Raw genomic sequence first — 60948 nt, forward strand, 5'->3', positions numbered from 1 at the left:
TCCCCTTTTATTATATCTGTTGGGTGAGTTGTTCAACAGGGCAGTGAGGGTCAACTAGGGCTCTCCTGAGTGCAGAGTTGGTATTCTTCTTTGCTGCCAGAGGTCACTTCATATGCCTTTATCTATGTCTATCTGGATACAGGGTCTCTGTTCTCTTTACTGTGACTTTTACTTTCCTAAAGGGACTCTGTCTAACTGCTGAGTGGGAGCAGTATCTCCGTCTGTTAGCTCTGCTGCAAGCTACCAGTGGTCATTTTGAACCGACAGGTTTGGCTATTTAAAACCCTTAAGTTGGGGGCGGCTAGGCAGCGCAGTGGATAAAGCACTGGCCCTGGAATCAGGAGTACCTGGGTTCAAATCTGGTCTCAGACACTTAATAATTACCTAGCTGTGTGGCCTTGGGCAAGCCACTTAACCCCATTTGCCTTGCAAAAGAAAAAAAACCCCTTAAGTTACATGCCAATGTTCAGGCTCCCACTTACTCAACCAGACAAAGGACTTCAGGCTCCAAGTAGTAACATTTTGTTAACTCATTAATGCCTCATCATCTGTGATCAGATAGCAGGAGTCAAATTTCTCCCTCCACCCCCCTCATATGTTTGTGTGTGTAAATATGTTGGTCCCCAGTCAAACAAAATAAACCCTTGCCAGGCAGGTCTCATTTACCTGCCATGTAATTAAGCTGGTGAAGTCTCTTGGGGAGAGCTTGGTTTGTCACAATTAGAGATTTCATTATGCCAACAGTTAGAAACAAGCTCCAGGCAGTGACCCTGAGGGAACCCTTTACTCTAGTATGGTGGAGAGAACAGCTGTTCTCAGGAGGCTTGCATATGGGCTTTCATAAGACAAATTTGAGCTCTGAGGTGTTAGTGGTAAGGATGGGAGGTAAAGATTGAGAACCCAGGCCACAAATTGGAGAGCTCAATAGTTGAAAGTTAGTATTAGAATCACAGACATGGAGTTGGGAAGGAACCTTAAAGGTCAGCTGGTCCTAAGATGTAGGGAAATGCCTCTTTTGTTACAAAGAAATTTTAATTGTTGAAAGGGGCAGAAAAAGTAGCTAGTATAAAGGAAAAAAATTAAAAGCATTGCAAGAAATATCTCCGATAACATGTTGAGGGGAGACATAATAAAATGTTGAGGGGAGACATAGATCGTTAGAAGTATCTGAGGGAGATATCTCAAATAAATATACTAAAAGGACCTGTCTGAAGGTACAACATAGCTGTAGGAAACTGAGAATAAAGAAACAGAGGTTAAGTGATTGCCCAAGGCAGAGAATTTGCTGTCTGTCCTCAGATTTTCAGCTTACCTACCCTTTCCCCTACATCATACTCCCTTGTTAAGTTTGTGGTTGTGTAGTTTCAGTCCAGTCCAACTCTTCACGACCCCATTTGAGGTTTTCATGGCAAAGATTCTAGAATGGTTTGCCATCCTCCACCTCATTTTACAGATGAAGAAATTGAGGCAAACAGGCTCAAAATCAACCCTGCTAGTGAGAATCTGAGACCAAATTTGAACTTATCTTCCCAATTCCTGGTCTAGCACTCTATCCATTGTGTCACCTTGCTGCTCTTGTTAGGTTTACCTCCAAAAATTTCTTCCATAAAACACTCTTTTCTCAGTGCACATAGTTACGAACCACCCAAATTCAAGCCTTCATTTCTTATTGCCCAGACTATCACACTCTTAACTGGTCTCCCTGTCTCAAATCTCTCCTCATGGTTAGAGAGAACTGACAAATCTGGACCCACAATGACTGGAAAGGGAGGCAGCATGCGATGTATCGCTGAACCAAGGCAGGAGAGTCTTATTTCAAATCTCTGTTTCTCTGCCATTAACTAGGCCCTTCAACTTTCCAAACTTCCATTTCCACATGTATAAAATGAGGGGGATTGGACTCTTTGATTATATCTGAGGTTTCTTCCTTCTCAAAGACTCCCTCTGAATTGTACAGTACTTACTGTCTATTAGATTCATTCTTTTGGCATTTAGTGTTGTGTTTATATTAATCTCTAAGTATTTCCTGTGTATATGACTATTCTCCCAAAGTAGACTATATGCCCCTAGAAGTTTACATCCTTCTATATCCATCCACAAAGTCAAGTTCAGTACCTTTGCTCTATGATAAATGCTCTCCATAATCTTAAAATGCTTATTAAATTAAACTATTTGCAATATAAAGGCAATGGGCATTTACATTGGAATAATGTTTTTACCTTCTCCTCTCAATTTCATTTGATTATCATCCAAAACCTGAAAGATGGCCAATGCTAGATTGTCTTCACCTTTTTACAAGTGAGGAAACTGATTAGCAAAGATAAATGACTAATCCAAAGGGCCAGAAGCATAACAAAAATAGGGAAGGGTAGATTTTTTTCCCAGAGCACTGAAATTTGAAAAGTGCTACCAAGTCCTTAAAATCCTTCAAAAGAAATACTTTTTAAAAATACCTAACAAGAATATTAATTAAAACAGGAAGTTACTAAGTGGTAAACTTCCTTCCCACACTGACCACACCTCATGGGATTTCCTTCCCATCCTGGCCCCTTTCCCTTTCTCCCTAGCAACAAGTTTCAAACTGTCCAGAGATCTCTGTCTCCCCTTGACTCCACCACCCCTCCCCATTGGGTGGGGACCTTGTTTTCTAGGGATTCTCCCCTTCAAAGGATCTTGTTTCCTTCCTCATTTAACCTTACTGAATTTTTCATAAAACAGTGATTTGTTGTAGTATCTTGGGAAGCTTCCCCCCCCCCAGTCACAGCTCATTTGACTTCAGACACTTAGCTGTGTAACCCTGGGCAAGTTGCTTAATCTTGTCTGCCTCAGTTTCCTTATCTATAAAATGGGGAATTATAATAGCATCTTCTTCCCAGAGTTGTTGCGAGGAACAAATGAGACAAAATTTGCAAAATTCATAGCACAATGTCTAGATCATAGAAATTAATTAATAAATGCTCTTTCCTTCCTTCCTTCCTTCCATCCACAAATATTTACTTTATTATGCTGCTCAATAGTGTCTGTCTGATACATTGTGACTTCATTTGGGGCTTTCTTGGCAAAGATACTGGATGCTTTGTCATTTCCTTCTCCAGCTCATTTTGCAGATGAGGAAACTGAGGCAAATGTGGTGAAGTGACTTGAAAAGGGTCACACAGTTAGTGAAGTGTCTGAGGCTGATTTTGAACTCACAAAGATGAGTCTTCTTGACCCCAGGCCTAGCACTCTGTACACTATGGAGCCACCTATCTGCTCAAGCATTTCTCAAACAACTACTATTGAAACGTGAAACAATTCCCACCCATGTTATCTGGAAATAAAATGTATACATATATATAGGCATAAAAATTAAATTACTTATTCAGTGCCAAACCAAACTATCAACAAACTGTTTTACAGAGCTAGAAAAAATAGAGCCACAACATCTAGAGCAACAAAAGGTCAAGATTATAAAGGGAATTGATGAAAAAAAAATGCCAAGGAAGGTAGCCTAGCTATATCAGATCTAAAACTATATTATAAAGTGGTAGCTATCAAAACTGTCTGGTACTGGCTAAGAAATAGAGTAATGTGGATTAGATTAGGTACAAAAGAAACATTTGTGAATGACTACAATAATATATTATTTGATAAACTCAAAGATAATAACTTCTGGGATAAGAACTCACTATTCGGGGGTGGCTAGGTGGCGCAGTGGATAGAGCACCAGCCATAGAGTCAAGAGTACCTGAGTTCAAATCCGACCTCAGACACTTAATAATTATCTAGCTGTGTGGCCTTGGTTGGGCAAGCCACTTAACCCCATTTGCCTTGCAAAAACCTAAAAAAAAAAAAAAAATTGGGGGGGCGGCTAGGTGGCGTAGTAGATAAAGCACCGGCCTTGGAGTCAGGAGTACCTGGGTTCAAATCCGGTCTCAGACACTTAATAATTACCTAGCTGTGTGGCCTTGGGCAAGCCACTTAACCCCATCTGCCTTGCAAAAAAAAAAAAAACCCTAAAAAATAAGAACTCACACTTCCGCAAAAACTACTGGGAAAATTGGAAAATAGTTTGATAAAAACTGGGAATAGACCCATATCTCACACCCAATACCAAAATATGGTTGAAATGGATACAGGATTTAGACAGAAGGGGTGAAAGACCAATTGAGAGAAATGAAATACTCTTATCTGTTGGATCTATGAAGAGGGGAGAAGTTTATGACCAAACAAGAAATAGAGAACATTATAAATTGAAAAATTAGTGGTTTGAATGAATTTAAATGTTTTTGTCAAATAAAACCAATGCAACCAAGATTAGAAGGATTGAAAAAAGCTGGGAAACAATTTTCGCAGCTAGTGTTTTTGATAAAGGACTTACTTCTAAAATATATAAAGAATTAAATCAAATTATAAGATTACAAGTTATTCTCCAGTTGATCAATGATCAAAGGATATGAACAGGCAATTTTAGCTGAAGATATAAAAGCTATTTATAATAATGAAAAAATATTCCATATCATAATGATAAAAGAAATGCAAATTAAAACAACTCTGTGGTACCACCTCTCACCAATCAGATTTTGCTAAGATGACAAAAAAGGAAAATGATCAATTGGAGAGGATGTGGAAAAATTGGAATACTAATACACTGTTGGTGAAGTTGTGAATTGATCCAACCATTCTGGAGAGCAATTTGGAACTATGCCTGAAGGGTAATAAAAATGTGCATACCCTTCATTCCAAGGATACCAACAAAGATATCATTAAAAATAAAAACAGGAAAAGCATCACATATTCAAAAATATTTATGGCAGTTCTTTTGGAATTGGAAATTGAAGGCATGACTAGTGATTAGGGAATGACTGAACAAGTTGAGAGATATGGACGTTATGGAATATTATTGTGAGCAGCCAGACTTTAGAGAAGCATGAAAAGACTTGCATGAACTGATGCTAAATGAAGTGAACAGAACCAAGAGAACATTGTACACATTAACTACAGCACTGTAAGATGATCAGTTATGATGGATGCAGCTCCATTCAGTGATTAAAGACAATCCTGAGAGACAAGTTAAGGAAAAAGCCAACCATATCCAGAGGAAAAAATTATGGATTCTGAAAGCAGAGCAAAGTATACTATATTCACTTTTTTTTGGAAACTTTTATGTTTTTCCTTTTCTTTCTCATAGTTTTTTCCCCTGCCTTAATTCTAATTCTTCTTTCATCACATGACTAATATGGAATTATATTAAGCACAATTGTCCATATACAACTTTTACCAGATTGTTCACCACCATGGGGAAGGGGAAGGGAAGGAAGGGTGGTAGAAAAATGTGGAACTCAAACTTGCAAATGAATGAATTTTGAAAACTACATTTGCTTATAATTGGAAAAATTGAATAAAATTTTAATTAAAGAAGAAACACTGAAACAGTTCCTGCCCATGTTATCTGTAGGTATAAGCAAAATAGATACACAATGTTTTGGGGGGCTCAAAGAGGGGTAGGATGGGACAGTTAGGTGGTACAATGGAATAGAGCACCATGCTAGAGTCAGGAAGACCTGAGTTCAAATCTAACTTCAGCCATTTACTAGCTGTGTGACCCCAGGCAAGTCCCTTAATCCTATTAGCCTCAATTTCTTCACTTGTAATGATCTGGAGAAGGAAATGGCAAATCATTACATTTGCCAAGAAAACCCCAAATTGGGTCATGAAGAGTTAGACATGACTGAAAGCAACTGAACAGCAACAACAGGATGAAGAAAAAGCACTAACAGTTGAGAGATCAGGAACAGACTTATGTTTAAATTGATTCAGTCCCTAGGACATAATCCCTAGGAGACTCGGGATTATTTGAGGATGATGAGAAAGGGAATGTATACTAGATCTCAGGACAAAATTAGGTAGTGTGTATGAGGAACAGGAAGAAGGTTAGTCTCATAGGACCATAGGCTGTGTGATAGAGAGTGATTTTGCATTAAGTCTAGAAAGGTATGATGGAGCCAGTTTATGAAGGGTTTACCATGCCAAACAAGTTTATAGTTCAGCCCAGAGGTAAGAGGGAACCACTGAAGTTTACTGAATAAGTGAGCTACATGATCAGACTTACTCTTCAAAAAAATTGTAAGATCAGAGACCTAGAGTAGGAAGTGATATTGAAGGCTGCATTTCAATCCCCTCATTTTACAGACAGAGAATCTGTGGCTCAGAGAGGTTAAATAATTTGCCCAGGGTCACAGAGTTAGTGATTATTTGAGGCTAGATTTGTACATGGGTCTTCCTGACTTCAAATTCAGCATGCTGTTTGTTTATGAAATTAATGTATAGTATAAGTAGGAAAGATTTGAGATAGTGAGGTCAAGTAATATTATTATAGTCCAAGAAATAAGAAATGAGTGCCTAAAACAGAGTGGCCTCTATGTGCATGGAGATAAGGGGAATGTATGGGATAAATGCTAGGACTCAACAAGGTTGACAAGAAAGGACATAGAGGATGACATTGAGTTTGTGAATCTTATGCATTTTTTTGCCTTACAACCTTTTTTTTTTTTAGACAAATAGGGTTGAGTAACTTATCCAAGGTCACACAGGTAGTATCCAAGGCTGAATTTGAACTTGGGTCCTTCTGTCTCTGGGGCTGGTGCTCTGTCCACTGTGCCGCCTAGCTGCCATCATGCATTTATTCTAATCAAGTTGTTAGGGAAGAGGCCACCCTGGCCTCATGAATATTTATTGTGAATCAGGGTAGGAGAATGGAAGACACATTTGGTAGGTATGTATCAGTAGTTGCTTGAGCCTAGGAATAGTTCCAAGTCTCTGAAACCTTTGGCTCCTTGGCTTACCTCATTTGGAAAGAAGGCCTTTTCTCTCAGGCTTATGGAAAGAAAGGGACAGTAGTTCCTTTATGGGACTATCCTTTCTTGCCCTACCCCACCCCTCAGGCTATCCATTGGTTCTTGTTCTTCAAGAGCCATTAAGCAACCATAGGAAGCTGAGAACTGAGAGTGTGGAGCTGGTCTGGGTGTGCCAGGCCTGGGAGGGAGGGAATTTGGCTGGGATCAGAGCAAGGAGATGATAGAATTTTGCAACCTCTTCAAAACTCAGCTATGCATATGGTGAGAAGTGATACACAGGTCAGGAATGTGAGGGATTACATCTTGGATGAATTGGGGGAGTCAGACTAGTTTAAAGAACAGCATCACTGCTTCTCTTTGGGTTTACTCAAACCACTGATCTCTTTGTCTGTGATGTATCCCAGAACCAAGATGAGGTAGACCCTGATCTCTGCCTGTTGTGGCCAGTCCGTGGGTCAGAAAAAAATTTTTTGAATGTACTTTGCAGCATTAAAGCAGTTAAAAGATTTGGATTCTTGGACTGGTCTGATATTGACTCATAAAATTTTGAGTTTGTCCTTTGGACTTTTGGGCCTTTGATTTTCTACCCTGTAAAATGGTGCCTGAGGGTGGAGAGGTCTGGATGCATGACATCAGAGGTCCCTTCCAATCTCTGATCAGATAATCTCTGACTTGATACTCTTCCAAGGTCCAAGAAACTTTAAATTCCATGATTCTCTATTTCTGAAAACTCTACACAGTTTAGAAATTGCAGTTCTGCCAAACTTACCAGAGGATCACAGATTTCAAACTGAAAAGGATATTGGAAGTCATTTAGTCCAACCCCTCCATTTTACAGGTGAGGAAACTGAAAAGGGGTTAAGTGATTTGCCCAGGATCACACAGGTAACAGAAACAGAATTTGAATCCAGATCCTCTGACTCCACATCCAGCATCCATTCTTCTACTACTCTCCTCCTCTTCTTGCTTTGCCTCTTTCTTTCTCCCTCCCTCTCTTTCCTCCTTCTTCTAACCTGTTAGAAGCTTCTTGGCTCTGAGGCTTACTAGCTGTATCTTAGGTGAGTCACTTTGCTTCATGGTTTCCTGTTCTGTGTAATTGGGGTGGGGTTCAGGGGCTGGGGGAGGTGGGAAGGTGACAAAAGCCCTTCCAGCTTTTCTTTTTTTCTAACTTAAAGTTTTATTTATTTTGAGTTTTACAATTTTTCCCCTAATCTTACTCCCGCCCTCTCCCCACAGAAGGCAATTTGCCAGTCTTTACATTGTTTCCATGATATATACATTGATCCAAATTGAGTGTGATGTGAGAGAAATAATATCCTTAAGGAAGAAACATAAAGTATAAGTGATAGCAAGATCAGACAATAAGATATCAGGTTTTTTTTCTAAATTAAAGTCCTTGGTCATTGTTCCAACTCCACAGCCCTTCCAGCTTTAAATCTTATTGTGGCATTTAAACATCAACTTTAAAAAAAATGAAATCAACTTAGTATTTCTTTCAGCACTTACTGGGTACTGGCCAAAAGGAAATAGTTCCTTTTCTTAAAGACATTCTCCTGGAGAGAGAGAATTTATCCGATAAGGATCAGTTCTAGATTTGGAATTTCGTGGGTCTAGGTAACTTCCAGATAAGGGAACTCCCTCTTCTCCAATTTGGCTTCTCCTGGGTAACTTAGAGAGCAGTGACTCAGCTTGCCCAGGGTCATACATCCAATATTTATGAGAGACAGAATTTGAATCCAGTCTTTGAGGTCGGCTCTGTGTTTGCCGCTCCACAAGGTGAGGCATCTGATGAGGAAGTGAGGATGAAGGCCGAGCACAGACTCCTGCTTGCTGGGTGACATCCTCTTTCTCCTCCTCCCTCCACCCCCACCCCCCACCCTACCACAAACCACAGGCCTCTGAAGTTGTGAAGTCCACCCTTGGTATGAAACTCTCGGGGGTGGGCGGTGGGGGGATGAGGAGAGGGGCAGACGTGGCAGTTCGGTTCTAGGCGGTCGTCTCCACGTTTCACTCCGGGTTGGGGCTGCCCTGCGGCCGGCCGAGTGAGTGGGGCGGGGGGCCGTCTGCAGAGGGTCTCAGGGACCCGATGATGCGCCTTCCTAGCGTCTCCTGGAGTCCCAGGGCCCGGGAGGCGCTGGAGGGGGAGAAGCGGGAGCGGGAGGGGCAGCGGGGAGGCAGAGCCCGGCCCAGCAGCAGGAGGGGGAGGAGGCGGGCGGGAGGGAGGGAGGCCGGGCGGCTGGCAGGGGCCGCAGCCCCCCAGCGCCCACACAAGGAAGTGGCTGCTCCTCTGCGGAGGGAAAGGGAAGTGGGATCCCTTCGGAGAGAGAAGGGCCAAGTCGTGTCTTCTGTCCCAGCGCGGATCGGGCCGAGGTTCATGTGGACTGCTCAGAGTCCGTGAACTGCGGGCGCCCGGGCCGAGCATCCGCCGCCGGCGCGGCAGCAGCGGTCCTCTGCGAGGTGAGGAAGAGGCGGTGAGCGCGGGTGCCTCGGCTAGATCTGTGGGAGGGGTGTGTGTGTGTGTGTGTGTGTGAGACAGTTTGTGTGACTATGCATGTGTGTGTGTGAGACAGTTTGTGTGACTATGCATGTGTGTGTGAGACAGTTTGTGTGACTATGCATGTGTGTGTGTGAGACAGAGTGTATTTGTGTGTATCTGTGTGAGAGTTTGTGTGACTATGTATGTGTGTGTGAGACAGTGTATTTGTGTGTATCTGTGTGAGAGTTTGTGTGACTATGTATGTGTGTGTGAGACAGTGTATTTGTGTGTATCTGTGTGAGAGTTTGTGTGACTATGTATGTGTGTGTGTCTGTGAGAGAGAGAGAGAGAGAGAGAGAGTTCAGGAAATAATTTTTTTCTTTCTGTTTAGTTTTTTCCACTCGTTTAAAATATTCTGCCTTAAAAAAACCAAAAGGGATATTATTCTGTCTCAGTTTTATAGTAAGATTAGAGTGACTTGGACAGCCCTTCCCCTTAGGTTTGGAAGTAAGGACGTAGGCAGCGGTTTCTCTCTCCATCTCCCGGGATTCTGTCTGGTTTTCTATTTCTACTCTACCTTTTCCTGTCTCTACTAGAATATACAAGGTCTGGGACTCTCCTAGTGGATCAGATATTATGAAAATAAATCTGGGATCCCCTTAGAATCCAGACTATCTACCCAGGAGCCTGATGTCTCAAGAGAATTCTGGCACTCTCTCCGCCTTGCTTCTTTAATCCCTTCCAAGAATCCTCATCATCAAGCCTGCCACAGGTTAAGGAAAAGAAGACTAATTTTTGGATGTTTGTATCCCCAGACATTCACACTGTGCCCCACATGTAGGAAGTGCTTAATAATGCTTGCTCTCTTTTGGAGATACACAGATAATTCTCAAACTTTTACAGAAAGTCAGGACATTTAGAACATACAGTTTTAGATTCAAAAGGAGACTTAAAATGAGGAATGATCATTAGAAGAACATCTTGGAGTACAGAACATAGAATGTCAGAGCCAAAGGGATCTTAGGACATAGAATATGGGAGCTTGATGGGACAGGAGAAATCATCTGACCCAACCTCATGGTTTCACAAATGAGGAAGCTGAAAAGCCCATAAGGAGTGCCCCGGGACTTAACCAAAGTCTCTCTGTGAAGAATTAGCAGCAAAGCTGGAACCAGCAAACTTTGTCCTAACTCCCAGGTCCCTAATCCCTCAAACCCCAGAATTTATTCTGGAGTCTCTCTCTCATGGAGGACAGATCTACCCACAAAAGAGGGAGGAATGAAAAAAAAGAATCAGGGAGAAAACTGTAAATTTTAGGTAGAATTCAGTGTCCTCTCCCTAATGTTAAGCATTTGTTCTGGTAACAAATTATATTCATCTAAAAGGCAATCTGAGACTCTTTGAATCTGTTGACTGCTTGGTTTTCCAATTCACTCTTCATACTTTTTAATATACCTGGACTTTACACTGAGGACAGAGATCAGGGCCAGGGGATAGACTGGCTAGAAGTCAGGAGACCTCTAGGATAACATAAACTCTCAAGACTTTTAAAGCCCTTCAAAACCTGGCCCCAATCTACCTTTCAGATCTCCCCTTCCCATAGTTGTTGAACTAATCAACCTGACTTTTCTGTTCCTTACATAACTTCTTATATCCGTGTGTGCATACTGTATATTTGTTGTGCCTGGAATGCTTTCCTTCATCTTCATCTCAAAGATCAAACACTTCTTCCTACTTGTATTCTTTCTTTTTTTTTTTTTTTGAAGGCAGTCAGGGTTAAGTGACTTGTCCAGGGTTTCATATCTGTGTCTGAAGTAGGATTTGATTCAGGTCCTCCTAAACCAGTACCATCCAGCTAGGTACCTCTTGAAATCTTTTAATGGTCTCCTTTAATGCTGGTGTCCTTCCTCCTGAAATTGCCTTGTATTTATTTTAATAACTAACAATAATAATAGCCAGCATTTATATAGTGATTATTATGGACCAGGCCTTGTGCTAAAGGCTTTATTAATTTTTATCTCATTTGGCCCTCATAACAACCCTGGGAGATAGAAACCATTATTAATCTCCATTTTACAGATGAGGAAACTGAGACAAACAGAGGTTAAATGACATGGCCTGATTTGAAGATAATTTCATGATTACACACTGGGTGCTCCATCCACTGTACCATCAACTGCCTGTATATATTTGTGAGTGTCATACATTTTCTCTCCCATTAGAATGAAAATAGAGGGGTAGCTAGGTGGTGCGGTGGATAGAGCACCTGCCCTGGAGTCAGGAGTACCTGAGTTCAAATCCAGCCTCAGACACTTAATAATTACTTAGCTGTGTGGCCTTGGGCAAGCCACTTAACCCCATTTGCCTTGCAAAAAAGAAAAAAACTAACAATGAAAATAGAGACAGTTTTATCTTGTATTTGAATCCCCACATTGCCTCAAATAATTTTGACACATGGTAGTCAATTAATATGCTTTTGGATTGACTGACCCGGGTTTTAGTTTCACTAACTCCAAGACTTTGGCCAAAGTGGTTTCCTTTTTTGTCAAATGGAAGAATTGGTTAGGAGATAGTTAAAGCCCCTTTAAGTTCTACAATTATGGAAATTTATGATACCAATTGCTATCTTTCTGAGTATTTCCCTATGGGTTGAAATCTGGTCCAGAGGAAAGATTTGCAGCTGGGTTCAAATTTCAGTTCTGCCATTTACCATTGTGTGACCTTGGAAAAATCACTTAATCTTTTCTGGGTTGGATGAGATGACTTCTGAGATCCCTTAAGACTTTAAATCCATGTCCTTTGGGCCTGGCTGAACATTTCACATGCACAGGGATTCAGCCTCAGAGGTAGGTTCAACATAAAGAGGGACCTTCTGGTTCTGTGGGACAATTTAGTCAGGAAGTGTGATACTAATTAAGAAGGGAGATTGAGGTTGGGTTAATCTGAATTTTTTGGTAGGCTTGAAGGGAGTTCACAAGTCTTTACCTTGTCTGCCTCCAGTGAATGAGTAATTATTTTCCTAAAATGTGTCCAATAAAAAAGGGGTGACAGGGTGATGAGAAGACAGGAAGACCAATGATGTTCACTCTTAGAGGTCCCTGAAACCTTGCTTTGTGTGGGTGGCAGGCATGTTCAGGCTGGATCTGGGGCACAGGAGGGGATCTTGACAGTAAAAAACATGGTGCCTATAAAATACCTTCTCTCCTGAGGAGGAGAATAGATCCCAACTTGGAGGAGAAACACTTGTGGGTCACCCAATCCTAGGATGCCTCTCCCAGGAACCTCCCCCAAGCAAGCAAACAGCCATCTTAGCAGGAAGTCTTTGTTTAAAACCCTAGCTGCTGATTCAGTCAACATAATTCCAGATAGCCCCTCCAAACTTTGGAGGTAGTGTGGGACAAGGAAAGAGCATTGGACTTTGAGTAAGAAGACCTGGGTTTGCTTTGATCATTTACTAGACCTGTTTCTTTATGTGTGAAATGGCCATAATATGAACACTACTTTGCAAGCCATCAAGTGTGAAATGCTGTTACTTGCTAACTGTGAGATACTTCCTAACTCTGTGACTTAGGTAAATTGTTTTGGCTTTTGTTGCTAGATTTTTTAAAAAAAAAATTAAATTTTATTTATTTAAGGTAATGGGATTAATTGACTTGCCCAAGTTCATATAGCTAGGCAGTCATTGTGTCTGAGGTCTGATTTGAACTCAGGTCCTCCTGACTCCAAGCTGTTACTCTATCCACTGTGCCACCTTGCTGCTCCTTAGTGCTAAATTTTAAGTTAAAGATGAGTTAATCACTAAAGGTGTGGAGGGAGTGTCCATCACTGGCAGAGAGAACTTTCAGTTCCTTATTGCATTGAAATCACAGACCAGAGTAATAAGATTATTATTATTAGATATGACAGTGATAAAAAAAAAACTGAAATCCTGTTTTCTGTAGATTCCTTCCATTAAGGAACCTCTCTCATAAAAACCTGACTTCCCTATCCCAGTCTAATTTCACTGAGTGGAGGCCCTACTCATTGGATGATTTTTCCTTTGTCTTAAGAGTCATGAGGGAAAATTATCTTAGTGGTTTGGCTTCCTGAGGCTCTTTCTGGCTGATTAAAGGTGATATTAGCTGAGAGAGAGGCAGAAAGAAATAGAAACAGAGAAAGTTAGAAAAAGAAACAGAGTGTTAGAGGAAGAAACAGAGAAAGAGTCAGAAACAGACAGACATAGAGTCAGAGTAAGACAGAGAGGCAGACAGAGATAAAGAGAGAGAAATCAATAGAATTTTCTTTTGGCATGGCATTTGAGGTTAAATGAGAAACAGAGACAGAGAGACAGACAAAGACAGAGATAAAGAGAGATAGAAAGAGAAAGACAGAGAGACACAAAGAGAGATGAACCCCCACTCCTACTCCCCATTCACACATAGGCAAACACCAGACCAAAGAAAGCATCCTCTACCTACCATGGATTAAATGTTCAATAGTTAATTTAGTTCCTCGGTCAATCTGTCTTTCTCCTACCTAAGGAAGAAGAGCACCCGAGCCAATCTTTGTAAAATCAGCAAGAACAATTTTGTCTTACATGCTCTACTACTTGGAGTTCTCCTTGTCTCTCAAAACTGCTCTCTGCTCCTGATTCCCCATTCTAGGCACTTGGTGCCCACCTAATTCTCTCTCTCTCTCTCTTTTTTTTTTTTAGTTTTTGCAAAGCAATGGGGTTAAGTGACTTGCCCAAGGCCACACAGCTAGGTAATTATTAAGTGTCTGAGGCTGGATTTGAACTCAGGTACTCCTGACTCCAGGACTGGTGCTCTATCCACTGCGCCACCTAGCTGCCCCCACCCACCTAATTCTTGTAGCCCCTCAGCATCCTTCCAAAGGCAGTATGGTATGATGGTACAAATGCTGCTAAGTTTGGAATCAGATGATCTGGATTCAGATCTCGTGTGCTATTTATTTCTCATATGATCTTGAACCCTCTTTTTTTATGCTTTACACTACATTTATTGTAAAAAGCTTCTAGTGTTTCTCCATTACAAATAATGCTAGTTGTTGGTTTTAGATAGGTGTCCTATATATTAAGGAAAATTCCTTTTAGTCCTTTTGGATTTTTTTTGTTTTATTTTATTTTATTTTTTTATTATATATATATTTTAAATTTTTATTAAAGATATTATTTGAGTTTTACAGTTTTCCCCCAATCTTGCTTCCCTCCCCCCACCCCCACCCCACAGATAGCACTCTGTCAGTCTTTAAGATCTTGAACCCTCTTGAGGGGATTTTGATTAAATGATCACTCTGGTTCCTTTCAGCTCTAAAACTTGTCCTCCCTTTATAGGACCTTCTGACATTCTTCTCACCTAGAGACTTCTTGTTTAGTCATGATTTTTCCATTATTTCCTACTCTTCATGCCCTTATTTGAGTTTTTTTCATGGCAGAGATACTGGAGTGGTTTGCCATTTCCTTCTCATTTTACAGATAAGGAAACTGAGGCAAGCAGGGTTAAATGACTTGCCTAGGGGTCACACAGTTAGTGTCTGAGGCCAGATTTGAAATGAGGAAGAAGTCTTCCTGACTCTGAGCCTGGCTCTCTATGCTCATTGGTACCACCTAGATGCTCCTACCCAGAGACTTAGTTTCTCTATGCCCCATTTCCTCAGAATCTTGATCTCTTATAAGATCAATGAGTAGACTTGGCTTAATCAGATAAATTAAATTCTGCTGATGCATTCTTCTTCCCAGGTAAGATAATATGTTATTTCAGTTACAATGCTCATGCTATGGAAAGAAAACAGAACATAAATTCAAGAGACCAGAGTTGGAGTCCTTATGCTCTGATTTCTGCTAGCTCTGTGTCCTTGGCCAAGTGAATTGATATCTCAGTGTGCCAGTTAGGTTTGAGATTTCCAGGAACAGAGACAAACCCCAAATTGACCTAATTATGGGCTTTATGGATAGTATACAAGCCAATTTAGTAGGTCTATTCATGCAAGAAGCATACTCTTTTGCTTCCCACGGGATACCCTTTGTTCAAAGGACTAGACTGAGACCAGTCACATAAAAGCCCAATAGATTTTCTTGTTATAATGGGGGAAATAGAGTCGACTTGCTCAGCACTGTTTTCTGTTCTACCTGGCAAACCTGTGTATTTTTATAATGTGGGGCAAGGAAAGGGGAAGGAATCTGTTAATTAGGTGAAATTTATTAAGCAACAGTGGAAAAATTTCAAGCATGTTATAACATCCTGCAGTTCTTATATTTAAAATGGTTTGCCTCCTTAGCATGCTTGTGGTTTTGTAAGAGTGTACTTGCCACTGTGGTTCCTTATTCAAGGTTCTCCATTATCAAGATGGAGTCAATATTGTTCCTCTCCAACAGATATCTATATGAGGGTAATGAAGCTATTTCCGACATTGCTCCTAGGAAATCAGTTTTCTCCAGACCACAATAAGACTATACCAGATGGATATATATATATTTTTTTTCCTTAAAATTTCCTTCTGGTTTCCTAATCTTCAAGCCTGCTACATGCTTATGAGAAAATGGTACATTTCTGTTCTTCCTTCATAAAATCAGAAATTGTTAGAGTTGGAAGGAGTCTTAGAGACAATCTATTTTAGCCACCCCATTTTACAGAGGAGGAAACTGAGATCCAAAGAGGTGCCCAGAGACTTGTTGGCAGAACTGCCTTGAGGCAAAATCTCCTGATTTCCAGCCCAGAGCTCTGCTCACTATATCATCTAAAATTGATCCTGGAAGTGCACTAAGTAAAGAATTTGCCCACAGAGAACTGTCCTCTGGGATCTCCAAAGTGCTTTCTACACTCTGACTTTGTTATTCTTATACCATCTCCATGAGGAGGCTGAAAGGGAATTTTCCTTTATCCAGGTTTGAGAAAATTGCCTATTTACAGAGAGATAGAATTGCATTTCATACCAACAGTTTATTGAAAAGACAATGTTATCATCCATTTCCTCCACACTTTCCTGCTTGGATGTGAATTACTTGATCCAATTACTGGCAAGGAAAAAAGATGAACTAGTTCTATCTTTTACTTGTTTAATAGACCATCTTCCTCCCATCCCAAAATGCATTTATAACTTTCACCCATAGACCTTTATCTGAGAACCTGTTTGCCTCAGTTTCCTCATCCATAAAATGAACTGGTGAAGGAAATGGCAAATCATTCCAGTATCTTTGCCAAGAAAATTCCAAATGAGACTTTCAACATGAATGAACAGCAACAATAAAGTGTGAAGTATATTTTGAATGAAAACTCCTATTATGTTTAATACCAACACACCTTTATTCAGTTTCATATTGATCTTATAATCCTTGTCATGATTCCAAAGCATTTTAGATATTGATTTAAAAAAACTTTAAAAAATAACTTGATGTGAGGATTAGAAATTGTGCTGCTTTCAAAATGTTATAACTTTGAAATAAAATCTTAATTCAGTTTTATGAAGGTGTTAACTTGATTGGGCTAACACGAGGGAGTGGAGAACTCATGACTCTTATGAAATTAGACCTGACGGTAATCCACCTCCCTGTATTATCTTTCTGCATTCACTAATAATGATCACACAATTATTTGTCTTTCACTTTATGCCTTTCAAAAATGCTCTCACTAATTCATCCTTTTGATCTCGATTCAATTTCCCAAGTGAGTTTTCTCAGAACTGGCACAATGGGTATTCCAGTTGCCTAGCAGTCATCACTTTATTCATATTGAAGTAAATGAATAAATTGCCTTTCTGGTACAAATAAGTCTTTTTAGAGTTTGGGTAGCATAACTCAGATTTCCTAGAGCTGAATCATCCCTGAATTAGCTGAGCATCCAAACAAGCTTTTAGGTCAGGGGTTCTCAGCCACTTTCATGCCATGGTCCCCTTGGGCAGGCTAGTGAAGCCTGTGTACCTCTTCCCAGAGACATATTTTAAAAATACAAAAGATAGCAAAGGAAACCAATTATATTGAAATACAGTTATTAAGTAAAAATAAAAAATAAAGTTCTTAGATCCCAGGTTAACTCTCTGATCCAAAACTTCATAGTAAGTATCTAATGAATGCTTATTGTGCTATTACCTCGAGGTAAAATCAATTAGGGGAAACTTCTCTTTTTCCTCCTTTGCAGGGATGTCCAGTACCCTTTGCCCATCATTCCCCTGCTCTCCAACTAACCGTTAGAAAATATTCCAGTAAGTTCATTCTGGCTAAAGTGTGAATGACTAATACTTTCAGAGAGGGTTTCCAAAGAGGCTCCAAACAAAGAACACAGTTATATTTTGCCTTGCTTCCTCTTTCCTCAATAATTTTCATATTATTTAAATGATATTGGTAAAAATGTCAGTGAAAATGGAAATGAAGAGCAAATTAAACCACAAAGAGGTAGATCCACTCTGCCTCAGCATGTGTGGGAGAAACTAAAGGATAATTTTCATAAGAGCCTCTGGTTTCTTTTTGGTGACAGCTGCCACTTTGAGAGGACATTAAACCCCCCACCCATCTTTCTCCTGGAGGAGTCTGCCCAGTTATGGCCCTTTAGAAGCTTGGGGCTTGGGCAAGAGTCATAAAGAACAACTCTGCTTTTGACTTAATACTTCCTTCTGAGACTTTTTTTTTTAACAGAAGAGATCATTTTCAGTAGAAGGGAACTTCCCTGTCTTGTAAGTCACTCCAGGAAGTGGCCTACTGGTTCATAGACTTGACCCTTCCCCTTGAGGTGAAGGAATCCACAAAATAGACTGCTGACTGCCTTGTCCATCTTGCCCTTGGAAAATCAGTGGCCCAACCAGAAGTTGATTGTGTCCCGAATTCATCCTCTCATCTTTCATCCTCCTCTAAGTGGAGGGAAGGGAAGGAAGGTGGGAAAGGGCTTCAAATTATAGACTGCTGGAACTGACAAAGCCCTTAGAACTTAGATAGAAAGAGCCAGAACTTAATTTTCTTGTATCATGGACACAACCGATTGGTAGTCCTTATCAGAATAGTTTTAAAATGCATAAAATAAAATCAGATGACAAAGGAAAACCAATGATATTGAAATACAATTATCAAAATTAAAAAACAAAAAGGTTATAGACTGCAGGTTAAGAACTCCTGCCTTCCCCCTCTTTTTATAGAAGAGAAAGCACCTGAAAACTTACACTGAAATAGGAAAGTGCCATATAGAAATTAAAGGTTCACATCTGCTTCTGACCTCTTACTATCTGGGTGACTTTTAACACCACCCTTCATACTTAACTGTAAAATGAGGGGGGGTTGGACAAAATGATTTCTAAGGTCTCTTTCTACTCATATTTTGTGATGGCCAGGAAATTGCTCCAGTAAGGGCCAGAGAAGGGGGGAGTGGACAAAATTCATTTCTGCTCCAGGGAAATTTTCTGTCAGTAGCACCTCCTCCAGGCCCTACTGAATGTGACAGACTGAAACCAGTCAGTTCTCCATCTTTTCTAACTTGGACCAAAAAGGCCATAAAAGGAGAAAAATAGGAAGAGGCTATTTAAGTTAGAACTGGGGAGGCTGGGGGAGTGGGGGATGGGGCATGTAGGGCTAAGACAGATTTTTTCATTTGTCAGAAAGGCTGACAGGTTCCTGTGAGAACCCCACACCCCCTTGTTCTAAAGCTGTGGTTGAACAAGACTTTGTTAAGTACCAACTTCCCCAGAGGACAGAGTTGACCCATTTCCTTTAGGACTTGCAACCAATCACCGTAGACCTGGGTAGTGGGGAGAGTAAATTTTTAACTTCTTTGGGGCTCTTCAAGACTTGTTTTTGATCGGCTCATTTCCTGGCTGGTGAAGGGCTGCTTTTATTTGTCAGAACTTTCCTTAATAGCAGTAACAAACAGTGGAGTGTTGAAACAAATTAGATGCAGGCCCCTCTCTCAGCTCCCTGCGGGGTAGCTATGTATGTGATGCAGGAGGTGGGGTGGGGATGGGCCCAGATGTGCTTCTGACTGCCAGAATGAAGATTCCAAACTGTCTTGCCAGCCTTGGCCACTTGCCAGTCAGAAGGCATTAGGGAGTGAGGGGGTATATTTGGAACCAGGGCCACAAGAAACAGAAAGTCCAGGTGATGAGAGGAGCACCAAAGTAGAAAGATGAGAGTGGATTTGAAATTAGAAGAGGCAGCATCGAACAGTGAAAAGACTTGTAGCTCTCTTGAGTCAAAGAGCCTGGATTCAAATCCAGCCTCTGATACTGACTGCCTGTGTGATTGGGTGAATTTCTTAAACTCCCTTCCATTTAATGTTCCCTTTTATAAAAACGAGAGAGGACTGGACAAGATGGCCTACAAAGTCCTCTCCAGGGTCTGATCCGATGGACTGAATTCAAAGTCCAGCTCCATCCCTTCCTTTCCTGTGTGACTTTGGGCAAGTCATCTTCCCTCTCTGGGCTTCTCTTTCTTCACTTGTAAAATGAGGATGCTTTTCAAATGGCTTGAACATGATGATCTCTAGTAGGGAGATTCCCTTTCTATTTTACCACCTATGTCTTTGGAAATGAACCTGGGGTTTTGCCATATTTGGCAGACCAGGAGAAATCTGGGAGAAAAAGATGGTCCCTGCCAATTGGTTCTAAAAGATAAGAGGCTCACATCTATCAGTAAATGCTTTTCATTATCACCTCCCATCATTCCCAAGGTAGGATATGGGAGGACATGTGTGCATAGGGCAATTTACCTAAGACCACAGCTCTCTAGTGACAAATGGTACTTATTTGGTATTTACAAGGATCATGCAATCATAGATTTAAAGATGGAAAAGAGCTGAGAGGACATCTAGTCTAACCTCCTCATTTTACAAATGAGAAAACTGGGGTTCACAGTGGTTAATGAAGTTGCCCAAAGTCATGAACTTAGGAAGTAAAGAGTGAGGACTTGGACCAAGGTTAGTACTGTGTATGCTATATTGTACTACTTCACATTGGGACTAATGAAATTGCCTTTATTGGAATTCTTTGAGAGGAAGCCAGAGGGACTTACTATAAGGATTTGTTTAGGTATGACCATGTAGTATAGTGATAAAGGGCTGGACTGAAGGGCAAGAAAGTCTTGCCTTTCATACAGACTGTGGGATCTTGAGCAAGTGATTTAACTCAATGAAACTCTTCATGTGGGAGTCCCTTATAGCAATGAAATCACAGATCTAGTCCCTATTCTAATAGATGGCAAAATGTCCAGAGCACTGGAATTGGAATTAGGAAGACATGAATTTCAAATCTGCCTCATTTACATAGCTGTGTAACCCTTGACAAATCACCTAGATTCCTCTTCTATAAAGTGGAGATAATAATAGAACTAACCTCACCAAGGCTGTGAGGATCAAATTAAATAATATATGATAAACGCTTTGCAAATTAAAGCACTTTATAAATATTAACTATTACCATGAAATAGGCATATTGGATCCTTTAGAAATACAGAGAACTTTTTTGCTTATTTTTGTTGTTCAATCATGTCCCATTCTTCATGATTCTATTTAGGGTATTTTTTGGCAGATAAGTTGGACTGATTTATCATTTCTTTCTCTAGCTCATTGTATAAATGAGGAGATTTAGGCAAATAGTGTGAAGTGACTTGCCCATGGTCACGTAGCTATTAAGTATCTAGGATCAGAATTGAACTCAGAAAGATGAATCTTCTTGTTTTCTTCCATCTAAGGTCAAATGCTGCCACAAAACCTTAAAACTGTGTGTCCCTGAGTAAGTCCCTTATCCTCCTGAACCTCATTCTTTTTGTTTGCTAAATGAGGAGATTGGATTAGATGATTTCTAAGATGACTGAGTTTTAGATCAATGATCTTTTTTTAGGATGAATCTGAAACATTGACTGAACCTGGGGCTCAAAAATAAGTTTTAAAGTTAGAAAGGAGATGAAGAAGGAAAGGCAGGCAGAAAGCTCAGAGATCAACTGGATGGTGTCTTTCAATGGACTTTCTGAACCCCAGGAAAAACAACCAGCAACAGAAGCCAAGCCCTGAGCTGAGCTGGTGGAAGGTCTTAGTCACTTATCAACAGCCTTGGGGCCTACTCTCCACTAGGCTGACTGCTATATAGCCACAGGGTGGGGCAGCACAGACACATGGGCTGCATGGACCCCAGGGTGACTTCAGGGGCCAAGTTGCAGACTTGAAGCTCTTAAGAGGCTGGCTCTTTTCCAGGAATAGTGGGAGAGGGAGCCTGCCTCTGGTTGCCTGACCACACCCTGCCGTGTTTGGGAAATGGTATTCCTCAAAGACTACAAGACTACAATCATGACTTTGCTGAGATGATTTTGCTCTGGAAAAATGGGCCAAGAAGCAGAAGTCGCTTCTGAGTAAGGCCTAGAGTCCCTCAGTCAGATCTCTGAGTTCTGGGGTCTGGCAAGAATGCTGTGTGCTCCCAACATAATAGTCCCCAGGGTGGATTTGAATTGATTTACTCATTCCTTCAAAGGGATGCAGATTTAGATCTGAAAGAACTTTAGACATCATCTAGTCCAAGCTCCTCATTTTGTGAGTGAACTGAGGCTCAGAGAGGTAAAACAAAGGCTACCTAGATAGTATGTGGTAGAGACAGGATCTGAGTTCAGGTTCTCCAATTGCAAATTCAACACTTGACCAGTAGGATCATTCATTAAATAACTACTGTGTATCAAGGATACTACATTGCTCAGTGAATAGAACTCTATCTACCTGTGGATAGTGGAGTCAAGAAGACCTGCAAATCAACTTAACCATATTTCCCTTAATCCACTGGAAAAGGAAGTGGCAGACCACTTCAATGTCTTTGCCAAGAAAACCCCATATGGGGTCAGATACAACTAAAAACAACAAAAAAAGGTACATTCAATTCAACAAACATTTATTAAATAGGCAAGGGATTTTTGTATCTCTAAGATAAAAAGAACTGGATTGTTCTTGGGTTTTGGGGTCAGGAAAAGGTTGCTTTAAATCCCACCTTGGAGACTTACTAGCTGTGGGACAAGCTACAAAACCTTTCTGAGCTTGTTTCCTTATTTGAAAAAAAAATTAATTAATTTTACTGCATGATCTCTTAGAGGATCTTTCAAATTTATGATCAAAGACAAAACAAAAAATAGATCTTGCCCTTGGGGAACTTAGATTCCACTATAGGGTAGGGAGATTATAATAACACATAAGTTATCTTTCTCAATTTTGCTCATTTCACTATCCCTAGCAATAATAATAAAGAGCATTTTATAGATCTTTAAAGTTTTCAGAGTGCTTTACATGTTATCTCATTTTGTCCTCATGTTGCCCCTGAAACAGAATGTTATTATCCTCATTTTACAGCTTAGGAAACTGAGACATGCAGAAGTTGAGTGATTTGTCCAAGGTCACATAGCTAAGTATTTGAGGCTGGATTTGAACTCAGGTCTTCCTGATTCCTGTCCTGGCACTGTTTCTACTGTGCCATCTAGCTACCTCTAAGACTAGTACAACGGAATACTCTTTCCTCTTTTTTGACCTTTTTTTTCAATTTGTTTGGGGGCAGACCACATCTGGCTTATAGAAGATGCTTAATAAATGCTTATTTATTGAAGCATTGTGTTTTAGCTGATTTCCAGTCTCCACCACATTTCCCCAGGGATCTGAAGGTAAAACTCAGTGATATTCAACAAGAAAGTCTTAAAAATAAGTCACCTTGATTTCCTACCCTACCTTTTTAAAAAAAATTAGATATGATCCACTGCAGCCATGGATCATATATAATTTTTATAAAGATGAGGAAACTTTCTTTACCTATGTAAATTGCCATTTATTCTGATAATTTAAAAGATGAGGAAACTTTCTTTACTACTGCAAATTACCACTTATTCTGATAATTTCCAGTCTTAGAGAATTGTCTAGGGCATTGAGAAATTGAGTGATTTGCCCAGAGCCTCACAGCTCATATTTTTCTGAGTTAGGACTTTCAAAAAAGTCTGCCTGCCTCCAATTTTTCCTCCTATACCACTGTCCTCCTCTTTCTGAATGTTCTTTTTTCCAAAACCTTATAAAGAGGGATTCCTCCTCTGCAAAAAAAAAAAAAAAAAAAAATCTATTAACAGACAGAATTCATTTCCTTGCCCAACCTTCCTTTCCTAGAGAAAGGAGAGAGGTATCTTTTCTTCTTGTCTATGTCAGTGTATGTGAGGATGTGGTCCAAGGGCAGTCAGGAGCCAGGAAAATAAGCAGCAAGCACCTGGAGAAGCCTGGGTCCAACAAAGCAGTCATTTGGAAGAATTCATACAGCTTTCTGGGCTGTCTCCTAAGGTTGGCAGGATGTTTCAAGAAAGGAGTGGTTGGGAGGCCATGCAGGGGGATCTTCTGGGTTCCCCAAATCAGCTGCCCAAGTTCAGGGTGGGAAAGAAACAGCCAGACCACAAACAGTTCCTGTGAAAGACTTGGAGTTTTTAGCCTGCAAGCTATACATGCGTCAACAAGGGATGGGACTTATGAAGAATCCTATGGGATCTTAGGGTTCCTGAATAGAAGCATTGTGCTCATAGTGAGGTAGGTAAATTTGTCAGTTTATCATAAGGGGACTAGACTTGAGTTTAAGTGTTTGATGAGAAGACTTGTGTTTTGCTAAATCAAGTGTCAATCGCAAAGACCTTCCCAGGGATTCAGTCCCTGGGGAAAGTCCTAAGAAGTTGCAGGAAAGAAGAGGTATAGTAAGTTCTGGTGAGGCCAGTGATGAGAAATTGGTTTGAATTAGTTTTTTTAGCATTCAAATTCTTTTTTTTCCCCTCAATCATAGAACAAATTATTTTAATATTCTTTTTTTTTTTAGTTTTTGCAAAGCAAATGGGGTTAATTGGCTTGCCCAAGGCCACACAACTAGGTAATTATTAAGTGTCTGAGGTCGGATTTGAACTCAGGTCCTCCTGACTTGAGGGCCGGTGCTCTATCCACTGCACCACCTAGCTGCCCCACATTTTAATATTGTTTTAAAAAATTGTTTGAGATCGAAATTCTTTCTCCCTCCCCTGCCCCCCTCCTAGAGAAGGCAAACAATTAATTTGATAGAGATCATTCTTGTGCATCATGCAAAACATTTTCATATTAGCTATGTTGCAAAAGAAAATATAGACAAAACCTCCCACAATAACATAAAAATTAAATAATACAATAATATTAAATAATTAAATTAAAATTAAATAATAGAGGGCAGCTAGGTCGCTCAGTGGATAGAGCACCAACCTGGAGTCAGGAGGTTCAAAGCTGAACTCAGACAATTAATAATTGCCTAGCTGTGTGACCTTGGGCAAGTCATTTAACCCCACTGCCTTAAATAAATAAAATTTTAAAAAATCTCTTCCCATTTTTAAAAAATATTAAATAATAGTAAAAATAAAGTAACAAAGAAAAATTTAAAAACCGTACTTTAATCTGTATTCAGACTCCATTGGTTCTTTCTCTAGAAGCCAACTTTTTTCATTATGGATCCTTCAAAAGTGCCTTGGATCATTGTATTGCTTAGAATAGCTAAGTCAACATTACTGATCATTCTAAAATGTTGCAGTACAATGTCCTGGTTCTATTAATTTCACTTAGCATTAGTTCATGTAAATCCAGTTTTTTTTTAAGTATCCAACTTGTTATCCCCCCTTAGCACAATAGTATTCCATCATAATCATATACCACAACTTGTTCAGCCATTCCCCTATTGATGGAAATCCCCTTAATTTCCAATTCTTTGCCACCACAAAAAGAACTGCTATAAATATTTTTCTACGTATAGGTCCTTTTCCTTTTTTAAGGTTTTTTGCGAGGCAAATGGGGTTAAGTGGCTTGCCCAAGGTCATACAGCTAGGTAATTATTAAGTGTTTGAGACCGATTTGAACCCAGGTACTCCTGACTCCAGGGCGGGTGATTTATCCACTATGCCACCTAGCTGACCCTCATTACTTTCTCAAGCCTGGACAATCAAGAAAATAATAGATCAAGCTCTAATCTGTAGCATATGTAGATTTACAAGGTGTAAATGCTCATAATGAAAATATAAGGATTGGTAGTATGAGGACCCATCCCCAGCACATCCCTGAGTGTGTATCCCCCACAGCAGTTTCCAAGGGAAGAGCTCACACTGAGTAGGGTTGGTAGATATCTGAATAGCCAGTGATTTTCCCTGGATGGGGCAGGGAGAGAGGGAGGAACTTGCTGAGGGAAAGGAGTTCCCCTATGGGAGTAGGTGTTGGGAAACCGTAATGGCCTACAGATGGGCCAGATTGCTCCTTTATGTGCCCCTAATCTGGGGTGGCTGTGGTCTCTTCCCAGCTTCCATTAGTTGCCACTTCCTCTAAATTGTGTTCAACAGAAGTCAGAACTTCTGGAATGTGAAGCATGAGAGGCAAAGTCTGGTCTAGATCCGGTTGGGGGAGACAATGGGAGCAATATGGTTTTTCTAAACTGTAAATGGGGAAGGGAGAGAATGGTTGTGTGTGTATGTGTGTGTGAGAGGGAGTCATACTAAATTTTTTACCAAGAATGGAATTCAAGGGGTCTGTGTAAAGGAGAGAAAAAAACAACCCTTACAAAATAGGACTCTTCAAGTCCATATTCATTATCCCTGAATGCTGGGTGGGGTGTGAGTTGATTTGGAATTGGTTTAGACTTTTTTAGATGGTCCCAACTGGCTATTTGCCTGAGCATAGGGATCCTCAACTAGATATTACTAGTACAGAAGTTCTGTATAGAAGTTCTATAACTTCTATTTATAACAGATCATAGAGTTAAGAGATACAAGGAACCTTCAAAGTCATCTAGTTCAACTGATCATTCTTTTGATCTCTGAGTAGAATGAATAAGTTTCTTGTTATTCTGACTAGGGTTGAAGAGGGGAATAGAATCTTCTTGGTGAAGGAATCTTTCTCTGTATTTCTGTCTCTTTTTCTCACCTTTTTCTCAACACTTGGAACATAGCCAATCATTGATTATGCTTCCCTCCACACCTCCATTCTTAGGGCTCAGTGATCTACTTGTAGAGGTAGAGAGGTGTATGAGTGTTTTTTCCTTCCCTTCCCCTCAGAATTGATGATTCTTATGTTATTTCTATTACTGCATAAATTGTTCTCCTGATTCTGCTCACTTGATTTTGCATCAATTCATACAAGTCTTAAATGGAAGGTAATCTTAAGGAAAGGGACTAGTAAGAATGGAAAAGACCAGCAAGGTCTCCTGCTGAAGGTGGATCACTAAGCTGTGTCTTGAAGGAAGTCAGAGATTTAGGTGTCCAGGCAGAAGAGAGGAGTGTTCCAGGGATGGGGGACAAGCATGCAAATGATTCTCTGTCTTGACTAGATATGGGACTTTAGACAAGATATTACCTTTTCTGGGGTGGCTAGGTGGCCCAGAGGATAGAGCAGGAGGACCTGAGTTCAACTGTGACCTTAGACACTTAACAATTACCTAGATTTATGACCTTGGGCAAGTTACTTAGCCTCATGCCTTGCAAACCCCTCCCTCCTCCCCAAAAAGATATTACCTTTTCTAGGTCTCAGCTTCCTTACCTGTAAAATGAAGGGGGTAGATTAGTTGATCTTTGAGTCTCTTTCCAGTGTTAACATCCTATATGTTTCATGGTAGGGGGTTGGGTGGGCAGCTAAGTGGGGCAGTGGATAGAGAGTGGGGCCTGGAATCAGGAAGACTCAACTTCCTAAGTTCAAATCTGTCCTCAGACACTGGCTTTGTGACCCTGGACAAGTCACTTCAACCTACTTACAGTTTCGTGATCAGCTGGAGAAGTATCTCACCAAGAAAACTCTTAAAGGGATCATGAAGAGTCAAACATTACTGAAGTGGGGGCGGCTAGGTGATGCAGTGGATAGAGCACTGGCCCTGGAGTAAGGAGTACCTGAGTTCAAATCCAACCTTAGACTCTTAATAATTACCCAGCTGTGTGGCCTTGGGCAAGCCGCTTAACCCCATTTGCCTTGCAAAAAACAAAACAAAACCTAAAAAAAAAAAACCCATTACTGAAGTGACTCAACAACAAAAAGGGATTGGGAGGGTGCCTCCAGAAGACTCTCCTTCATCTAGAGTCATACTCAGGAAGAGTGATCTAAATCTATCCAAGAAAACTTTAAAACTTTAGACTATTCAGGATTTGAATGACTACTGTCCTATTCTACCACCCCTAGAAAAACCCTCCCCTCCCCCTTTTCCTGCTGATTATTAGTTTCTTCTGGAGGTGTGGCCTAATTCTCATGAGTTTTTTCAAAGCAGCTTCCTGTTTTGGACAGTTATCAAGTTTCCTTTATTTTCCTCACTTCTCCTTACTTGGATTTCCCCTCCCCACACACACAAGGCTTAGTCAGAGGTGTCTTTGTTTAGAAATGGTTGGGCTATTAGAACTGGGAAGGGGTGGGGGATGGAGGCAACTTATGTGTCCTAGGATGTGACACCATTACAGGATTTTTGTTTCTCTGGTCTTTGGAATGTGGTTCCTTTGGATTCTAAATCCACTAGGACAGTGGTCTTCTCTCTACTCCTAGACCTTTATCATCCAGAAGGAATCTTTTGCTTCAGGTTGTGATAGTGAAGCGGCCGTGAACCGGCTCTCCTAGGCCCACCTTGCTCCCCCACCCTAAGTCTCCCTAAGTTTCAATTTTCTATAACAGTGTCAGTTCTTGGTAAATGAAACCTAAGGACCAAGTATCGCTTCCTCGTTGGGAAACATCCTGTTAGACAAACAACTCTAAACCACGAGGAACTCAGCTGCTGAGAACGTGTCCCCACTCAGCTCTCCCAGGAACTCATTAAACCACAAAGCAAAATCCCCCTTGCAGTTTTCAGACATAAAAAGACTGTGCTGAGAGCAGCTCGGGGCCAGTTCTTGACTGAGCCCCAGCGCGCTGGTTAATAAATCCTCCTGCTTTTGCATCAAGTCTGGCCTTCTGTGGTGATTGGGGGTCTCTGTCGCTCCTGAGGGGCTTTTCAGCCCTAACATCTGGGGGCTCGTTCGGGATCCACGGGGACCCCCCCTCCACTTCAGGAGACAGCCTTGGAGGTAAGACACTTGCCTAGGCATCTTAATCTACGTATTGTCCGTATCTGTGTATCAGCCCCTGTTCTATCTGTATCTCGCTTGAGTCTAACTTTTGGTTTCTGTTCTGGGACAACTCCTGCTGTCCGTGAGGATAGCAGGTCCGTGGTTGGCAGATGTATCCAGGGACCACAGTTGTCACCCTGGGGGACGCCCCGGGGGAAGGAGAGAGCCTGGGATGCTCGGCATACTCCTTGTTGGAAATAAGACGCCCAGATCACGTGGCGTTCCTCTTGGAGCGGGAGCCAAGCTTCTTACTCTCCTGTACGTTTTGTGTGTCGGTGTCGCTGTCTTGTGTTTTGAAGTTATGGGTCAAGCAAACAGTAGCCCTCTTGGCCTGACCCTGGGACATTGGGCGGAAGTAAGAGCCAGAGGACATAACCTATCAGTGGTGATCAAAAAGGGGCCATGGAAAACCCTTTGCAGCTCTGAGTGGCCCACCTTTGGGGTGGGGTGGCCAGCTAATGGGACCTTCAATCGGTCTGTCATCTTGGCGGTGAAAGGGATTGTATTTCGATCAGGGAAGGAGGGCCACCCAGATCAACAGCCTTACATCTTAGTATGGCAGGACCTGGTGGAAAACCCTCCCCCCCTTGGGTCAAACCCTGGGTTCCTCCCCTAGTTAAAACCCTGGCTCTTAAGGCTGCCCAAAACCCCCAGCCTCCAAAAATTTACCCCGACCTACAGGATGACTTGCTCCTCCTTGAGTCTCTGTTACCCCACTCTTACCCTACAGCTGGTCACCACCCTCATGCGCCGCTCCCTCCCCCTCAACCTGATGAGCTCCCCCCTCCCTCAGCCCCTGAGGCTCCGGGACCAGCCCTTGGCACTTGCAGATGCCGAGCGGCCACTCCCGATTCCACAGTGGCCCTCCCTCTCCGAGCACTGGGTCCTCCACCACCGGTCGACGGGGAAACCCCCCTCCAGCCCTTACAATATTGGCCTTTCTCTTCCTCCTATCTCTACAACTGGAAGACTAACCACCCCCCCCCTTCTCCGAGGACCCTCAACGTCTCACTGGGCTGGTAGAGTCCTTAATGTTCTCTCACCAGCCCACTTGGGACGACTGCCAGCAGTTGCTACAAACCCTCTTCACCACAGAAGAGAGGGAAAGAATACTGTTGGAGGCAAGAAAGAGTGTCCGTGGACCTGACAGGCAGGTCACTCAGCTCCCCTATCTAATCGAGACTGCCTTTCCCCTCACCCGACCCAATTGGGATTTCAACACGGCTGAAGGTAGGGAGTGGTTGACCGTCTATCGCAAGACTCTTGTGGCAGGGCTAAGGGGGGCGGCCAGGTGGCCCACCAATTTGGCTAAGGTAAGGGAGGTCCTCCAAGGTCCCACAGAACCCCCTTCAGTCTTCCTTGAGAGGTTAATGGATGCGTTTCGGCGCTTTACACCTTTCGACCCAATGGCTGACAGCCAGTGGGCATTCGTGGCAATGGCCTTCATTGGTCAATCTGCATATGATATCAAGAGGAAGCTGCAGAGGGTGGAGGGATTACAGGATTACTCCCTTCAGGATCTGGTCAAGGAAGGGGAGAAGGTATACTACAAAAGGGAGACTGAGGAGGAAAGGGAAAGTAGGAAAGAAAAAGAAAGGGAGGAGAAAGAAGAAAAAAGAAAAAAGGAGGGAGAAAAACTTGACTCGCATACTAGCGGCTGTAGTGGCAGAACAGGGTCAGGGCCGGCTGAGGGAAAGAACACATAAAGCAGGGTGGGAGAGGCCATCACAGGATCGCCGGCCCCTGGGAAGAGACCAGTGTGCCTATTGTAAGGAGAACAGGCACTGGAAGAGGGAGTGCCCCAAGAGAAAGATGAAAGAAGGGAGAACTAGCTCCTGGCTCTGGGGACAGATTCAGAATGAGGATGTCAGGGCCAGGCCCCCCTCCCCGAGCCCCGGGTAACTCTGTGTGTGGAGGGGAAGCCTGTAGAGTTCCTGGTAGACACGGGGGCCCAACATTCCGTCCTACTGGACCCTAAGGGGCCGTGTCTAACAAGAAATCCTGGGTGATAGGCGCCACAGGACACCGACAATACCCATGGACCACCAAGCGGACTGTGGATCTGGGGACAGAGAAGGTGGCCCACTCCTTCCTTGTTATCCCCGAGTGCCCCGCCCCTCTATTAGGGAGAGACTTGCTAACCAAGCTTGGTGCACGAATCACCTTTCTCTCGGGAGGCCCTTCAGTCACCCTACGAGGGCAGGAGATTGCCACCCTCACTCTGAGACTGGAGGATGAGCATCGATTATATCCAAGTACACCTGCACCATCAACAGGAGTTAGCTTAACCTCCCATTGGGTGACCAGGTTCCCAAACACCTGGGCAGAAACGGCGGGCTTGGGGTCTGCAAAAAATAGACCCCCCATTGTCATTGAGTTAAAGACAACCGCTACCCCAGTGGCGGTAAAACAGTACCCCATGGGCCAAGAGGCGAGAACCAGGATCCAACCCCACATTAACCGACTCATGGACCAGGGTGTTTTGGTCAAATGCCAATCTCCATGGAACACCCCTCTCTTGCCCGTGAAAAAGCCCACCACAGGAGAGTACTGCCTAGTGCAAGACTTGCGAGAGGTAAACAAGTGGGTCCAGGACATCCACCCTACAGTGCCAAACCCGTACAATTTGCTTAGCTCCCTACCCCCTCAGAGGACCTGGTATACTGTCCTAGACTTGAAAGATGCTTTCTTCTGCTTGCGCCTGCACCCGACCAGCCAGCCACTCTTTGCTTTTGAATGGAAGGACCCAGGGACGGGGTACTCAGAGCAGCTAACATGGACTAGACTACCCCAGGGATTCAAGAACTCTCCAACCATCTTTGATGAGGCCCTTCTTGAGGATCTGGCTCACTTTCAGGCATCCCACCCCCAGGTCACCCTGCTGCAGTATGTTGATGACCTACTATTGGCAGGAGCCACACAGGAAGACTGCGAACAGGGCACAGAACTGCTCCTTCGGGAACTGGGGAAGCTGGGGTACCGAGCATCAGCAAAGAAGGCGCAAATATGTAAACAGGAGGTCCAGTACCTGGGATACTCCTTGAAGGAAGGGGAAAGGAGAATGACAGAAGAGCGGAAGCGTACTGTGGTCCAGATCCCACCCCCACGGACTCCCCGACAAATGCGAGAGTTTCTAGGGACCGCCGGATTCTGCCGCCTATGGATCCCATCTTTTGCCACACTAGCGGCCCCCTTGTACCCACTCACAAAGGAATCGACCCCTTTCCAGTGGGGAGAAGAGCAACAGAGAGCCTTCGACAGCATCAAGAGGGCCCTCTTGTCAGCACCAGCACTGGCTTTACCAGACCCCACGAGACCGTTTCATCTCTACACCGATGAAAGAAAAGGAGTGGCTCGAGGTGTTCTGACTCAGACCATCGGTCCATGGAGGGGCCCCATCACCTACCTTTCCAAGAAACTGGACCCAGTCGCCAGCGGATGACCCGCTTGTCTACTCTCGATAGCGGCAGTGGCCACTTTGGTCAAGGACGCTGATAAACTTACCCTGGGGCAGGTTCTCACCATAGTGGCTCCCCACTCGTTGGAAAGCATCATCAGGCAACCCCCAGAACGATGGATGTCCAATGCCAGGATGATCCACTATCAGAGCCTGCTTCTGAATGAGGATCGAATCCGGTTTGGCACCCCTACTGGTCTGAATCCCGCGACCCTCCTACCAGATACTACTGAGGAAGAAGTGGTAGTCCACAACTGCCAAGACATTCTGGCCGAGGAGACAGCATCCCACCGTGATCTCCAGAGCCACCCTCTCCCCAACGCCCAGCTCACCTGGTTCACGGATGGGAGTAGCTATATCACAGATGGAGGAAGGAGAGTAGCTGGAGCTGCAGTGGTGGACAAAGACCAGCTGGTCTGGGCCAGGGCGCTTCCAGAAGGAACTTCCGCCCAGAAGGCCGAGCTAGTCGCCCTGACACAAGCCCTACACCTGGCAGCTGGAAAAACAGTCAACATTTATACCGATAGCCGGTATGCCTTCGCCCCTGCTCACATCCATGGATCAAAAATAAGGAAGAAATACAAGCCCTCCTGGAAGCCGTTCACCTACCCTCCAAGGTGGCAATCATGTGCTGCCCTGGACACCAGAAGGGGGACGGAGAAGTCACCAGCGGGAACTGGAGGGCAGACAAGGAAGCCAGGATAGCTGCTCTTGACGCACCCACTGCCTTGCTCCTCCAAGAGGAAATCCCAATGGACCAGAATTATGGGGATGCACAAGGTACCCCAGAGCTCACTAAAGACCAGACAGCTTCATTACTCTGCCGCCTTCATGACTTAACCCATCTAGGATATAAGAACCTAGAGACCCTGGCCAGAGCCACTCCTTACAAGATGCATGGGATAAGGGAATTGGCAAAGATGGTGACCGAGAATTGCAAGCCCTGCCAGCTGGTGAACGCTCCCACACAGAAATCCCCATCAGGGCAAAGGGTTAGAGGGGACCACCCAGGAAGTTACTGGGAAATAGATTTCACTGAAATGAGACCAGCTAAGTACGGGTACCAGTATCTCCTGGTCTTAGTAGATACCTTCTCGGGGTGGGTTGAGGCATTCCCCATGAAAAGGGAAACAGCTGCTGTAGTAGCCCAGACCATACTACATGAGATCTTTCCCCGATTTGGGATACCCAAGGTGATAGGGTCAGATAACGGGCCGGCCTTTGTAAGCCAACTAAGTCAGGGGTTGATCAAGGCCCTGGGTACTGAATGGAAGTTACACTGTGCTTATAGACCTCAGAGTTCAGGGCAAGTGGAAAGAATGAATAGGACACTAAAAGAAACCATTACTAAATTATCTCTAGAGACTGGCTTAAAAGACTGGACAGCGCTCCTACCATACGCCCTGTTTAGAGCCCGCAACACCCCGGGACCTCTACAGCTCACTCCTTTTGAAATCTTGTTCGGCGCACCTCCCCCTTTGGTTGCAGTGATATCTACCCCCCCCCCCCTTGTTCGGTTTCTTCTTCCCTCCTTGACAGGTTGAGAGCGCTCGAGGTCACCCAACGAGAGGTCTGGAAGAAAGTATCTGCGGTTTATGAACCAGGGGACCTACGAGTGCCTCACCGCTTCTGGGTCGGTGACTTCGTCTATGTCAGACGGCATCATTCAGCCAACCTTGAGCCCCGGTGGAAAGGACCTTACCTGGTACTCCTCACCACCCCACCGCCGTCAAGGTCAATGGGATCACTGCCTGGATACATGCCTCCCATGCTAAGCTGGCACAGCCCCCTGATCCATCATGGACAGCCGAGAAAACTGACCATTCCCTCCATCTCCGCCTTTGTCGGATGCATAACGATGGCAATTCTCCTAGGAGTTCCTCCAACTGATTCCTCCCATGCCTCCCACAATCCCCACATGTCCTGAAAACTTACTTGGCAGGTGGTGACTGGGCTAGGCGGAGGGGAAGTAGTGTGGTCCACCACAGGTCAGCACACTCCCTGGACCTGGTGGCCCGACCTGTTCCCTGATCTATGTCGGTTGTCTGAGGGATATGAGGGATGGGATGCCTTTTGGGGATCAGATGACCGCATGATGGGATGCGGTTCCCAAGAGCGCAAAGGGCAATTAGGCACATCCTCATTCTATGTTTGCCCGGGGTACCACAAGCCTACAGACTACTGTGGCTGCACAGCAGACTTCTTCTGCAAAAGTTGGGGATGTGTGACCACTAGGACCGGGTATTGGATCTCGAGCACCTCACAGGACTTAGTGACGGTGACCACTAATTACACTGCCAAGCTATGTGCCTCCCCCTCGTGTAAACGCCTTCTTCCCTCTCTTCGACCCCTAGACTCCCCTGAGTGCCAGACATCGCACTGGTGCAACCCCCTCCGGATCAGCTCTACTGAAAAAGGACAAGAGGATAAACGATGGGTGACAGGGCTTACTTGGGGGCTTAGGTTATACAAGGAAGGGTATGAATACTGGTCTCATTTTCACCATCCGATTGAGAATAGAATCAATCCCATCCCCTCCTCTAGGCCCCAACCCCGTCCTTCTGCCGTCCCAACCTCTCCAGGAATCTAAAACAACCTCCCTTAAAACAATCTCCCTCCCGAACCGGGCCCGAACCACTGCCCCCCCCGGAACCCTTACCCCCTTGGGCCTCCCCTCCGACTCCAGCACCTCCATACTTGAAAAGCTAGTGCAAGGATCATTTCAGGCCCTTAACACCTCTGATCCTGATATCACTTTGTCATGTTGGCTGTGTTTAAACACGCAACCCCCATGCTATGAGGGGATAGCTCTACTAACCGAAGATTCCAGCTTGCCTTTAACTACCCCCACCTGCTCCAAAGGATGGACTAATCAGCACAGACTGACCTTAGGTACCATTACGGGACAGGGGCTCTGTATTGGCACAGTCCCCAGTCCTTTTCAGTATCTCTGTAACCTAACTCTCTCCTTGACCCGCAATGATAGCACCCCCTTCCTGAACTCCCCGCCAGGTGCTTGGTGGACCTGTAACACAGGTCTGACCCCTTGTGTCCACACTAAGGTCTTTAACTCCTCATTGGATCATTCCATTCTGGTTCAGGTCTTTCCTAAAATAATCTATCATGAGGCACAATCTTTTGAAGACGCTCTTGATGAGGCCCCCCGCAGAGCAAAAAGGGAGCCTGTTTCGCTGTCCCTAGATGTCCTCTTAGGGTTAGTCGGCATAGGTACGGGGGCAGCAGCTCTTGTGCAAAACCCTCGCCACCTGGAGGATCTCCGGGCGGCGGTAGACGAGGACATCCAGGCCCTAGAATCCTCAATTTCACACTTGGAAAAATCGCTTGCCTCCCTGTCTGAGGTGGTACTGCAAAATCACAGAGGCCTGGATCTCCTGTTCTTGAAAGAAGGAGGCCTCTGTGTAGCCCTTAAAGAGGAATGCTGTTTCTATGCCGATCACTTAGGGGTAGTGAGGGACTCCATGTCAGACCTCCGGAGGCGGCTAGAGGATCGCAGAAAGGAAAGGGAATCCCACCAAGGATGGTACGAGGGCTGGTTCAGCCGTTCCCCCTGGTTCACAACCCTGCTCTCTACCCTCATAGGCCCCCTCATGATCCTCCTGCTACTGCTCACCATAGGTCCCTACATCATCAACCGCCTAGTGGAATTTGTCAGGGATTGAATTAACACTGTCCATGTTATGATCCTCAGTCAGCGGTATCAATACCCTCCCCCGAGACGACGAGTTTCCCCTAGAGTTTGAAGAATCAAACTTCCCAATAGAAAAAGGGAGGAATGAAGTGGCCGTGAACCGGCTCTCCTAGGCCCACCTTGCTCCCCCACCCTAAGTCTCCCTAAGTTTCGATTTTCTATAATAGTGTCAGTTCTTGGTAAACGAAACCTAAGGACCAAGTATCGCTTCCTCGTTGGGAAACATCCTGTTAGACAAACAACTCTAAACCACGAGGAACTCAGCTGCTGAGAACGTGTCCCCACTCAGCTCTCCCAGGAACTCGTTAAACCACAAAGCAAAATCTCCCTTGCGGTTTTCAGACATAAAAAGACTGTGCTGAGAGCAGCTCGGGGCCAGTTCTTGACTGAGCCCCAGCGTGCTGGTTAATAAATCCTCCTGCTTTTGCATCAAGTCTGGCCTTCTGTGGTGATTGGGGGTCTCTGTCGCTCCTGAGGGGCTTTTCAGCCCTAACAATAGGAAATAGGGTTACAAACTATTTCCAAGTTGATCAGTTATCATCAGCAAAGGTTTCCCCAACGACTACTGCCTAACATGCAAGGGAGAGGTTCTTAGCTTTTTGTGTATCAAAAACTCTTGACTGTATGGTGAAACCTAGGGATTCCTTCATTTTTCTTTTGCCCATAAGGACTGTTAAATTTCAATTAGAAGTCATTGAAAACAGCTTTTCCCCCCTCATTTGAGATCATGAATCCCCTGAAATCTATCATGCACCCCAAGCAAGAAATTCCTAATATAAGGTACCCCTTCTAACTAGATAGGGTCAAGATAAGGCATCTAAGGCTCTTAAGCAATTGAGTTCAATTACTAAACATTTATTAAGGAAAGAAAAGAGAAACAAGCTCTTTTTATGATCTTTTATGTGCTAGACACTGAACCAAAGAGACAAAAATGAAATTTTGCCTCATTAGCTGTGGGTTTTGGGACAAATAATTCTCATCTCTGAGCCTCAGTTTCTTTATTGGCAAAATGGGGGAGGGAAAATGCTTGGATTGCTGACTATTGAGGTCCCTTCCCTTAATCTTTGATTTTTGTTATTAATTGTATTTTATTTTTTCCAAATACATGTAAAGTCAATTTTCAGTTCAATTTTGTTTAGTTTTTTTTTTTTTTTGCTAGGCATGGGGTTAAGTGGCTTGCCCAAGGCCACACAGCTAGGTAATTATTAAGTGTCTGAGACTGGATTTGAACCCAGGTACTCCTGACTTCAGGGCTGGTGCTTTATCCACTATGCCACCTAGCTGCCCCTCAATTCTTTTTTAATAAAGTTTTGAGTTCTCAGTTTTTTCCCCTCTCCTAAGATGGCTAGCAATTTGATATAGATTATATATGTACAACCATGTAAACATATTTCCATATTAGTCATGCTGTGAAAAAAGAACAAGTTGTAAAAGGAAAAAATAAAGTGAAAATAATATTCTTCATCTGCATTCATCTGCATCAGACTCCATCAATTTATGATCTTTTCAAAGAAACCTATGGTTGTTGCAGCTACACCAATTTCGTTCCTTTCACTCTTTGCTTAACCAGTTCAATAGAATTCTTTGTCCCTCCAGGTCTTCTTTAAGACAGCTCAAATCTTACCTTCTCTAGGAGGTCTGTCCCCAAACTGCTAGCACCTTCCTTTGAAGATTACCTGAAAATACTCTCTATATATCTTGTGTTTACCTACTTATTTACATGTTATCTTCCTCACTGAGAATTCTCCTTTGAAGGAAAGGGGGGTTGGGTTGAGTTGTTTTTGGGTTGTTGCTGTTCTTTCTTTGGATCTCCTGTTACGTAGCACAATTCCTGGATCATAATAAGTTTAGTCGTTTTCTAGTTGTGACTGACTCTTTGTGAACCTTTTGGGATTTTCTGGGGAAAGATATTGAAGTGGTTTGACAATTCCTTCTCTAGCTCATTTCACAGATGAAAAAACTGAGACAAACAAGGTTGAGTGACTTGCCCAGGGTCACACAGCTAATAAGTGTCTGAAGTCAATTTGAACTCAGGAAGATGAGTCTTCCTGATTCTAACCCTGCTTTCTAGCCACTGTGCCACCTAAATGCCTAGGATAACAATAATGACAATGATGATGCTGCTGGTAGTGGTAGTGATACTGATGATGATGATAAGCATTTATGGAGCACTCAAAGGTTTGCAAAAAGCATTTTGCAATGAATTGTATCCATTGTCTAATTTGAGCCTCACAACTAAAACATGGCCAAAGTTGCAGAGGAAATTAAAACAGATTAGAGTTCTGGTATTTTGTCCAGTCCAACCACCTATAAATAAAAATTTATAAAGATTTAATATGCAATAATTAAACATCTTCCATGATCCTAGCCCACTGTGCTAGGCAATAAATATATTTTTTTTTATAAAAAGAAATCATTCTTCAATTTGAGCTTGTATTACATGGGGGAACTACATGTATATAAACTGATGAAGAGTATATACAAAAACAATATTACACTCTGTGTGTGTGTGTGTGTGTGTGAACAGTAAGAAGGTTAATATGATTAGACAGAAGAGTTTATGAAGATTAATGTAGAAAAAGGCTAGAGGGTAGGTTGGAGCTTGTAAAGAACTTTAAATACCAGGTAGGATTTGGTATTTGATCTTAGAGGTAGCTTCTGGAGTTTATTGAGTAGGAGAATGACAAGGTCAGATCTGTACTTTGAAAGTTTCTTTTTGTTCTTTCCTTCTTTTCTTTCTCTCTCTCTCTTTCTCTCTCTCTCTCTCTCTCTCTCTCTCTCTCTCTCTCTCTCTCTCTCTTTCTCTCCTTCTCGCTTCCTTCTTCCTTCCTTCCTTCCTTCCTTCCTTCCTTCCTTCCTTCCTTTCTTCCTTCATTCCTTTCTTTCTTTCTTCACTTATTTAAATACTATCTTATTTTTATCCAGTTACACATAAAGACAGTTTTTCCACATTCATTAAAAAAATTTTTTTTGAGTTCCAATTTTTCTCTTTTCCTCCCTTACCTCACCCTTATCTGAGATAGTAAGCTATTTGATATAGCTTATATGTTCAATTATGCAAAATATAGTATCAGAAGTATCACTTCTAAAGGCTGGATTTAAAAGGAGAAAGAAGGGTTGTGGAGGATAAGGTTCTTTCCATTCCTTCCCAGTGGATATCCCAGGAATCCACAGATCAGAAAAGTCTGCTTCTCCATCTAGGGTTTAGGGAGTTTGTAGGAGGTGGGACATGCTAGAGATGGGATTTGCAGAATATTGGGCAATCTGGTGAAGTTCTCCAGTGAAGGACTATAAATGGTCAGCTCTTATTGATCTCTTTTTGGGCACTGGTGGAAGTTTCTTTTCAGAAGATACTTAGGGGAACCTATATCAGATTACTTGCATCTTGAGGGAAGGGGAGAGGGAAGGGTGGGAAGAAGAAAACTTTACAAAAATGAATGTTGAGGGGCGGCTAGGTGGCACAGTGGATAAAGCACCGGCCTTGGAGTCAGGAGTATGTACCTGGGTTCAAATCTGATCTCAGACACTTAATAATTACCTAGTTGTGTGGCCCTGGGCAAGCCACTTAACCCCATTTGCCTTGCAAAAGAAAAAAAAACCTAAAAAAAATGAATGTTGAAAACCATCTTCAAATAAAAAATAAAATTAAAATATACTTGGGAAAAGGAGGCAAATTGATCTAAAGCCACTTCCTCTTCTTTGCAACAGCAGAAAAACCCACCATGGCTTACCACAGCTTCCTGATTGAACCTATCAGCTGTCATGCCTGGAACAAGGACAGAACCCGTGAGTACCCCTTCAGTTCAATTCAACTCATTTTCCCAGGCACTTTCTGTGGCCCAAGCATGCCAAGTAGCAGGAGAGGACCAAAGAATGAAGAAAAGGGAGCCCTTCCCCAGGAGAAGCAGCTGAAGCAAAATTCAGCTTTCAAGGCCTCCTGCTATCTAGAGCAAGGGTTCTTAATGTTTTTGTGCCATGAACTCCTCTGGCCAGCAGGTGATGCTGATTGGCCTCATTCTCAGAAGTTTTTAAATGAATAAAATAAAATTTGTAGGATTACAAAGGAAGTAATTTCTATAAAACTACAGTAATCCAAATTTAAAAACAATGAATCCAAGTTCACTGGGTCAAGATTAAGAATCTTTGATCTAGAAGTTAAACCCAAAAAATCAGAGAAAGTTAGAGGTGGGAGATCATTTACTACAACTCTTTCATTTGACAGCAGGAAACTGAGGCCCCAAATCACCTAATGAGTTAATTATTGATCTAGAAGTAGAACTGAAGACACCTATTTATCACATCAGAGTTCTTCTTGGTCCACATTGCTTCCTGACCAGGAAATGCTGGGTATTTGCTACAATAGAAAACTCTGGAGTCAGAGAACCCTAGTTCAGATCAAATCTCCCATATTTATTCCCCTTTGTGACTTAGGGCAAGTCACTTAACCTCTCTAGACCCCAGTAAAACGAGGAGCTGGAAAAATAAACAAACAAGTACTTAAAAGGGAAGGTTTAGACTAAAAGACTTCTAATGGGGTAACTAGGTGGTACAGTGGATAGAGTACTGGCCCTGGAGTCAAGAAGATTTGAGTTCAAATCTTAGCAGCTGTTTGACTCTGGGCAAGTCATTTAACTCTGATTGTCTTAAAAAAATATTACCTCTAATCCTGTAAATCCAGGAGGCACTAAGAATTGAAGGCTGACCAACTTCTGACCTCCTCTGTCTTCTAGTAGTTCCTTACCTGAACTCTTTGTCCCAACTGTCCCCCAGAAGGACTTTCCACATTTTCTCTTACCAGTCTGCCTTTTGCTCCTATCTTCTTTCCCCTCTCCTGAATGGTTCTCTTCACTCTTGGCCTATACAAATTCTTCCTAACTTGTAAGATCCAGTTAATTAATAGTTCACCTCTTCTATGAAGCTTTTCTGGATTGCTCCCTACCCTTACCCCCCCCCCCCCATGGTGTTTCTCTGTCCCTCATTTTTATACTGTCTTTACTGTGTGGACCAGTTCATTTGCCATTTAGCATAAATTGCTTTGTCTTCTTATTCAGTCATACAGACATATATTATGAACCTATTTATTCTGGGCACTATAGTAGATTTGGGGGATGCTAAGAAGAAAAAAATAAAATCTCTGACAAGGAACTTACAAATCATTTTGGGGAGGGTTACATTTAGTACACAGATAAATAAGTATCAAGGGGATTTCTGAAGGGAGGAAGCATTCTCTTGGTATCTTTCTTATCTCACCAGCTAGTCTGTAAGCTCTTTAAGGGTAGGGACTGTCTTATTTGTCTTTGTAACCCCTAGAGAAGCCATCCTCTTTTACCCACTGCTCAGGATAGCTTCTGTTCTTTAGGAGTGTCTCTCAATTAGTAGATTCTCCAAAGATTAAACAATATTTACAAAGCAGATCCCAAAAATCTTAGTATAGACATTAAAGGTTAAACTTGCAGTAAGTCTTTTGGGATACTTTGTATGTAAAGCATATATTATTATGTATAAGCAGCAGAAATGGGGCCTTCCTCTGAGTTTCTAGAAGGAAATAGGACCATCTTCTCTCCCAGTCCTCAGAGGACTAAGTTCCCATTCTTACATAAATAGATTCACAGCATAAAGAGCCTTGGTGACACACTGTCAGTGTCCTGCCTCTAATCAGCTTTCCTGGGAGTGATAATAGGACTATCTCAGTGTATTGTTACCCTGGGCAAAGGATCCAGTGAGATAATATATATTAAGTATTTTGCAAATAGCTCTCCTCTTCCTTTCTCCTTCTCCTTTTCTTCCTCCTTCTTCTCTTTTTCTTCCTTCTCCTCTTCTCTTTGGCCTTCTTTTTCTTCCTTTTCCTCCTCCTTCTCTTTTTCTTCTTTCTCTTCCTCCTCCTTCATCTCTTTTTCCTTCCTTCTCCTTTTTTCTTTCTTCTCTTTTTCTTCCTTCTCCTCCTTCCTTTCCTTCTCCTCCACCTCTTCCTCTTTTTTTCCTTCCTTCTCCTTCTTCCTCTCCCATTGTATGATTCCTTGTAAACCACTTCATCTATTTCAGCCTTGTTTTTTCCATTTGTGCCCTTGAACCTCCCCATTTTACAGACTTGTTCCATTGGGCTTGCCCTAAATTAGACTTGTTTCCCTAGTGGAAAGAAACAAGTGAGCTTTGGGTAGTCCTTGTTTTCCTTTTTTAAAAAGTTTTATTGTTGTTTGTAAGAAGAGGACAACTTCTGGGTTCCTATGCAGAAGGACTTTGGGGCCAATTCCTAGCACAAGGAGTGAGGATATCATAATTCTTTCATATATTTCTCCCATATATGCTCTTCTCCATTTTTATCCTGCTGTTTTTTCTACTGGTCTCTACATAACAATCATGCCATCTTTGAAATACTAGAGCCGAACTGGTTCTCTGGGACTCTGTTCTCTCCAAGTTTCCATTGAAAAGGCAGCTTTCTGTAGTTGAAAAGTCCTATGATCTCTGTTCAAATTCCAATTCTGCTACCTCCTAATTGCATGACCTGGAGCAAGTGACTTTCTCTCTTTGGGATATACTTTCCTCATCCACAAAATAAGGGAATTGGAAAGATAATCTCTATGAACTATTCCAACTCTAAATCTGTGATCATATGAAATGAAATGAAAAACAGATTATATCACATTCATTTCCTAATATACACCCTACCATCACCACCAAAGCCCCCTAGAAACAAAGGAAGTTCAGCAAAACAAACTAACAATGATCTCATCTGGCAGCATATGCAGCATTCCACTCCCATGATCCTCTCTAAGATCTTTTTTTCACAACTTGTACCAGGTATCATTGAAGATACTCCCGGCTTCTCTCTTTATATTTTGAAATATTTGGCAATATTTTGTAAATTACTTCCTTTATTACCAAGGTGAAGAAGGTCACTCTAATGGAAGCATAGGAAACTCTGGCATTGGATAGATCCATCTTCCCCTTTTTCACTCCTCGGGATAACTTTCCTCATTCAAATACTGTTTTTTCCCCTTTCTGGACTGGTTTTGCTCATACCAGCTTCTCTGCCCAAGAACCACTGAATGTTGAGACTTGGTTTATAGAATTAGACAGACTGGATGATCTCTAAAGTCCTTTCCAGATCTGATATCCAGACCTAGTGCTCTTGACTAAAGTTACTCAGTGAACATTCAAGGAAGAACTGGGGCAAGAAGCCAGGCATCCAGTGTTCTTTTTCCTTCATTACATTGTCCATGTGAGTCAGAACTCTGATGGAAAATCGTATGCTTCCAAGCATTTATCTCCATTTTTTTTTCTGTATTTGAGAATGGGTTCATCATATATATCTGTATGTATATGTGCCTGGAGATGCTTATGGGGACAAGGAAGGGAAATGACTGCTTTCTAGGGATGGTGGGTCTGAGGTTGAACCTGTCTTGCACTCACTCCCACTCAGATTTCTTGTGATCCATAGAATTCTTGAACCCAACTTGGCTTCCCTTTTCCAGTGCTTCATTCTCCCTCTCCCCTTCTTGCTTCCCTGCCTCCCTCTTTTCCTCTCTTTCTCTCTCTCTCTTTCTCCTTTCCTCCCTTCCTCTCTGCCATTGGCAGAACAGTGACCTTGGTTTATCACTCCTCAGAGATTGCCATCTGTCCAAACAACCATGAGGTCCACATTTATAAGAAGGATGGAGCCAAGTGGACTAAGGTGCATGAGCTAAAGGAGCACAATGGACAAGTGACAGGTGAGCTTGGGTGAATGGGTGCTTCAATGGGGAACTCCTGGGCCTAATCCTTCCATTTCTTCCCTGGGGCATTGAGGTCTATGAATACAGAGCAAAAGGATGGAGGCAGTAGAGCCACCAAAACATCAGAGGTTTGTTCCTTTATAGGAGGGCAGTGGTGAAGCACCTGCAAGGTCATAGAATAAATGTTAGAACTACATGCAATCTTAAAGACAGTTGAAATAAAGAAGCATGGCATAGTGGAAAGAGCATTGGCCTGAAAAACAGAAGATCTAGTTTTGGATCTTGCTTCTGTGTGGCCTTGGGCAAAATAATTCTCTCTGGGCCTCAGTTTCCTCCTTTGTAAATGGAAGAAGCTAGATTTAATTGCTACTGTTTCCTTCTAACTTTAAAATTCTGTCACCTTTGGGCAGCTAGGTGGCATAGTGGATAAAGCACCAGCCCTGGAGTCAGGAGTACCTGGGTTCAAATCCGGTCTCAGACACTTAATAATTACCTAGCTGTGTGGCCTTGGGCAAGCCACTTAACCCCGTTTGCCTTACAAAAAAAAAGCCTAAAAAAAGAATTCTGTCACCTACTACAATCTCACAAAGGCAGTGGAAGGCATGTAGTCCATAGCAAATTTTTACCAGTCCCTTAAACTTGTAAGATTTTGAGTTTTGCCTATTTCAGATTGCTTGTTGCCATGGGGAGGGAGTAGGAAGGTAAAGGTGGTAGAAAAATGTGGAACTCAAAAGCTTGCAAAAGGATGAATGTTGAAAACCATCTTTACATCTAATAGGAAAAATAAATAAATAAAAGGATTTTGAGTTCCACATTTTTCTCCTTCCTTCCCTTCCCTCCCTGCTCCCCAAGACAGCAAGTAATCTGATTTAGGTTAAACATAGCATTTGCCTCTTTTAAAAAGGTGTAAATTTCACAAAAGTATTTTCAGGCTGCTTTTGAAGGAGAGAGTTTATACACTGGGACTTCCTCTGTCTCTCACATTATTAGTAAGAGTTGGGTAGGAAGTGGGCATGAACTTAGAGGAGTCAGCATGGTACAGAGATAAGGACCTGGGTTCAAATCCTATCTCTGATGCTGACTGCTTATGTGACCTTAAGCAAATCACTTATTCTCTCTCTGGACCTTAGCTTTCTCATCTATAAGATGAGGGGGTTGGATGAAATGACCTCTGAGGTACCTTCTGGCTTTTTGTTCTAGAGAGAATGGGGGTTGTGGAAGAAAGGAAGAGTAAAAGCGCTCCCTGCTGGAAGCTTTGAAGAATTGCAAATGGGCTGGTCACCCACTGGTGGTGGTGGTGGTGGTGGTGGGTGGGGACACTGGGCTGGCCTGGAGGACCCGAGACTCTCCTGACTGCTCTCTTTCCTCGACCTGTAGGCATCGATTGGGCCCCTGAGAGCAACCGCATTGTCACCTGTGGCACAGACCGCAATGCTTACGTGTGGACCCTGAAAGGCAATGTCTGGAAGCCCACCCTGGTCATCCTGAGGATCAACCGGGCTGCCCGCTGTGTCAGGTGGTCCCCCAAGGAGAATAAGTTTGCGGTGGGCAGTGGCTCCCGTGTCATCTCTATCTGTTACTTTGAACAGGAGAATGACTGGTGAGTCTTTAGACCCTGAGGGCAGATACAGGGGGTTGGAGAGGCTGCTAGAAGTGTGGGGATAAATAAGCGTTTAAAATAAGACAGACTTTCTGCTAAGTGCTCTTTACAAATTTGATCCATGCAGCAACCCTGGGAGGAGCTATCATTATTCCCATTTTTCAGATGGAGAAACTGAGGCAAACAGAGCTTAAATGGTCACACAGCTGGCAAAGTGTCTGAGGCTGGATTTGACTTCATAGAGAAAGGATTTCAAAACTGGCTAGTGAGAAATGGTCATGATATGATATTTGTAGGGTTTATTGAATCAGAGATATAGGGCTGACCCCCTGGTCCAATTCTAATGTTTTTAAAGAGAAGAAAACAGAGACCTATAAAAGTGACTTGCCTTGGGGTACAAAGATAGTAAATGTTTGAGGTGGAATTTGAAGCAAGGTCTTTCTGATTTCAAGTTCAGCTTTCTATTCACTGTGGGACTTTCGAGAATATCTTATCCAACGTTTTCTCCCATTTATTCATTCATTCACTCATTCATTTATTCTTTCCTTCATTTATCTCCCTTTTTAATATTTAATATAACTTTTTGTTTTTATTTTCGGTTTCAAATTCTTTCTCTATTTCTATTCCCTCCCCTCTTCATTGAAAAGGCAACAAATATAATACACATACATATATGTCTTATTTCAGTCTTATGTATTTTTAATATATATATATACATACACTCACACATTTCATATATTATAGGTCTAAGTTATGCCAAATCTATTTTTTGAATTAGCTACATTTTAAAAGGTAGGGGGAAAGACAAGGAAAATAAAGAAGAAAGAAAAGTTTTAATCTGCACTCAGTTGATCATGTCTCTCTATCAGTAGGTGAATAGCATTGTTCATCTTGAGTCCTTTGGAAATATGAATTATCGTCCATGTAAATTTTTTAGAATAGCTAAGTTTTTCACAGTTATTGTCAATACAATATTGCTGACATGATGTACCATGTTCTCTTGGTTCTGCTCACTCTACTTTGTATCAATTCATACAAGTCTTCTCAAGTTTTTTTGAAACTGTTCCTCTCATCATTTCTCATAGGACAATAGTATTTCATTATATTCATTCACTGCAACTTGTTCAGTCATTCCCCAACTGATGGGCATCTCTTCAATTTCCAATTCTTTGCCACCACGAAAAGCTGCCACAGACATTTTTGTACAAATATACCCTTTTTCCTTTTCTTTGATCTCTTTGGGATTCAGACCAAGTAGTGGAATTTCTAGGTCAAAGAATATGCACAGTTTTGTGACCCTTTGATCATAGTTTCAAATTATTCTTCAGAATTCCACCTGTAGTGCATGTGACCTTATTTTTCAGCCCCTCCAGTGTTTGTCATTTTGTTTTCTGTCTGATGTAACCCCTTCATTTTAAAGGAGAGGTAACTTGAGATCCTAAGAGGGGAAATGACTTATTTGCCCAAAGTCATCTTGCAAGATAGGAACAGAACTAGAATTCAGCAGATTCAATGAAAAGAGCATTAAATCTGAAATTAGATGATCAGCATTCAAATCTTTTTTCTGTTGCCTACTATCTTGTGACCTTGGGCAAGTCACTCATGTAACTCCTTTTCTTTCTCTGTAAAATGTAAGAGTTAGACAAGATGGTGTCTGGACTGTGATCTTACATTTCCAGCTTGACATTCTATGCTAGATTTCCATCTCATGCTGAAATCTAGTCATTTTTAAACTGCTTATGAGAGGCAGTCTACGTGGGGTAATTGAAAAATCATTGGACCAGGAATCAGGAATCTTGGCTTTTAGGTTCTTTGTTCAATGAAAAGATACTGAGACCTCAAGAGGTCTTTGTTATCCACCTGTGTTACTCGACCTCTTGAGGTCTCAGTATCTTTTTATTGAAATTTTATTTAATTTTTTCAGTTACATGCAAGAGTAGTTTTCAACATTAGTCCATTACTAGTTTATGACTTCCACATTTTTCTATCACCTTCCCTTCCCTCTTCTCTCCCCATGGCAGTGAACAATCTGGTAAAAGTTGTACCTGTACAACTGTATTTAACATAATTCCATCTTAGTCATATTGTGAAAGAGGAATTAGAACAAAATGGGGGGAAAAACCATGAGAAAGAAAGGAAAAATGATCATACTATCTTATCTGCCTAATGTCCCCACCTAGACAATCTCTAACATATGTCTTTACAACTCTAACACACTATGAATTGGTACCAGATGAACTTGACTTTCTGACCAGCAAAGGGCAATCTGACTATCTGTCTTGATTCTTCAGGTGGGTCTGTAAGCACATCAAGAAACCAATTCGATCAACTGTCCTCAGCCTGGACTGGCACCCCAACAATGTGCTGCTGGCTGCTGGTTCCTGTGACTTCAAGTGCCGGTGAGGTGGGAGGGCCATGGCCATGGTGACCAGAGAGGGTACAGCTATCCTGCCCCTGGGACCTCTGGATCCTGGGGCTGGAAATTTTCATTTTTTTCTCTTTCAAAATTTTTTTTTTATTAATTTGTTTTTCCAACACCAAGTAATAGTTGTTTTCACCAATCATTCTTTTTACAAGGTTTTGCATTTTACATTTTTCTCCCTCCCTCCCTTCCCTCTCCCAATCTAATCTGGGCTCTACATGTGTAATTATGTTAAACAAAGATCCATATAAATCAAGTTGTGAAAGAGGTATCAGATCCAAACAGAAGAAAAATTAGAGAGAAAAAATGTCACAAGATAATTTTTAAAAATTGAAGATAGTGAATGGTCTGCTTTTAAACTCCACAGTTTCCTTTCTGGATATGGATATTTTCCATCACAAGTCATTTAGAATCATCTTTGATAATTTTACTGCTGAAACAAACAAGTCCATCATAGTTGATCCTCATCCAATATTGTTATTAGTGTGCATAATGATATTTTGGTTCTGCTCATTTCACTCAGCATCAGTTCATGTAAGTCTTTCCAGACTTTTCTGATATCTCATCCCTCATGACTTCTTACAAGAACAATAGTATTCCATCACATTCTTATAGCACAATTTGTTCAACCATTCCCCAACTGATGAGTATCCCCTCAATTTCCAAATCTTTACCACCATGAAGAGTTGGTATGAATATTTTTGTACATGTGGGTTTTTTATCCTTTCTGAAACTCATTGGAATACAAACCTGGTAGTAGCATTGCTGGATCAAAGCGTTTGCACAATTTATTTGTCTTTTGGGCATAATTCCAAATTGCTCTCCAGAAAGATTGGATCAGTTCACAACTCCAACAATGCATTAATGTGCTGGGAGGGGGATTTGAAGACCTTTTCAGAAGGAAATTTTTTCAGAGCCAATAATAGGAAGAAAAGTGGAAGGGGAATCTACCCCTTTCCCCATTCTAAACATCTTATTTTATGTACTTAATGTTGAACAAATATAAGTCAAGAGGAAGAAAAGAATGTTGGGGATTGAAGTAAGATAATGTGTCCCCAAGGCTCCCTAATCTCTGACACCTGAAATTATATCATTAGAACTTCATTCTTCTAGATTGACATTCAAGAAACTTAGCACTGTGCTAAGTATGGAGACTTTAGATTAAAACAAAAATATAGTATTTGCTCTCGAACAATTCACACTGAATGATGGAGACAACATGCAAATAACCATGTACTTACAAGGCATATGTGCATGTATGAATATACATACACACATATTGTAAATGGGACGTCATCTCAGAAAGTTCTAATATGTAGTGAGGGTGAGAGATAGCCAGGAAAGGCATCTCTGAGCCTCAAGTAGATAAAGGTTTTAGATACCACTGAAGAGTGTAAGAAACTCTTTAAGCTTTTCTTAGCCTGAATAGAGGTACAAGGAGAAGACGGAAGGGAGACTAAGAGAGAAGGGAAGCTAGAGATATAAAGACAAACTTTTATGTGTTATCTCCTCTAGTTAGAGTGTAAGCTCCTCAGGGGCAGGGATCATTCATTCATTCATTCATTCACTGATCTATTAAAATCTCACAAACTTCATAATTTCATATCTAATCCAACCAGGGGTATGCTGGACCCAGTTCAAACCAGTTCACAGAAGTCTATTGTTTGTTTGTTTGTTTTTTAGGTTTTTTTTTTTTTACAAGGCAATGGGGTTAAGTGGTCTGCCCAAGGCCACACAGCTAGGCAATTATTAAGTGTCTGAGGCTGGATTTGAACTCAGGTACTCCTGACTCCAGGGCTGGTGTTCTATCCACTGTGCCACCTGGCCGCTCCTCACAGAAGTCTCTTGTTAAATACACACAGTGAGAATTTTACCTTTCAGAAATCAGCAGACACTATAAATTAAGAGCTTTATGGCTTTGTTGACTGTTTAGATTTGAGAGTGATGGAGAAAATGTTAATAATGCAGATTAAATTTAAAAGATCATCCTGTGTGTAACTTTTTCTGGAGAGCTGGTTGTTAAACATTTGCTGGAACATGCTGAATCCAACCCTATTTACAAATGAAAGAACTGAGGAATAAAATGACAATGCCTTTTTGCCCCAAGAAATTTTTAACCTGTAGTCCATGAACTTGGTTTTTTTTTGCTTTTATAAAATTTATTTTTAAAAGAAATGCAAATTGTACATAATGGTCATATGCAATTTTTCAAGCAACCTGCTTTTATTATGATGGAAAGATCTATGTTTGTTCATATTTGTCAAGTTCAGAAAAAAAAGATCAATTTATCCCTACTTTTCACCATTCCACAAAGATGATCCCTTCAGACATATAAAAATTACCAATATCTAAAATAACATTTAATGTGAAAGTGATGGATTTTATCAGTATCTCAAATAAACAACTTAGGGATATAACAAAAATACATTTTGAAATTAAGAAATGAACATTTCATCAAATTATTTATTATATATCTTAGTATAATTTTCATTTAATGCCTCTACTTTGATATTCATCCATCTTGTATAGTCTGGCTCAGAGAAGTACTGGTGGGAGTTCAGAAGGCTGAGGTTTTGAATAGCTAATGACACAAATTAGCACATCTAATCTGATGAGAAATAAGAGTTCCCAGACTACTACCTTCAAAAAAGAAGGTAACAGGCCTGCATTCCTACTACAATTAATACACACACACACACACACACACACACACACACACACACACACACACAATAAAGGACCATAGGTACAATATCATTTCCTCTTAACAAAGGATACTGCCATTTTATCCCAAACAGCTTGGTACAAGTGCATTCCTGGATCTGAACAGCAACTACCACCAAATTTAGGAGATACAAATAGTTTACAGCATTTCCTTTTCTAAACACAATAGGGAAAAGAAGGGAAAGTCAATGTAAAATGTGATCTTTGCTCCCATGAATTTTTTTTTTTAGGTTTTTGCAAGGCAAATGGAGTTAAAGTGGCTTGCCCAAGGCCACACAGCTAGGTAATTATTAAGTGTCTGAGGCTGAATTTGAACTCAGGTACTACTGACTCCAGGGTGGGTGCTCTATCCACTGTGCCACCTACCTACCCCCTTCCATGAATTTTTAACAAGTACTAATTACAGAACTAGTATTCAAATCTCAAGTGTTACTTTCTACCAATGTGAACCTGGACAAGTCAAAACTCCTCTGAACCTATTTTCTGATCTATAAAATAAGAAGGGTGGAATAGATGACCACTAAGGTATGTCAGGCTTTAAATCTATGATCCTATGACTTTCAAATGACTAGGGAAATAATTGTCACACCAGTGTATGTGACATTTCTTTTTTGCTTCTTAAGCATCAAATTTGCTTCTTAAGATCAAGTCAAGGATTCTTCCTTCTCTTCTTTTTCTCCAATTGTTGCTGTACTCTTTCTTCTTTTTTCTTCAAGTAATTAGTCATATTATCAAATGTGGTCTTATAGAGACTGCTAAAGCTATCATCCATGCCAGGGGATCCTTCCATCATGGTCCAGTTTTCATGTAGGTTATTAGAGATTTTCTTTAACACCTCATGTTTGGAAACAGGCTGCCACTGTCCATTCTCAAGGTGATAGAGCAAAACAGGCATTTCTCTACACTCTTGTAAAATCCAAAGTCCTTACATTTCCTCAAAAGCAATGTCCCACACTCTGTGATTAAAGGTAAGTTGTTGTTTGTATATCAGCTGTTTCTTGGTACCCTCAAGTTGGAAGATGTAGATTACAGGAATACAGTCACATAAAATGGCAATGCAGTTTTTTTTTTGCAACAATAAGTTATCCTTGAAACAGCAAAATTCTTCTCAAACGGAGTTGCCTCAGGATTTCTCAGTTTGTTAAGATGAAAGCACTGCAATTCTTTTCCAACTTTGTATTCCCAGAGTCTTAGAGTACAGTCCCCTGAAGTAGATAATAACAGATCTGGATGATTTGGCACCACAAATATTCTACTCACAAACCACATCCAACAACATAGATAGGTGTCCAAGTTCAAGTTTTCCACCCTGACATGGTGCCAATACTGAAAATGAATACACATCTCCAGACTTGTCTGCCACCAAAATCTTCTCATCTGTAGCTGTAAATATCAGAGAAGTACATCTTCTCACCACTGTCCTGTCGCTAGAAACCGGCTGCCGCCTCTCACCACCAGCTGGTTTCGGGACACATCCAGAGCGGCAGAACCCGCCATTGGCCCTGCTGGCAAACCAGCACGCTCCCATGAACTTGGTTTTTTTTAAAAAAAATAATAATTGTATTTCAATATATTTTATTTCCTTTGTAATCCCATTTATTTTATTTTATGCATTTAAAACCATTATTCTGTGATGAGTTTCATGGTCTTCACCAGAATGCCAAGGGGTAGGTGTTCAGGACACACAAAAAGGTTAAGCACCCCTGCTGGAGTCTGATTTTTCTTGGCTTTAATTGTTAGGGTTGGAAGCATTCAGTGTGTTTTGTTCAACCCCCTTTACACCCCGTCCCTCTGCATAGGCTCTACTTGGGAGAGCTAACCAAAGCAAGCTGTGTCCACCCAGGCCTCTCTCCTTCCACCCAACAAAACTCTCTTGCTCACTTGGGCTTTCCTTCTCTTCTCTTCTCTTCTCTCAGAATCTTCTCGGCTTATATCAAGGAGGTGGAAGAGAGGCCCTCGCCCACCCCATGGGGCTCCAAAATGCCCTTTGGTGAGCTGATGTTTGAGTCGAGTAGCAGCTGTGGCTGGGTCCACAGTGTCTGCTTCTCCGATAGCGGCAACCGCATGGCCTGGGTGAGCCATGACAGCACCGTGTGCTTGGCTGATGCCAACAAGAAGATGGCGTAAGTAGGAAGCCTGCAGTTGTAGCCATACAGTGGGGGACCCTCCCCTCCCTCCGAACCCACTCCACCTTCTTGGAGAGACTGGTGGATAGTAGGACCCAGGCCTCTGGGTCTAAGACTACAGCTGTATCTGTAGAAGAGCCCCTTTTGACAAAATTCCCAACATCCTTTGGGTTACCCATCCTCTGCCTCTGAAGGCAACCCATTTCAGAGTTTTGCTTTGACAGGGTATCCCAAAAGTCTTGGTGCAACCAGAAACTTTAATAGCTAAAAGTTGGAATAGCTTTATAAGCTTAAAACTACAATAACATTTTAGCTTCAATAGCTTAAAACTTCACTAAGACTTTGAAGACCTATATGGAGGCTGAAATCTGCCTCTCTGAAACCTTTATCCCGTGCTTGGAATTCAGTGCTTTGAGGCCAAATAGTTCAATCCCTCTTTCACTTGAAACAATGGAAGACCTTCAGATACTTGAAGCAAGTATTCGTTTCCTTCTCTTTTTCAGTTTAGATATCTCCAGGTCTTTCATTTGGTTCTTCCATTGCAGTATTTAAACTGGAATTTTAAATCTCTCTCTGGGTTTCCTTCCCTTAGGGATGCTAGTTTGCTAGTATCCTTTCCAAAATACCATGGCCAGAAGTGACCATGGTGGTGTCTGACCACAAAAGAGTCCACTGGGATTCTCTGGATTTGGGCATGATGCCTCTTAATGTAACCAGATTTTTGATTTGTTTCTGATGTTGGCAGACTGAATTAGTGGTCTATCAGACCAACACGACTAGGTGGTGCATGGGTCTAGTCATCTGTGTGAGTTCAGATCTGGTTGCAGACACTTTTACTAGTTATGTGACCCTGGGTAAGTCACTTACTTCACTCTGTTTGCCTGTTTCCTCATCTGGAGCTGGAAAAGGAGATGACAAACTAGTATCTCTGTCAAGAAAACCCCAGATAGGGTTTATGTACTCTGCTGTTTTGTTTTTTTCTTTAACACCGAGGACTTCATATTCTTCCCTAGAGAATGTTTATTACGAGATGTATCATTCTAGCTTGTTGAGATTTCTGCAGATCCTTGTTGTTGAGGTTTGGTTGTGTTGTCACAGTCTGCTTGCCAGCAATTGCTGGGTTGTGCTCTTTTTTCCTTCTTTCTATCCCCATATCAGGGAAGTGGTCACATGGTTAAATACATTCTTGAAGTACTCCAGATCTGCAAAAGTTATCCATTGTTCATCCATTCTCCCCATATTCCTGAGGTTTTGGGTGAGGGGATTTGCATTGACCCTGACTATATAGGTAGGAAAATTGATGCCTGCTGGTTTGATGGAATAACCTCCCTCCTCTTCCTCTCTTCCTGCCCAGCGTGGCCTCCCTGGCCTCAGAAACCCTGCCTCTCCTGGCACTCACTTTCATCACTGAAAACAGTCTTGTGGCAGCGGTAAGCAAAAATAACTCCAATACTTACCAATGTTCTTTTTTATTCTTTGAATTTGTAATTATTTCCAATCAAATATATGCATTTCAGTCACTCTCTCTGAGTCTCTCAGGATTATTTCTTTGTACAATTACTCTTTCTTTTTATAGAATCACTGTGTTCATCTAGTTCTTCCCCTTTCTCCCCTCCCTGCCTCCCATTTTGCATCATTTCATAAGAATTCCACATTGATTTTTATTCCTCAGATTCATTAATCTTATTTACATTATAATATTTATTTCTATTTATTTAGCTGTTCTCTGGGAGATAATTAAGTGACATAATGGAGAGAGTTCTGGGATTGGAGTAAGGAAAACCTAAGATAAAATTTAACCTCAGATGCTTATTAACTGTCTGACCCTGGGCAAGTTATTTAACCTCTCTGCCTCAGTTTTCTCAACCATGAAATGTGGATAATAATAGCATTTACTTTGTGAGGGTCATTGTGAGAATCAAATGAAGTATTTGTAAAGAGCATAGCAGGATCTAGAACAGTAAGTATTTAATAAAGGTTTGTTTCCTTACTTTTTTTGGTTAAGTCATTTCTAGTGTTTTTCTTAATAATTACAACTAAAGATGCTATGAAAAAATCTTTGAACATATAGCTCTTTTTTAGTTTTTTTAAGGAAGAATATATTATTATTATTATTATTAGTAGTAATAGTAGTAGTAAGGCAAATGGGGTTAAGTGGCTTGCCCAAGGCCACACAGCTAGGTAATTATTAAATGTCTGAGGTCGGATTTGAACTCAGGTACTCCTGACTCCAGGGTTGGTGCTCTATCCATTGTGCCACCTAGCTGCCCCGTTTTAGTTTTTGATGAAACTTTCAAGGCGTATTTCCAATAATTACTGGAATTAATTAGTTACTGGAATGAGGAACATGAATAATTTTGTAACTTTTACTATATACATTGCTTTCTAAGATTTTCCTAGTTTGCAGTTCCACTAATGATGTATAAGCATACATATTTGTTGTCCTGCCAGAATTGAATTCCATTTCTTTTAATCATTTATTTTTTGTCAATTTGATGGATGTATAGCTCCCATTTCTATATTTTAAGATTGACAGAATGTTTTCTGCTACAACCACTGTGAGATAGGAAGCTCAAGCACTATTTCAAGCAGTTTCATTGTAGCAAAGCAGGTGCTAGACTTTCTTAGAAGAATGCATTTGTATCTTTGCTCCAACATTTATTAGCTGTGTCATAATGGACTAACTGAAGCCTCAGTTTTGTCATCTGTGAAATGTGATAATGATATGTGAACTATTTATCCATCAATCAACCAGGCTTTATGCTGAGTCCTGAGGAGACAAAGACAAAATAAGGAAAAATTCCTGCTCTTGAGGAAATTATCACCCAATGGGGAAATAATACTTGTTAATTCTTATGTCCCGTTGCTTTATCTTATGGATTCCTAAATTAAGCTGTGCACATTTTTTTTTTAATAAACCAAGTCAGGAAATACCCTTTACTAATGTAGATTGGCACAGCTTGGCAATTTGTAGTTTTGGAAAGTTGCCTGAGGATACTGAGATGTGAGGGGACTTACCCAGTATCCCACAGCAAGTATTTACCAGGGTTAGGACTTGAATTCAGGTCAGGACTGAGTTCTCTATCCACTATGACATGCTTTCTTTCCAGCCCATTTAAATGTTTTGTGCAAAGGATAGAGTGCTGACCCTAAAGTCAGGAAGACCCAAGTTCAGATTCAGCCTCAGACAGCTGTGTTCCTGGGTAAGTCGCTTCACCCTATTTGCTTCAGTTTCCTCATCTGTTAAAGTCGCTGAAGAAGGAAATGGCAAACCATTCCCGTGTGTTTCCTAAGAAAACCGCAAATGGGGTCAGGAAAAGTCTGACATAAGTGAAATGACTGAACAAATATTTTTGAAAGAACTTTTCATATTAATAACCCTCTAAAATAGGTAGCTTAAATGTTGTTATTCCCATTTTCCAAATGAGGAAACTGAGTTTCAGATTCATGCAGTTAGCAGGGGCAGAGCTGACTCTGGAACCAAACCCCAAATCTAAAACTCTTTTCACCATGTGCCAATGTCTTTTTCTCTATCAACTACTAATTCTGGCTTTCTTCTCCCCTAGGGACACGACTGCTTCCCCATGCTCTTTACCTATGATGGGGGATCTGGAGTGCTGAGCTTTGGAGGGCGGCTTGATGTGCCCAAGCAGAATTCTCAGCGTGGCATGACTGCCCGGGAACGCTTCCAGAGCCTGGACAAGCGGGCCAGTTCTGATACCTCTGCCAGCCTGGACACCCTGCACAAGAACAGTGTTAGGTATAGTCCTGCTTTGAGGTAGAAGGGTGGGTCATGTTGAGGGAACATAGAAGTTGGGGCTAGGACTGGAGAAGCAGGGGTGGTCCAGATGTGAGGGTGGGTTCCAGATTCAGAAGATGGGGTTAGATGCTCTGCAGGGTTGAGCAGAAAGGCTAGTACTGGGACTTAGGGAATAATTAGGATCCTTTGGGTAACTCAACTGTTGAGTTTAGGGTTCTTGGGGATGCACCATATAAGACAGGTACTCAATAGTGGGCTATATGATTTGAGTATAGTAGTCAAGTAGCCATTTAAATATATGGATTTTGTTAGGTTTTGGTCTTGTTTTAAACAAGAGTGAGGCAACATCTAGTGAAGAGAAAAGCAGAGACAGAAAGACTTGCTCTTGGTCATGCCTCTAACATTTCCTACTATTGATGACCTATTTGACTTCTTGGTGCTCCTGGAAACCCCCTCAGGATGATAAGCTACAAAGAGTTGTGTGTAGATGGTTGGTAGAGAGGATTTACATACGGGGAGTTCCTGAAAAGCCTCAGTTCATAGAACTTATGTAAAAACAAATACATAACATTTCTTCAACATTTTTCATATAAAAATGCCCCGTTCTAGGTCTGGTAATAGTAATTGACCAATTTGAGTTCAGTCAATAGGAACATTGGTATTAAATTGGTCATGGGATCATAGATCTAGAGTTGGAAGGGTCTGAAAGAAAACTAAATCTGACATTTGTCAGATGAGAAAGCTGAGACACAGAAAGTTTTATTGTTGTTCAATTGGTTTTCAGTTGTGTCTAACTCTCCCTGACCCCTTGGCAGAGATATAGGTGTGATTTGTATCATTTCATCTTCTAATTCATTTTATAGCTGAGAAAACTGAGACAAATAGCAAGAAGTGATTTGCTGAGGGTCACACAGGGAGTGTTTGAAAGGTTAATGATTTGCTAATAAAGTATCTGAGGCAGGATTTGAATATGGGTGTCCTGGAGAACCCCACAGGGGTATTTTCCCCAGAATCTTTTTGCTGGGTTCATGCCCTGCAGTCTCTGAGAGTCCCACCAGACCCTTCATAGGAAGAGCAAGAATTTCACTGAGTCCAAGGCAATGGCTAAGCATAGGCTGGGACAGTAGAACAGGATGGGAAGAAGAAGGAGGGAGAAAGAGAAAATGGTTATGGAAGGGTGACATTAATCTTTCTTGTTGAAAAGAAACCTTGGACTCGAGGACAGTTTCCTGTTCTGGGGTGGAGGGTACAGAATTCCATGACAGAGCAGTTTTATCCTTAAATCTATTCATTCTGTTTTGTAGTCAGATATCTGTCCTGACTGGGGGGAAAGCCAAGTGCTCCCAGTTCTGCACCACTGGGATGGATGGAGGAATGAGCATCTGGGATGTGAAGGTGAGTCCAGGACCAGCTAGTCCAGAACAAATGGCAACTTTGAATTTCTCAAGCCCAGACAGTCCCGCTCAAACATCAGACTACCTAGGCCACAGTTGTCCTTTTTGGGTTCATTTCCCAACTCCTAGGAAACCTAGAGTTTCTTCCTTTTAAAAGCTTCTTTGGTTTGGATAATTGGTGGGAGAGATAACCAGAAAATGAGGAAGCTATGTCCTGAGAGATGTCCCTTGAGTTAGGGCTGAGCTGGTGTGGCTAGGTTTTGTTTTGTTTTGTTTTCTTCAAGTTTATCTTTTCTGAGGATCCACACTGAAAGAAAGGTGTGGGTGGTGAGTACCTCTAGGATTGTTCTCCAGAAAGTAACCAGTGCTGGTTACATGATAATAGTTCACATTTACATAGTGGTTTAAGGTTTGTGAGCTACTTTTTATACATAATTGCCTTGCATCTCAGAATAGTCCTGCTATTATTATCATTCCCATTTTACAGGTGAAGAAACTGAGTCTCAGATGTCAAATATCTTGTCCAGGTTCACACAACCAATCAGGGTTTTGAACTTATTTCTTCCTGACTACAAGTCACACATTCTCTCTTCTGATGGTAGCTATCCACTTCCTATGGTGTAAGGGATGATTTATTAGCAGATGACAAGTGTTGGAGCAAGGTCAGGAGAAGGAACAGGTTGTTGTGAAGACATCGAGCAAACTTTGCAAGGGCCAGAGTTGAGTGTGGTTGTGTTGTATTAGGGCTTCTCTAACCACTAATCTTGTTTGTCAAACCAGGAGCTTAATACTGAAATTTGGTCTATCTGTTGATTCCACCACCCCCCCCTTTTAAACCTAGAACTTTATATAGCACCTACTATGTGCTAAACAAATATTCTCTTATTTGTACAGTCCTGGGAAGTAGGTGCTATTATGATTTCCTTTTTAAAGTTGAGGAAACTAGCTTACCTAAGATCACACAGCTAGTAAGTGTTTGAGAGATAGATTTGCTAATAAATTATCTGAGGCAGGATCTGTATACCAGTGGCCCAGAGAACTCAGTAGGGGAATTTTCCCCACGATGTATCTTTTGGGTTCATGCCCTGAAGTCTCTGAGTGTGAGACTGGATTTGAACTGTTTCCTTGATTTCAGTCCCAGCACACTATTTACCTGTCCTACCTAGCTGTTTCCCCTCAGGCCTAGGGTCAGCTCTTAACTCCCCTTTCCCCAATTCCTACTCTCAGGATGGCAGTGTGACAAGAGGGCTGTTTAGTGATATGAGGAGTAACCCATCTTTTCTCATTCCAGAGCTTGGAGTCAGCCCTGAAAGATCTCAAGATCAAATGAACCGGAGCCTGACCAGAAGGTGGTTTCCTACCTTGGCCAGGAGCAGGAGGGCTCTAGGCTGCCAGGCCTGCTCAAGGATGCAAGCTTTGCTTCCCTCTTTCCTTTTGCAAACCTGATTTCATCCCAGCCCAAACTGGACATCCCCATCACCACCTATGCAGAGGTCCTTGGGGAGAGGCAGGTGGATCTTTTACTTAAATGTCCTGGAAAAACACCCTTGACCTAAATGCTTTCTTTTATATGTATATTTAAAACAGAACTATGCTGGTCATAAGCTGCTTCAAGATGTTGAGAGAATAAAAGTGGAAACCAAGTGGTGCCTCTGCCTCTATTTCTTTCATTTACTAGAATGCAATAGGAACATCACTGGGCTGGAGAATCAGAGGTCCTGGCTTCTTGGCTTGGCTGCTTATCTAGACAACCTTAGGAAAGTCACATTGTAGTCTTAGGGCCTATATAGATTCATTGTAAAAAAAATTCATTAAAACAAGACCAAAACCTAACAAAATCCACATATTTAAATGGCTACTTGACTACTATACTCAAATCATATAGCCCACTATCGAGTACCTGTCTTATATGGTGCATCCCCAAGAACCCTAAACTCAACAGTTGAGTTACCCAAAGGATCCTAATTATTCCCTAAGTCCCAGTACTAGCCTTTCTGCTCAACCCTGCAGAGCATCCAACCCCATCTTCTGAATCTGGAACCCACCCTCACATCTGGACCACCCCTGCTTCTCCAGTCCTAGCTCCAACCTCTATGTTCCCTCAACATGACCTACCCTTCTACCTCAAAGCAGGACTATACCTAACACTGTTCTTGTGCAGGGTGTCCAGGCTGGCAGAGGTATCATTGTATTCATTGGTTGGTTACCAAGTAACCAACTCATTCAATCATCCCTCACCCCGCTCTCCATCTCATTTTATAGAGGAAGAAACTGAGGCCCAGAGAGTAACTTTGCCAAAGTTCACAGGGGGGGTACATCCCAAATTCAATCCTCCATCCCAATAGATTACATTTTCTATTGCAAAGACGTCCCCAAATTTCATCTTCTGAAAGGGTTAGCCTGGATTATCTCTTGTGTCTTTTTATTTTTTTCTAGGGTGGGGTAGGTAGTAGTTGGGATTAAGTGACTTGCCCAAGGTCACAGAGCTAGTGTTTGAGGCTGAATTTGAATTTGAGTCGTTCTGACTCCAGGTCTTGTGCTCTATCCACTGCATTATCTAACTGCTCCTGTCTTTCAACTTTAATATTTGATTCTGAGCATATGGTATATATATGAGCTAGTGTTTCTGTCTACATTCGGTGGTAAGGATGCTGTCAAAGTCAAATATGAGCAGGGTCACTAATGGGTACCCAAGGATCCCTGTAGATCATATATTGGCTTAAATTTTTAAAATGTAATGTGTTTTATTGTTAGATGTTCCCCATTTTTAACCTAGTTCCAAGAGCACTGGGAATATTATGAGCCATATGAGACCTGCAGGCTGTGTATTTGGGGATTAAGGGGCTCCCGGAAGGGAATTAGTTGACAGATCTCCAAGAGTAAAGCCTTGTAGAAATGGACCCAAGTTTGGTGAAGGCAATGGCAAAGAACATTGGTTATAAAAACGAAGGACCTGGGTTCAAGTCTTTATGCACAGAGCCTGGCATCAGGAAGAGTCATCTTCTTGAATTCAAATCCAGTCTCACTTTCTACCTCAGCGTCCTTAGGCAAGTCACTTGATCTTGTTTGCTTCAGTTTCTTCATCTGTAAAATGGGCTAGAAATGAAAATAGCACACTACTCCAGTATCTTTCAGAATGAGCTAAAAAAATGAAGCCAAGTGAAACAACTAAACAACACTTGAGTAACCCAGCTCCCTGGACCTCAGTTTCCTCACCTGTAAAATGAGATTGACTAGATGGCACCTGTGGTCCATTACATCAAATTACAATCCCAATCCCATGATTTGATCCCACTGGCCAAATTCAGGCCCTAATTATTTCTATTTTAATAGACTAAAAGGCTTTCCTAGACACCCCCCCCCCCCCCGCCCCGTTCCTTCTACATGTCTCTGCCAGTGATTTTCCTAATGTAAACTGCTGACTAGATAGCTATCTTGCTCGGAACACTTCGCTCATGGGTGAGGGGCCTAATGTCATAACGGACCCCCCCATAATAGCTGTCAAACATTGCTGGAAAGCTGTGTGCAACTCACAGCACTCCCAGCTTCAACCAGATTAAAATGTATTTGGAGGGCAACTACATGGCATGGGCCCTGGAGGAGAACCCGAATTCAAATATGATCTCAAACATTTAGTAGCTGTGGGCAAATCGTTAATCCCTTTGCCTCAAAAAAGGGGGAGATAGTTAACAA

At 42.0% G+C, this 60948-nt stretch overlaps 1 protein-coding gene and 1 pseudogene across 8 annotated transcripts; one reads left to right on the forward strand and one right to left on the reverse strand.

Moving 5' to 3' along the window:
- The first annotated feature begins 8734 nt into the window (after positions 1 to 8734).
- Positions 8735 to 58894, forward strand: ARPC1B (actin related protein 2/3 complex subunit 1B). 8 transcript variants are annotated; one of them, XM_074206330.1, is made up of 10 exons: positions 8735 to 8758; positions 39226 to 39303; positions 43122 to 43226; positions 44607 to 44829; positions 47121 to 47228; positions 51892 to 52098; positions 53456 to 53531; positions 55668 to 55861; positions 57166 to 57256; positions 58547 to 58894. In XM_074206330.1, the coding sequence occupies exons 2-10, from the start codon at positions 39240 to 39242 to the stop codon at positions 58583 to 58585; spliced, it is 1107 nt and encodes a 368-aa protein (XP_074062431.1). In that variant the 5' UTR covers positions 8735 to 8758; positions 39226 to 39239; the 3' UTR covers positions 58586 to 58894. The 8 variants fall into 8 exon arrangements, with proteins under 8 accessions (XP_074062431.1, XP_074062427.1, XP_074062429.1 ...); XM_074206326.1 differs by lacking the exon at positions 8735 to 8758 and adding an exon at positions 9095 to 9293; XM_074206328.1 differs by lacking the exon at positions 8735 to 8758 and adding an exon at positions 9095 to 9293 and having other exon boundaries at positions 39229 to 39303.
- On the reverse strand, positions 50264 to 51503 carry LOC141503303 (tRNA (guanine-N(7)-)-methyltransferase non-catalytic subunit WDR4-like; annotated as a pseudogene).
- Positions 58895 to 60948: the final 2054 nt, after the last annotated feature.

This window comes from Macrotis lagotis, chromosome X (genome assembly GCF_037893015.1).
Source record: "Macrotis lagotis isolate mMagLag1 chromosome X, bilby.v1.9.chrom.fasta, whole genome shotgun sequence".
Classification (NCBI taxonomy): Eukaryota; Metazoa; Chordata; class Mammalia; order Peramelemorphia; family Peramelidae; genus Macrotis; species Macrotis lagotis.

Excerpts from the sequence above, each read along its gene's own strand:
- ARPC1B (XM_074206324.1), top strand. The coding sequence starts at position 29,383 with ATGTTCTCTCACCAGCCCACTTGGGACGACTGCCAGCAGTTGCTACAA. Across the intron at positions 29,582-39,225 it reads GGATTTCAACACGGCTGAAG|CAGAAAAACCCACCATGGCT; the intron begins GTAGGGAGTGGT and ends TCTTTGCAACAG. Across the intron at positions 44,830-47,120 it reads TTTGAACAGGAGAATGACTG|GTGGGTCTGTAAGCACATCA; the intron begins GTGAGTCTTTAG and ends TTGATTCTTCAG.